Source organism: Sturnira hondurensis, unplaced genomic scaffold (genome assembly GCF_014824575.4).
Source record: "Sturnira hondurensis isolate 20B ecotype Veracruz unplaced genomic scaffold, ASM1482457v3 Scaffold0012467, whole genome shotgun sequence".
Lineage (NCBI taxonomy): Eukaryota > Metazoa > Chordata > Mammalia > Chiroptera > Phyllostomidae > Sturnira > Sturnira hondurensis.
In genome coordinates, this window is record NW_028085098.1 from 1,699,462 (window position 1) to 1,771,550 (window position 72,089).

At 37.0% G+C, this 72,089-nt stretch overlaps 1 pseudogene; it reads left to right on the forward strand.

Annotated features, from left to right (window-relative positions):
* Positions 1-28,922: 28,922 nt before the first annotated feature.
* On the forward strand, positions 28,923-29,044 carry LOC118997096 (uncharacterized; annotated as a pseudogene).
* Positions 29,045-72,089: the final 43,045 nt, after the last annotated feature.

Genomic DNA, 72,089 nt, shown 5'->3' on the forward strand with positions numbered 1-72,089 from the left:
GAAAGTCTATTTTTGATATGACCTTTGACTCTTTCTGTAATTCAACCACTGTATCTTCTGTAAGGTATATTTTGCCTCAGATAAACATAGAGTACTTCAGGTTGGTCTTCTACTCTCTCAACTTCTTTCCCATAGTCATTTTTATTAATGTTTCAAAACTCAGTGTGTTGCCCTGGCTGGTGCAGCTCAGTGGATTGAGCGTTGGCCTGCAAATCAGAGGATTGCGGTTCAATTCCCAGTCAGGGAACATGCCTGGGTTACAGGCCAGTTCCCATTAGGGGATGCACAAGAGGCAGCCATACACTGATATTTCTCTCCCTCTCTCCTTCCCTTCCCCTCTAAAGATAAAAAAATAAAATCTTTTAAAAAATCCTCAAAACTCAGTGTGATTGTCAAGTGATATTTTTGTAGATAGATAATATTTTGAGATTTTAAAAATGAAGTTGTGATTCAATTCAGGCCAATTAGAATCATTGTCTGGGACTTTTCTGCAGGAGGGTCAGGAAGGACTATCTTTTGCCTTTCAGATGGATGCGGCAAAGATGTGAACCTGGGGCTCCTATCTGGACCAACACTCTCTAGAGGAGCTCAACTTCTCTAGAGAGAAGCAGAGCTAAGAATGGGAAGGAGTGTGAGGGCCAGTGAGAAGGCAAGTCTTGGTGACACTGAAAAAGTACACAGAGGGAAAAATGTAATAATATTTAAAAGAATGCTTATTTTTAATCTTGTATCACTTAACCTAATGGTTCTCAACTCTGGTTGTATATTGCAATCATCTGAAGAACTTTAAAAAATTGCTGATGCCTTGGATTCTTCCAAATAAAGTAAATCAGAATCTCTGGGGCTGGCACCCAAGCATTGGTGTTTTTCAAAAACTTCTCAGGTTTCAACTTTCAGTGGTGGGTAGAGAAACATTGATCTAATCTAATATTTTTCTCTGTTCCTTGAGGAATTCAGTTTATCTACAGATAGCTTTCTTTTGATCACTTTTCCTCATGGTAATTTTCTCTGTAGTGAGCATAACATTAGAAATCAAGTGGTGGCTTTTGTACTGATTTCCAGGTTGGGATTTCTGCAAAAGTAGTCAGGGACATATGATTAGGCACTGCTCGCCTTTAATTTTGAATTTAATAATGTAGCTGTAAAAGCAAATCTCTATAAAGTTACTCTAAGTTTTCTTGCTTAGATTTATATTTTCTCTTAAGAGCTTCCATTAAGGAAGTAACACTAGAAGTAAGAAGATAACCTTCAATAGTAAAGTTGATTCAAAAGAAAACAATTAGAATGATGTATTAAAGTAAACACAAATTATGTGATTAGGGGTTTAATATATGTAGAACAAAAAGCCTCTTTATATTCAGAGTTGTATTTGGTTTATTTATCCTAAGAGTGCATCAACATTGCCATGCTAAAAGCAGTTGCTGCCCAAGATTAAAAGACACTTAGTTTTTGATGATATACCTGATTTGGACAGACATGTTTTTCTTAATTCCCAATTTATAACATCTGACAATTTCCTTTAAGTGTTACACATACATGCACATTTGTTTTGTTTTACCTTAATTGTAATAACATTGAAAGAAATCCACAGAAAATAATAAATGGCAAGAAAATTATATTCTAGAAATGTGGGAATTTATTAAATTTGTTCAATTGGGTAATCATGTAAGAATTTAACAGAATGGCTTCTTGGTGTCTGGCACTGCCCAAAGGGCCAAGAGGAGTATGATCTTGATCATTTGGATTTTGCATCTAACTGGAGAGAGAATACAAGGCAGAAAAATTAAATAAACTTGCAGAAAGTATGTGATTTAATGTCAGTCTGAATAGTGACTACAGTTAAGTATTGTGTCAGATAAGGGGGGTATGTACAAAATAAGCTTCCTAAAAGATGTGAAAGTAGAAAGACATTTTTGACTAGACTCAAATAAAAATAATGGAATTATATCCTAAGAACCCTAAAACACCAATCCTAAAGAACCTATGTACCCCAATGTTCATAGCAGCACAATTTACAATAGCCAGGAGTTGGAAGCAACCTAGGTGCCCGTCAGTAAATGAATGGATCAAAAAACTATGGTACATACACACAATGGAATTCTATGCAGCAGAAAGAAGGAAGGAGCTCCTACCTTTTGCAATGGCATGGATGGAACTGGAAAGCATTATGCTGAGTGAAATAAGCCAGGTGCTGAAGGATAAATACCATATGATCTCACCTTTAACAGGAAGCTAAACAACAAAACAAACAAGCAAGCAAAATATAACCAAAGACACTGAAATAAAGAACAGGGGGACAGCGACCAGAGGGGAGAGGGGAGGGAATTTCAGGGGAAATAGGTGAGGGATTTGGAGGAACAAATATAAAGGATACGTGGACAACAACTAAGAAGGGTGACAATGGGAGGGAGGGGGGAGCATGGGGGGTGGTTGGGCTGGGATGGGAGTAATAGACAGAAAACTGTACTTGAAAAATAATTAAATAAATTTTTAAAAGAAATTAAAGAAATAAAGTTCTTTTTTAACAATCTATCCTTCATAGAGCATTATTTAGAAAATTCTATATATCTAGTGTGTGCATGGGGTTGAGCTGATTTGTGGAAGTTTCCCCAAATTTAAAATGCATGGATTGTAATTTTAAAAATTTGAATTGGATTTTGTTGATTCTGAATTCAGTACAGACATCTGGACTCCTAGTATGGAAAACTGGTAGTGAGTGATAGGGCTCAAATCCAGAGTCTTTGGGGAATATAGAATCCATTTAACCTATGTCCACTCATGAGCTTATTGACAAGTAGACAGATATTTGGTCCTCTCTAGGAACTTCCACTTGCTCTTCCTAATTTGTCTTAACTTTGCTTGCATATGGTAACAACCTGAGGTGTCTAAATCATTTGTGAGGCATATTCCAACTAATGAATAATTAACTTTTCCTAAGCATTAGAGTGCTTATCCCATAAAGAGATATAATTACACATTACAGTTCTAAAGTTGATGGCAGGAAGATGAAATGTGGTGAAAAATTGCACATGTTGAGCCTACTAATTTTTTTGTGCTTGTCAGGATGTGTCTTAAATGGAAACATCATTTGTCATATGTGTTTTTGGAAAAAAGAATGCAAAACCATTGCTCTAGCATAAGGACAGCTATTTCTCTCTGCTGTCATCTTTCCTTATGGGGAAAGAAGGTTTTTTACTTTTTGTCTGGGTCTCAAAATTTTTGGTGGCTGGTCAAAATTGCTTTCATTTCAGCCACTTGAATGCCAATTCAATCAGACCCTCTCTCCTCAGGGCACCTAACCATTATTATAAAAAAAATCACTTAGGATGCCCTTGGTTTTTAACACCACCACTCAAATCTAATAACTTCTTACTTTTTTTTCCCTCCTAAAGTTTCTAGCTTCTTTTAAAAGACAAATTGCCTCTTTATCTTCACTCTCTGTGGCTTTTTATTTTGGCTCCTCATCTCAGAATCAACTTCTGGCCCATCATCTCAAATAAATATTAGACTATCTGCCAACTAATTACATTTCAATCCTCCAGCCTCAGATAGCTTGGGATTTCTCAAATCTCTTTTGATTTGGGGAGAGGATTTTAAAAATGTTTCTGCTGCAATTATTTAATGATTCAGCATTCATGGAAACTTAAACTTCAGAGGAGCAAATAGCCTCAACCTAAGTCTAATTAAGCTTCATGGTACCCTAGTGAAGTAGGGAGAATAATTGAGCAGGGAAGCTGCAATCATTTCCTCCGAAGCCCGATTAAAAACAAAGTTTTAAAATGTTAAACAAGTGCTAATCTGCATGACTGCTTGGGGTTTCATTTGAAAAGAATTGTGACTGCTAATATTATCACTAAAATATGTGAATCTGTTTCCATAATCAGAACACTGTGGGATGGTGCATAGATTTAATGTGGCTTTGGAGCTTAGGTGATTTCCAGTATATTGATTTGTACTGTCCTCTCTACTGGAACCAAATCAGGGGTAACCTGCCAGAGGATGATTTTCTATAAATTTCAGCTGAACTAATATTTGCAAATATCTTAGGACTAAAGAAGTGTTGATGAATATACCACAGTTAAATTTGCCTTGTGAATTGAAGAATGGGGGAAAAGATAATGAACACATTGAAATGATGCCTCATGGTTTATGCATGAAATATTTGTAATTAAAACAGATCCTGAAGGTAAATGTGTGTATACTAATATAATAATTTCAAAAAAGCAGGATGTGTTATTAAATATTTACAGGGCATATTTCCCAAGTGGAGAATATGAAAATGTGGCTCTTTTGCTTCCTCAACAGTTGTTTATTAGGAACTAGAGATTGAATAAACCAGCAAACCACACATGTCAGAAAATTCATATATATTGACCAATATATGCATATTATACAAATCAGTTCACCCTCCATATGTAATTTTCTAATTAATATTTTATAAGTAACTTTAATTTCAGTTGTTCAACTAAACATTAACATTTGTCAAAATTTCTCAGTTTTACAAGGGATCCTCTGAGACCTTTATCCATTCAAGTTATTTGTCTGTAGCAACTCAAGGCTGTACATAGATATTGCAGCCAGGGACATCTGAGGATTTAATAATAATAATAATAATAATAATAATAATAATTTACACTTGCAAAATATATCAGCATCATCACAGTTTACAAAATACAGTTGCAACCTTTTAAAAAAATTATTTGATCCTCAAAATAATTCTGAGGTAGTAAAAAATATTGTTATTATTTTACAAATGAGGAAAATAGAGGCAAGTGACATGTTTTGCAGACTTTAATTTCTTGGATATGAGTTACCAACAACTTATTAAATTAACTCTTAAAGTTGAGTAAAATTTGGCTGACATAAAGGAAAACTAAGTATTAATTAAAGAACTGTAATGGAGTATATTTGTGAATAAAGAGTTTGGCTACTATGTAGTTCTTGTCAAGTTTACACTTGTTCCCACATAGAGAGTTGCAATTCCCATAATATGTAGGAGAAGCAGTTATCTCAGTATCATCCCTGTTTTTTGAATGTGATATTGTTTTTAGTTATTGCTTTTTAACTTTATAATTATAAATTAGTGTTAGAATATTGTGAGTTTTTTGGTTAACTTTATAGCATAAAGTGTTGCATATTTTTGCAACAACTGTATCTTAGGCCCTTACTTTTCATCATACGTAGACCTTAAGGTAAATTATTATGTCAAGGTTAACATATATATGTATATATATGTGTACCATAATATAAATATGTGATATATATTATTATATACATCTAATATGTGTATTATATAAAATATATGCATAGTTGTGTATGCCAAACACTAGGTTGTATATGCACAACTAAATTTTATATATGCACAGATATAGATCAGCATATTTCCCTATTGGATGAGGCAGATGTACCTGAGTGAGATGAGTGGGCAGGAGAGTTGTCAGCATTCCTTAAGTGAAATGTGTTAAAAAGGGAGAACCACCTGTCTTTAGAAGTCCTGAATTGGAAAATGACAGGCACCTATTTGCTTGGCATGTGGTTATAGGGGCTCTTCATGCATGTATTCGATTTCCATAAAGGCCATGTTGATGGAACTTCTGGTCAAGATGGCATTGTAGGTAAATGTGGTAATTGAATACTCTCACAACCACATAAAATGAAAACTACAGAACAACCGTCATTCAGAGCCACTAGAAATCTAGCTGAATGGAAGTCCTACAACCAGGGATTTAAAGAAGATGTCACATCTAGACTGGTAGGAGAGGTTAACTCAGAATGGGTTGGTCTTACACCCATGTGTAGTGGATAAAAATATTCAAATAGTTTTCAGATATCTGAATATTTGTATCTACTGTTCCTTTTTCAGATATCCCAGTGGAGGGATATCTGAAAAAGAAACAGGGACAAAGAAAGAGGTCCCAAATGGAAGAGTAGGAGAAATCTTCAGAAAAAAAACTAAATGAAATGGAGGCAAGGAAACTACCAGAAACAGTGTTGAAATCAATGTTTATAAAGATGCTTAAGGAACTTTGTGAGAACTTCAACAGCTTAAAAAAGGACATAGAAACTAAAAAATAACCAGTCAGAAGTGAAGGATACATTAGCTTAAATGAAGAATAATTTGCAGCACAGGTGGCAAACACAAGGACTAGGCTGAACCTGGCCCTCCACCTTGTTTTATCTGGCCCAGCACCTTGTTTCTACCCAGCAGCAGCACCAAGCTCTTGCTTAACTGTTAAGGAGTAGTTACATTTTTACAGTCCTAAAATTACATTCGGCCCTTTATAAGGGCAACTGAGAGGCTGATGCGGCCTTTGTTGAAAATGAGTTTGACACTCCTGATTTATAGGGAATCGGTAGTAGAGGAGATGAAGCTGAGGATCATATCAGTAATTTGGAAAATAAGAATTAAAGAATTTCATATTTGATGATAAAATTTGAGACATGTTTTGTATCTATGCTATTAGTGGTATTAACTCAGTAATACAGAAAAATCCAAAACTGATGTTGGTATAGTATCAGTACTGATATAGTGTCAGTATAGACCCTATTGAATTATCGAGTTTTTACTAAAATTTGCCTAGGGGTAGGCTTCTATTAGGTAACAGAACTCAGACTGGAAGGTCAGCCAAGGTTAGTTGACTGTTTTGTACACTTTTCCTGCTCTAATATTGCTCCTTAGAGAGGCTGATGAATAACATATATGAAAGAAAGGATACTGTTTTGGGAGAGCTAAGTCTAAATCTGTAACATATAATATAAAGCAAGTAAAATATATAATTTTTTATAGTTATCAGAATGTAGTTTTTAGCTAGCCAAGAATCCAATTGTCCTTTATTCTTTTTAAGTGGTGTCTTGGGAGTGCTTTACTTTCTTTAAATTAGTTTATTGTATTATTGGTAGAATAATGCATGTGGCTCTTCTTCCTCATTTAGAACCTGAGTCATGGTCATGTTTTCTCTCTTGGTGAGGTTATTACAGGATAAGGGACAAATGAATGTCAGGAAAAACAGGACTTCAATAACTAGAATTTCCAGAATTTTGTATCAAAGAAGAAACAAATATGTTTTAAAGAAATACAAATATATGGTGTAGATGGTTGGGGAGAGGAGTGAACTAAGATAGAAGGGTGGAATGAACATAACGTTCTATTTTTCTTTTCTTTTGGACTGTGGTCAGAATTTGATTCTCATATCTATTTTCTGGTCAGCAACTCTTGCCACTCAGAAAGGGAGAGAGAGAGAGCTTTGATGAGCCAGGTATTTACAAAGTGCTTTACCAAAAGTGTGCCCTTGTTTAAGCCTGAGAGCAGAGTCTGAGACATACTTATGTGTGGATGGAGGGAAGGAGGAAAACTGATTCATGGGTTCATTATCAGCCCCTTTACCACTGTAGATACCTAAATCTGGATCCTACTGGACTCCCTGAGGAGCCATGTAGAATACACGTTTGAATCGTTCACCTGGGTGACAGAGGAGGGTGACATTTATTCACTAGCTCCCATCTTCCACTGCTCCAGGGTTGTCGCATGAGTTGTAACTCACTCAGTCTTCCAGAATGCCCATATATGAATGCCACAGAGTAAGAGCCCTGGGGCAGAAAGGAATTGCTGACTGACACAGTAGAGAGGAGGAGCTGCAGGACCGACTCCACAGGCATGCAACATGTGCAACTTTACAGGGCTCTGTGCTTGGTTTCATTTACTCATGTCATTATCTTGAAATTCTTAATACATTCTGACAAGGGGTCTTTTGTTTTCATTTTACTCTAGGCTATCCAAATTATGTAGCTCTCTTTAGCCATTGGATTATTTTGCATGAAGCTGGTACACTGCATATAGCTGCACATTGTCAGGGGATCAGTAAGTCCTGCCTGTGCGTGAGGAACAAACCAGATGGAAAAAGCCAAAGGCCTTTCAATCCATGTTTCTCAGATGAGTATCTGCTTTCATCTGAAGCCTTGGAGGACTTTCTTAAGAAATTCAGCTTCCTCTCTACTATGTAAAGACACAGCAGGAAGGTACTAACTATGAACCAGGAAGGGGCCTTCATCAAAATGTGACCATGCTGGTGCCTTGATATCAGACTTCCAGCTTCCAGAACTGAGAAATAAAATTCTGTTGCTCATAAGCCACCTGCTCTGTGGTATTCTGTTATAGTAGCTCTGGTGAACTAAGATAATAACCTTTGAGGGTATTGCTCTCAAAATGGCTAAACACAGATTTTTCAGCACTTTGGAGGAAAGATTCTGTCAGGGGGGGCAGTGTCACCAGAGATTCCTGGCTGCATCTCTGAGTTTTGGTCATCTTGGTGTTTCTTGAATATATCCAATCCTATTGCCATAGATGGAAGAAACTCAGCAGAATGGTAAAATTTCCCAGAAGAAAGCGCAAAATCTAGCCTTTAACACAGCACAGAAGAGTTGGAAGCAGAGTTGTGTCTGTGTTGAATAACCCAAGCTTATGACAGACATATTTATGAACAAAGATCCATGTTCTTCAACTTATAACCATTTTGTTTTCCATTTTCAGGGATGTCCTAATGAGAAAGCAGGGGGAAATTATGTTCAAGGAAAGCTGCCTAAAACTCTACCTTGAACAGTGTTTAGAAAAATCTTGAGTGGTATGGAATTAAAAAGTGATATTCACCTTTATTATTATTCCAAACAGATGTGAATTAAATTTTGATTTCTGGAATTTTAGTGTTACACGGTCAACATAATTGGATAATGGATTACTTCTAGATGCCTGGGTGTTTCTTAGTAAGAAGCTGTGTATGTAAGTGAGTGAATGAAGGGGGGAAAAGACTCAGAGAGAAGTAAATGTGTCTTTTTATAACTGGTACAGAGCTGGAAATAAAAATTATGCCTCAATCATAGCAGAACACATTTCTTTTTAAAGGAAGAATTCTAAAGCCTTCTGAAAATGTAATTTTCTATTTAGAGAAAAATGTTATTTTCCTCTGCTATTAAAAAAACACAGTAGAAGCATTGCTTCCAAACATACTTTCTTTGGTGGATGTTCTTTTTTATTTGGAAATCTAGGTCTTTAAAGCTTTTCTGGTTTAACTATACTTAAAAGTAATGGTTGTAGGGGCACTCATGGTACTCCACTCTGTGAGTCAGTACAAGACGCATGAGTAAGCTTCAGTATACATGAGTGGGTATACTGAAGCTTACATTTTCCTACCTGATAAGTAAGAATGCTGCTGAACTACTAGGCTAAATTTTACAGAGCTATTTAATGGGATCTTTAAAAGGAAGCTCATGAACAAATGGTCGAAAAATTTTAAAAAAGGAATGAATAGTACTATGGATGGTTTCTTGTAATCCTCTAGCATTTTTTGTTATTCTAAACACTGGGAAACCAGACAACTAATTTTCCTGATTTGTTGTAGAGCCTATGTATTTTGGGGGGAAGAACAAAGCAGTATATATTTGAGAATTAGAACACTAATCCATTCATGCTTTGTCTAACTCAGTAGGCATCTTCGTGAACAATAGTATCTAAGTCAAATCACACAAAATGTGCTAATTTAGTTCATTATAGGTGTTGGGTACATAAGTGTTTATTATGTTATTCTTTGTACTTTTCTTAAGTTTAAAACATTTCAAACTAAACAAAGGAGAAAATCCTCCAAGAAAACTCATTATTTAATCACTTCCTAATTTATACATCTTTGGGAGTTAGTCTGTTAATCCAGGTCCTCCCAAAAGCAGACACCAAAATAGAATTAATTATACAGGGATTTTACAGAATGGTGCCTATATGGAAGGAAGTAGAGAGGGAGCAGGGAAAGGCTGGAAGAGCAAACAGAACATGTGAAGGTTGTAGAGAACCTGGTGACATGGAAGTGGTCCAGCACTAATGCTCTAGACTTGTGAGTGAGATCATCTGGGATCTGGCAGGTGCTCCCGTTGCCATCTGACTACAGCTGCAAGAGCAACTTAGGTTAGAAAGGAAGACCATGCAGGCAACCCACAAAATTATGAGAGAGAGTAAATCATTGTTCCTTGAAGCCACAAAGTTTTAGGTTGTTGTTGTGAGGTGGTAGATAGTGTCAAGGTGAGATGGACAAGCGTTCTTGTTTTGTTTGTTGTGAGCACACATTTTTCTAGTGCACCTCTCACTGAGGGTGTTGCTCTTTGTACCAGAACCTTATAGGCAATGAATATTTGTAAATGAATTAAATTTTATTTTTAGAAAGAGTAGCAAACTAATTTTGTTTAATAATAGTGAGATTCTAAAATAAGGCATGTAAATTAAATAATTTAAAAATTCAAAGAGGTTAGAATAATAAATTCTTTAAGTGAATGCTACAGTGAACAGATTTGGAAAATACATAAGATTTCCCTAATTTATAAATTTTGTTTTGTGCTTTTTTCTTTTTAAATTATATTTTATTAATTATGCTATTACAGGTATCCTAGTTTTCCCCCCTCTGTCCCTCCACCCAGCATCCCTCCACTTCTGCAGGCAATCCCTACACCATTATTCATGTCCACGGGTCATGTGTATAAGTTCTTTAGCTACCCCACTTCATATAGTGTACTTTTTTGATGCCCTTAATAGTTGGCCTGAAATTGCTCAACAACAAATGTGAAGGGTGGGTATGTTTGACAGAGGAAGAAATCTTAAAGTGATTTTAATTTTGAGTAATGAGAAATGTCCTCGTGGTTGCACTTAGCCCATAAATTAATTATTGTCATGTGTGGAAGGAGTAGTGGTCCTTACGATCACCTGCAGTGAGTGCAGTGTGGGAATGAGGGGAGTGCCTGTTGCTATGGGCAGTTGAATAAAAGCTCTAATAGTTGAAAAATTATGAATCTGAACATTGGGAGATTTCAGACCAAGAAAATTCAATAACTTTGATGAAAGGAAGTGACTGATGTAGAATGAACGTGGTTCTGTATGCCGGTAAAGGAGGATTAGTAAATTATATACATTGGATAATGAAAGAAAAAAAAGGATTTGTACAAAGCCAGAATAGGCATGATTCCCTCTGCTGCTCCTGGCTAGCACTTCCCCCAGTACCTCAGTAAAGAGGTACTGGTGGTGAACAGTGGGATGACCCATACTAGTGGCATGGTGTCTGTGTGTGCTGTGTCTGTGTCTCAATAAATTCCTGTATTTTTTGTAATACACTCCATTAGGTGTTCAGTCACTTTCAGCATGGTTTTTACTCATAGTTTTAAATGCTGAGCCTACCAACTGATCAATTAACCAACCAACAATCAAAGACTCCAAAGCCTTCTAATACTGGGGAAAGATATTCAAATCGGATCAACTCCTCTGGCTGACATTTGTGGTTCTCCAGGTGGTTAGAACAGGTATGCAGCCCTCTTCAGAGAGGTCTCTGCTTAGGTCTATTTCTGTCTCATGTGCCACATAGTTTTTCTTGAATTATCAATGTGAGTATTTCAGTAATAAGTACAATACAAGTGACGAGAATACAAAGCCCTTAAGCTGCTGATAGGGCTTTACACTTTTTGTTTAAAATTTGCTCTGGACCAACTACCATTTGAATGGCTCATAGGAAAAGAGTGGCAGGGTTATCTCAAGCAATCATCTCCTTGAAAGGGATAAGAAAAGATGAGCCTTGGTGTGACTATGTAACAGGGTGCAGCCAAGAGTGGGGGGCCCAAATAGGGATTTGGAATGGGGTCCAGAACTCAAGGTGTCCAGGAAATAGTAGAAAAATATATAGGATGTCCTCACCCCTCCCTGCCACAGGTTTGAATTGGGGGAAGGGACACATGGAACAGGACCACGCAGAGCTCTTTTGTACAGCCACAGCTTTGCAACTAACCTCTGGCATGGTCATTTAATGTACCTATAACCTTTAACTTGTTTCATAGATATGTTAAATAGCTGTGGCCATGCTTTGAGCCAGGGGGATGGAAGTGACTTCCACCCAATATGTAACTGAGGGGCAGCTCTCCCTGCTGGCAATGCCTGTGTGAGAACTTGGAGAAGATTAGCTCCATGTCATGGGGCCACACCTGCCCAGACTCATTATGGCAGTCCAGAAAAGCTGGAAGGATACAGGAATGCTGCCAGGTATAACTGATTGTGGAAGGAGTCAGAAATTGGGCTGCAGAGGAAATTGGCACATGGATTTAAACCCTGAAGTGGCAGCCATGAGAGAAGAGAACCACGCAGCTTCAGCAGAGTGGGGACCCTGCAGCTTTAGTGAGAGTGAGGACTAGTGAGCACTTCGGAGTGCTCCCTTTTGCCATGTGGCTTAGGAAGCAGGAGAGACTTTGCCTGGAAGAAAAGGGGTGCAAGGACACTTGCTGGTGGACCAGGAGAAGATGCCACGTGGCTTCAGAATAACTGGAGATCATGGCAGTTACAAAGCTGATGGTGCCAGGAGCCCAAATCACAGACTTCTACTTCTTTTCCTGAGATATGGTACCCCAGATTAGGGCAGAGGGAGAAGGAAGAACGGTGTGCATTTGTGGGTATCCTAAAGGACTTCAATATTTTAATGAAAACATTAAAGTCATTACTCTAAGTCTGTATAGCTTTAAATAAATATTTCCTTTCCTTTTCACAAATCTCTGGCATTGAGAGATGTGTTTTCTTTCGTGGCGGGCATAGCAAACCTAGCGGGGGATCCTTTTGGCAAGAGTATATTGTATACCCCACTTGGGTCTGTTATGTTACAATTACTCCAGCTCAAAGATATCTAAAATGATCTCTCTGTTTCTCTACATTATACTAATTTCCTCTTTGGTCTTCTCTGTTATTCTCCTGGACAGATGTATAACAAGGCATGGAAAAGAGGCATTTTTGATAGGGAGGGTGTAAAAGAAGGTAGTTTTATGGTCTCTCTCCTTCCTGGTAATTTACTAGCAATGAAAAACCCTCCAGTGGTCATGGTGCCTCCTATTCTAAGCAGAGAGATCTTTCTTATCATCAAGTACCCAGAAATCATAGCTAACTCTTTTTTCTCTTCTTGAAAAGTATTGTGTATGGTGGTGAAGTTGCTTATTGGCAGAAGTAAATGCCTGAGGATACATAACATGTACAGCTAGAAGTTGGGAGGTTACCTGTTTTATATGACAGTTATTGTTACATGTAAATCTTACCATTTAAAGATGGATAGTGATTGGTTTGGCTTCCTTTACATATTTAGTGAACCCAAACTATTACTGGTTCCTATTTTAAGATCAAAATAAAAAGAAAAACATGGAGTCAGTAACTTATATAAAGCCTAAAGGGTTTGATTTCACATTACATGAGACAGAAATCCGGTGATAGGCAAAATAGTTATATTTCAGTTTACAATTTAATTGCATAAAAGATACAAAGTTCTTGCCCTTTTGTGTTTCATGAATGTTATTAAACATTTAATTGAACATTTGTATATATTAATAATATAACAGAAATATATATATGTACTCATATATTATGACTGGATGGGACCAGAGAAAACTAATGTGACAAAATGTTTTTCAATTTACTGTTAAATAGATCTTTATGTGAAACTTTAGTCTATTATAACCTGCTTAGGATCCCTTATTGAAGATGTAGAAAGCAGAAAAGGTATAATATTTTACTTGATAACTAAAGAGAAAATGAGTAGTATATAGTTAAAATTGTTTCTTGCATTAAAAGTAATTCAATCTAGGCCTGGCTGTGTGGCTCAGTGAATTGAGTTCTGGTCTATGAACCAAAGTGTTGCTGGTTCTATTCCCAGTCAGGGCACATACCTTCGTTGCAGGCCCGGTTCCCAATAGGGGGCATGTGGGAGGCAAACACATGTTGATGTTTCTCTCCCTCTCTTCCCCTCTTTCTAGAAATAAACAAATAAAGTCTTTAAAATAATAAAATTTAAAAAAACAGTAATTCAATCTCTGACTTTGTAGCACTGAATGTTTGTTGACTATTTTTTACTCCTGAACCAGCTGACATGAAGACCTAGACCCTTTAGTGTTTTCCAAGTAACATATTGAGTGAACATTTACTCTTCAGTGTGTGTATGTGTGAAGAGGTGGCAGCTTCAATGGAATCTGCCACCTTTTTGGCTGCAGTGATTGGTCAAGGGGTGGACATCTTATCCGTGTGCACTAGTGATAAAATCCCCTACGGTCTCAGTGAGGTGGGAAAGCTGTGGGAATCAGGGCCTGGAGCTTCTGAATGTCTTATTTCCTGTCACTGACAAGGACTGGGGACAATATTATACAGTGGAAGTGATGTGTGACTTCTCAGCAAGGTCTTAAGATCTTGTGGTTTCTGCTCATTTTCTTGGAATTCTCTATCATCTTGGAAAGGCCATGTGGAATAGAACTGAGACACTACAGCCCACAGCCCTAGATAATCACTAGACAGGAGTGAGATCATGCTAGACCTCTAGCTCTAGTTGACCTACCAGATGACTGAAGCCATATGAGTCACCTCAGAAGTGGACATGTCAGAGGAACTGCCCATCTGAGCCCAGCCTAAATAGTGGAATTATGAGCAAATGCAAAAGTATTTCTTGTAGAAAGGAAAAATGGATGAATCAAGGCAGAGTGGAGGAAGTGCAAGAACAATGTTCTGTAGTCAGAAAGAAGTGGTGGAATCTAATTAATAAAGGAAGGAAGTAGATACACGGGAGAGTTCCTCCTCTATAACACAAAGGAAGACAGGATATATGGGTACACTTGAAGATAAGCAGGCGGTTTTCGTGGGGAGTGCTTCAAAATTCTCTTCTGTTTACTTAATTTTCTTAAGGTGAAGATATACAGGTGGTAGGGAGTTGTAAAGTTTAAAGCTAAGAGAGGTGTGTTTTGAAGGGTGGGAGATAAATTAACTATGGAAATTCTGTAGGATAACAGGGAAGGACAAGAGACCCTTTGAGGTTAGTGTATCTACACTTAACTGAGACCTGTCAATGGTGTGTTTTTATCCAGACGGATTCAGATGCTTAAGTTTAGGTCTGGAGTAGGTAGATGTAGGGAACTGTTTCACATGGCGTGGAAATGCAGCTCAGCACTCACGTGGAAAACCAGGGGTGTGTGTGAGTTGGCACACAGGACCATGCCTGTGGAGAGGTTTTCCCGTGGGGAATCAGGCCTGCATTGTACCTAGACTGTTATGAGACTTGCTTTTGCTAAAACTCCCTCACCTGGAATTGAGGGAGCAAGTACTTACTGTAGCTTCCTAAAGTCTGTGCTAAGCCTCCCAAGTATGGAGTGTAACTGGTTTAACCACATTTCCCCCTGCTCTGTAACATCCTTCTCTTTGAAATAGTTAGCAACATTATTTCCTTTGTTATCTGTAAAGGGTGATCACCTGTAGTGAACCTGTGCATAGTAAATGAGGACCATCCTCCATGTAATGTACCCAGAGAAGCAATAAAAGCCTGTCCAGACAGGGGCTGGGACCCTCTCGCCCTCTTGCCCTCTTGCCCTCTCTTCCTATTTCTCTCAGAGAGTGGCCATGCTGTCCCTTTTTCTCCACAGGACTTCTGTTGTCTGTGTGTATTTGTTCACCAGCAGCCACAACATGCATGGATCCCACAGGCCAGGATCCACATCAGGTGGAAAGTTGGATTTAATTATGATTGAGGCTTAGAGTATGACAAAGTGAGTCAGAGTCAAGATAATTGAACACATGTGTAAGAGAGTGGTTACAATGATGCCCATCGAATACAGCCAATAAAGCAGGAAAGTGAGGGTGGGGGATAGGTTAGACTTTTGGAAAAGGGGTAAGTAAAAGGACTGAATACAACCATATGAGGTTAGGTACCAACTGTGTTAGCATTTAGCTCCTGATTCTAGTATGCATTATGGCAAAATTATTTTATTTTACCAATTTCTACAGTCAGTGGTTATACTAGAATAAACTCTAAGATTTCTTTGCAACTCTAACAATCTATTGTTCTATGATTACACATAAAGGTATCATAATATAGACACTACTCAGGAATAGAGTTTTATAAAAACAATAATGACCAACTTCTGCTAAACTTTCTCACCTTAAGGTTAATTAACCACCTCACTCACTTATTGTATTCTTTTTGGATGGCTGCTGCACAGATAAGAATTTTTGGAATAGAGATAAAGTAGAACATCTGGAATCACTGGAAGTTTGGCCTAGTGAACAGAACTACACTTTGGGAGGTAGGAATGTTGGGTTTCTCTCTTGGTTCTAACTCTGTTTTGTTTTGTATAAGTCATAATCATTGCTTATTATGGTTTATTAAAAGTTCTGAGAGATTGTGATTTGTGCTTCACTTTAGAATTTAACCAAATCTGAGTTGGACACATAAGGCTTGTAATAGAAGAGGTATGATTGTGTTCTTTTCACCTGCCCACCAGAATCTGGGTTAGATAATGGCAGTCATGAGGACATTTGAGGGGATGTGAAAGTGAATAAAACTTTTTAACCTCCTACTTAAAGGCTGTCATAAAAGAAAAAGAAGAAGCTTTTGATACCCATGCCATTGTCTTTGCTGGCAATTACCACTGCTATTATACTTGACTTTGGCCATTACAACTTTGGCAATTACAGTTTTCTTAAATTTATCTATTTTCTTTCCTTCCATCTGACAGGGATATCCAACCCATGGTCCATTGGCCACATAGAAGCCCAGGATGGCAATGAATGCAGCCCAACACAAAATCATATATTTACCTAAAACCTTTTTTTGGCCCATCAGTTTTCATTTAGTGTTTGTATATTTAATGTATGGACTAAGACAACTCTTTTTCTTCCAATGTGGCCTAGAGATACCAAAAGGTTGGACACCCCTGTCAGTATATTCTCAATATAGAAACAAGTAATGACCATTAAAAAAATAAGTCAGGTCATTTCACTCTCCTCTTTGAAGTTTTCCATTGACTTTTCATTAGATTTAGAGTAAAATCCAGATTCCTCATTTCCATCTTCAAGATCTTCTAGGAGCTGACCCATACTTTTTTCTGACCTCATCTTGGACCAATCTTCACCTCATATACTCTTCACTTCATATACACCAGCCTTTTACTATTGCAAAAACATGTAGAATTCTTCCTGATTTCAAGACTTGGCACCAGTAGGTCCTTTTACTTGGAAAGTTCTTTTAGACCTTCAGGGCTGAATTTATCTTTGTGTATCTTCTGGTTTTCTGTCTCCCTTGAACTATATAGGAATATATGCTATGTACTTGGATATTTCATTGGCTTGTGTAACTTCGGTGCCCAGGAAAGTACTAGATACAACTTAACAAACACATTGTAATGAAAAAAAAAAAGAGAAAGACCTCAAAAGTAAATGGAGTAGAATGTAGCTTGTCTAGGGTTAGTTGAGGGGGCATGAGGCTGGGCTCATGTATCCCAAATTACTGACCATATTGTCTATTTCATGAATAAAGCTTTATTTCTTTGAGTCTTCAGAGATTTGTAGCCTTCAAGATTTCCATGTTGAAATGCAGATAATTTTGTAAGTTTATTTCTCAAGTCAACTTATATTTTGGTTCTTAGTGACCTTCTAAGGAGAGATAAAATACAGGATGTGCAAATGACAGAGTGTCAGGAGTGGTCGGTAAAAAAAAACAAAACAAAATAAAAACAGAGCAAAAAAGGAGAGGGAAACAGAGAGAAAAAAATCAGGACAAATAAGATGAAATGGTGGTGGGAGGAGAATTACAATTAGAATTTTGTCTAGAGTGGGAACACTTTTTGTTTCACAATGTATGGGACAGTGACAGTATTGACAACTGGTACTTTATATTTCCAAGTATCAGAAAGATTTCAAAAGCAGATTCGTTTTTAAAAAATATATTTCATTGATTATGCCATTATAGTAGTCCTATTTCCCCCTTTATCCCCCTCCACCCTGCACACCCCCTCCTCTATCATTCCCCCCTTTAGTTTATGTCCACATGTCACAAGTTCCTGAGATTCTATATTTCCCATTCTATTCTTGCCCTCCCCCCATCTATTTTCTACCTACTGTCTATGCTATTCTCTGTACCTTCTCACCCCTTCTCCTCCTCCCACTCCCCTGTTGCTAACCTTCCATGTGTTCTTCATTTCTATGGTTCCACTCCCGATCTAGGTGTCCTCTTAGTTTGCTTTTGTTTTAGGTGTGGTTGTTAATAAGTGCGAGTTTGCTGTCCTTTCACTGTTCATCTTTTTTATCCTCTTCTTCTTAGATAAGTTCCTTTAACATTTCATATAATAAGGGCTTGGTGCTGATGAACTTCTTGAATTTGATCTTATCTGAGAAGCACTTTATCTGCCCTTCCATTCTAAATGAAAGTTTTGGTGCATAGAGCAATCTTGGATGTAGGTCTTTGGATTTCATGACTTGGAATACTTCTTTCCAGCCCCTTCTTGCCTGCAAGGTCTCTTTTGAGAAATCTGTTGACAGTCTGATGGGGATTTCATGACTTGGAATACTTCTTTCCAGCCCCGTCTTGCCTGCAAGGTCTCTTTTGAGAAATCTGTTGACAGTCTGATGGGAATTCCTTTGTAGATGACTGTCCCCTTTTCTCTTGCTTTCTCTTTCTCTCTCCTCTAGGATTCTCTCCTTCACTTTAATATTGGCTAATGTAATTATGATGTACCTTGGTGTGTTCCTTCTTGGGTCCAACTTCTTTGGGACTGTCTGAGCTTCCTGGATTTCCTGGAAGTCTATTTCCTTTGCCAGACTGGGGAAGTTCTCCTTTATTATTTGTTCAAATAAGTTTTCCACTTGCCTCTCTTCCTCTTTGCCCTCTGGTATCCCTATAATTTGGATGTTGGAATGTTTAAAGATGTTCTGAAGGTTCCTAAGCCTCTCCTCATTTATTTGAATTCTTGTTTCTTCATTCTTTTCTGTTTGGTCATTTTTTTCTTCCTTCTGGTCCACTGCCTTAATTTGAGTCCCAGTTTCCTTTCCATCACTATTGGTTTCCTGTGCATTTCCCTTCATTTCAATTAGTTTAGCCTTCATTTGTTCCTCTAATTTGTGACTAAAATGAACCAGTTCTGTGAGCATCCTGACCACCAGTGTTTTGAACTGTGCATCTGAGATGTTCGCTATTTCTTGGTCGCTTAGAGTTATTGGCTCTGGGGCTTTGAATTCTTGAGCCATATTTTGGACTGTTTGTGCCTGTTACGTATGAGGGGCAGAGGCTGGTGTTCACCAGGGTGGGACAACTCAGTCACTGGGTTGTGATGCTGTATGTGGGGTGGGGTCAGAGAGGGGCAATGGCGGTCCCCTCTGCTGCTTCCTACCACTGGGGCCCGCATGGTCTGTCTCACTGCTTGCTCCTTTGCCTCCTGGTTTATCTTCGTGCTAATGTGTGACCTCGGTCAGCCTGCCGCCTTGTGCCCTCACTGGGTCCTCCTGTTGCTATCCCACATGTGGAATCTGCCAAGGATGCCTGCGTGCCTGGGTTGGTCCGTTGGATCTTTCCTGCCTGACTCCGCTCTGCTGCTGGCTCCACTCCTCTTACCCGTCTGGCTGAACAGTTCATTGTTGTCAGACTTCTGTGTAGTTCAATTTTCTGTGTTTTGGTTGCGTTTTTGTTACTAAAACTTTGTTGTCTTTAAACTTGGTTGTGTGAGGAGGCACAGTGTTTCCACCTATGACTCCATCTTGGCCGGAAGTTCCAGCAGAGTCTTTTTTTACTTCTGTTTTATTTACTTATTTTTCTTGGTTTATTTATTTATTTTTTATAGTAAATTTAATTTAATTTTTTATATTTATTGTTGTTTAAGTATGGCTGTTCATTTTCCCCCTACCTATCCCCACCTCCTACCCTCAATCCTACTCTGCTTTGGCTTCTTTAAAAGCATAGTTTTTTTATGGTTAAAACAAACTAAGAAGCAAGGGAAAGCTATGCATTTTCAGTTAAGAAAATAAAAGGTAGAAGCAACTATTATACAAATCAATGTATGCTGCCCAGCATGAGTATTTGAAGGAAAAATTTGGTGTCTTATAATGCTGCAGTTACTATGGTGACAATGCATTTTTAATGGCACCATGAAATGATAGTATAACTACTTGTAACTAAGGAGTTCTGAATAGTCACAGCTGTGTTGTTTGGAGCTTACATTTCTTATCTCCAGGATGATCTTTGAAGACTTCAAAATAAAACTGTTGTATAACAGAACACCACTTTGCTATATAATATAGGTACTTTTTAGAAATAGAGAGCACTTTAGAGAATGTTAGTTTTTCCATTACACCTCATATACATGCACACACATGAGTGAACACACATATATGTGCATGGTTTATAGACAAAGATCTGCAGGCAAAGATTAAGTAGCCTTTTCAACTCATTTAGCTAGTGACAGAATTAGGTTGAGAACTTAGGTTTTTTTATTTTTAAAATATTTTCTTCCTACCTTTGCACATTGCCTTTTCCCAGTGCAATACTACATGCAATGTACTTAAAATTTTCACACATCAAAATTGGTAAGGAGTTGCAGTGACTTTATATCACCATGTTGGGTTGGTAGTTAAGACCCATATGAAAGAGTAATGAATGAGTAATGTAACTTAAAGAGTCTATAGATAAAATTCAACAGGTCCATAAACCCTTTAAAATTGTTTGCAAATGTGTGTGTGCATATGTTCATTTTTCTAATTAGAGATTCATAACCTCCTCAAGGAGTTTGTGACCTCTCCCCAAATAAGGTTTTTTCCCATTTAGGATATCAAAATGTACAAAAAATGGAAAAGTAGATTGCATATTGAGAACAATATTTAAGTGATAAAAGATTAATATCCTCAATTTGTAAAAAGCACATACACTTCCAGCAAAACATTGAGACCCAGTTGAAATTAGAGTGAAGGAAGCGAATGGAAAATATGCACACGTGAAGTATAAATAGCTAATAGAAATAACATTTATCCATTCTTATTAGCCATTAATAAAATGCAGATTAAAATAATAATTTTAAAATTATTTCCATCCAACAAATTATCACAGATTAAAAGCAACTGAGATAATATTCTATGTGGTGAAGAGATGGTCGGATAAACAGATTCCTCTACTGGTATTGGAATTGTAAAATGGGGCAAAGCTTTTGTCAATAAAATCAATTTAAGAACCTGAAAATGTTCATAACCAATAATTTAAGTTCTAAACACATAGTCCCATTCTAAGGCAATAATAAATGTTCACCAAAATTTGTGTATAAAAGTATTTTTCCTAATGTTATTCAAAATAGTAAAACATAGGAAAGAGCACAGAGTATAAATCTAATAAATTATGTTGAAAATTTTATTAATGATATGAAAAAATCTTATTTAAAACACTGACACTTATAAAATACTTGCACAATATAATTTCTATCATATAAATAAATTAAAACACTAGAAGGAAGTATACTAAAACGTAGAATGGTTATCCTTTGGGGTATGGGGTTATTATTTATTTTTGTTTTTTTTTTGTACTTGTGTGTTTTCTCAGATTTCTAGGGTAAATTTATGTAGTGTCAGAAATAAAGTAAAAGTTATTTAAAGTTTTGCTGAACTTATTTCTTATATTCAATTGTTCTGATTTGCCAAAAAAAAAATCTGTTTTCCTAAAGGGTGGTAGAAACTACAAAGAGATCTTTTGAAAAAATTCTTACTAAATGAAATGAAATTTGACTTTGTTTCTTTATTTAAAAATTATCTATGTAATCTACTATTTGGACCAGATGCTTGGGAAACAGATGAAAGGCATTGTTCATGTCATCACAATTTATGGTCTCTCAAGAAAGATAGGTGTGTTAACCATACTACAATAGCACATGAGTACCCTGTAATATGGAAACATGAAGGAAGAAATGATGTAGTCTTCCTGAAGAAGTAGAGCGAATGGGTGACATTTGATTCCAGTCTTGAGGGATAGGTCATAAAGTGGGCAGAAGTGAAAGAAACTTCCCCACAAAGGGAAGAGGTTGTATTAGCATGGGGGCATGAAAGGGCTGTAGTATTTGGAGAACAGGTCCCTTCAGTTTGGCTAGAAAGGTAAAAAAGGCCAGCTGTTGAAAGACCTTTGTGAAATATCTGGACCCAGGCTTGTGAGTACAAAGGTGTCATGAAAGGCACTGAATGAGTCATTAAGTTGATGATTAGATTTGACCAGAAAAATTGATATGTAAAGGAATAATATTAACTACACAATAGAAATAAAAATTAAATAATGCTTTTGGTATTTTTATGGAAACAATACTCAATATAGTAGAACTTTAAAAAAATTTCAAGTTCTGGCCCTGGCTGGTGTTGCTAAGTGGATAGAGCACTGGCCTATGAACCAAAGGGTCGCTGGTTCAATTCCTAGTCAGGGCACGTGCTGGGTTGCAGGCCTGGTCCCCAGTAGTGGGAAATTTGAGAAGCAACCACACATTGCTGTTTCTCTCCCTTTCTTTCTTCCTCCCTTCCCCTGTCTCTAAAAATAAAGATAAAAAAATTTTAAGTTCTATCAAGGTGCTATTTTATACTGCATTATTCCACAGAGAGTGTTTGATATTTCATACCGGGGACACCACAGTGTTAGTAAGGCTCAAACCAGTCCCCCTGTTAATTTAGTTAGCAGACAAAAGATTTTGTTTTGTTGCTGCTGCCTCAATGAAGCAGTTTATTACTGTATCTGTTATTTTAAAAAGGTGTGAACATGTTGGAAGATTTGGGCTACATCCATACCAAATCTTAACTTTAAATTGATCAAAGTGCAGTCCCTCTACACGTGTTTCATTTCAGTGTCCAGTGAAGCCCGGTGGTAATCCTTGTGATAATAATGTTAGCAGATGGTCCCAGAACCTCTGGCCATCTTTCCTTGGCTCAAGTATTATTCCTGATTACTGTCCCTTTTTCTTCCTCTCTTCCCTAGTAAAATGTTTTAGGGTTATTATTTTGCTATTTTTATTTATTTAAAAAATTGTGATGTGATTGACATTTTGTTAGTTTAGGTGTACAACATACTGATTTGATATATGTATACAGCACAATAAATTGAGTTAACATCTGTTACCACACATTTAAATTTTTTTCTTGTAATGAAAACTTTTAAGATTCATTCTTCTATCAATTTTCAAATATGCAATACAATATTTTTAATTAGTCACCATGCTATATATTACATCCCCAGAACTTACTTGTTTTATAAAAGAAAGCTTGTACATTTTGATCACCTTCAATCCATTTGCCCACTCCTTACCCCCACTTTTGCAATCAGGAATCTGTTTTCTGTATCTATGAATTCAGTTTTTTTGTGTCCATATATAAGTGAGATCATACAGTTTTTGTCTTTCTGTCTCACTTATTTCACTTGGCCTAATACTCTCAAAGTCCATCCATGTTGTCACAAATGGCAGGGTTTTCTTCTTTTATATGACTGAGTATCTATCATCTATCTATCTATCTATCTATCTATCTATCTATCATCTATCTCGAATTTTCTTTACGTATTCATTTGTCCATGGACATCTATGTTGTTTTTATATCTTGGCTATTGTGAATAATGCTGCAATGAACATGGTGGTGCAGATATCTCTTAGAGATCCTATTTTCTTTCTCTCTCTCTCTTTTTTTTTTGGTTATATACCCAGTAGGGGGATTGCTGGATCATTTAAAAATTCTATGTTTAATGTTTTTTGAATTGGCTGCATCAGTTTACATTCCCACCAACAGTACACAAGGGTCCCCTTTTCTCTATAGCCTCACCAACACATGGTCTTTCTTGTCTTTTTTAATAATATCTATTCTAACAGGTATGAGGTGATATCTCCTGGTGGCCTGAACTTTCTATATTCATGAGTTACAACATGGATGCCAGTTTTAGATATCAGTGCTCTCCAGAAGAATTACTTTTATCCCCCCAGACTATCATTGTATTATTTCTGAATGGTAATGCTGTCCTGAGTCTCTTTGTAATAGTAGACAAGTAATGGTAGTAGTAAAAGTAAATAAATAACCTCCAAATTAATCTATACCTAAACACACAATCTTAGTTATCTTTTAAAACTGCCTATCAATTTAGTTTCTATTTAAATTATGTAGCATTTTCTATGTAGGATCTTGTCTTTTATGTAGACAAGAAGGTTTAGTTTCGGTTTCTGAATACTTGTGCTGACTATAAATATTATTTAAGCATTTCTGTTTTTTAAAGATTTTATTTATCTTTAGCGAGGGGAAGGGAGGGAGAAAGAGAGGGTGAGAAACATCAATGCATGGTTGCATCTCACACACCCCCTACTGGGGACATGGCCCGCAACCCAGGCATGTGCCCTACAATGGGAATTGAACCAGCAACCCTTTGGTTTGCAGGCTGGTGCTCAATCTATTGAGCCACACCAGGTGGGCTATTCAAGCATTTCTTGATATTCATCTCTCTCCTCTCTCTTGAGTGATGGGAGAACAATTACATGCCACTATTTCCCTTATTCAAGATTATAATATCATCCAGTTGAAGAGGATTAGATTGTGACACAGAAGTCAGTTTAATATACACTTTAGAGTTTACTCAATCTATGCATCTTTAGCTAAGAATGACTTAATCTCACTGTTACTTAATTTCCACTATTTATAAAAAAATATTTCTTGGTCATATGTTAGTCCAAGTTGGTTCTCTGAGACCTAGTTGTAAACTGACTCTTTAGACAGATCTTGAAGTAAAGGAAGAATTTAGGAAAGAATGTGAAAAATAGTAATGTATGGAAACTAGAATAGAAAGATAGCGAGGAAGAAAATGAGGCATAAAATTCTGAGAATCTCTATGAAAAATGGAGATGAGAAAGAAAATCCAGGGACTAAAAGAACATGAGCTTGATATTGTTGAAGGAAAGTAGGGGAGTGAAGCCTACTCTGACCAGCAGTGTCTGTGGTGTTGTGGATAAGATGAGACAAATTCACATGGACTACTGAAATCCTATGGAGAAAAAGGGATGGTACGGCCTCTCTTTCAAGGGGAGAGCACCTTGACTCTTGCCTTGACAAACTTTTACTGGCTTTATAATAGCATACATCAGAGAAGGTTCTCATTTATTATGCTCAGGTTTGCTTTAGGTAATTACATTTTACAGATAGCAAAGGAGAGGATGTTACTGATTACTTCCTATAGATTAATAAGGTAAACTGTTGCAAATGCAAGGGACTGATAAGAGTAATTGGTCTGGTTACTCTTCAGTCCTTGGGAGAATTAGCACAGACTTTAGGAAGTTACTTTAAAGATATGCAGTAAGCATTTTCTGTTTCAACTCAGGGTGAGGGAGTTTTAGCAAGAGCATGCCTTAAAGCAGCCTAGGTATAATGCAGGCCTGATTTCCTGTGGGAGAACCAATCCATGGGTTTGGTGTCCTGTGTGCTGGCACACGCCTATCAGTTTTCCAATAGGGCTGGGCTACATTTGCCATTCTATGCAGATAGGTTCCCTATAGGGGAGTGATCTAAAACAATTAATGACAACAACAACAACAATAATAATAATAATATCAGATATGGAAGGGCTTTAAAATATCTTATGTAGAAGGCTCTAGAGAATGAAACATAAGTAATTCAACCAGTCAAGATGGCAGTGTAGGTAAATGTGGTACTCACACCTTCCTACAATTGTATCAAAATTACAACTAAAACACAGAACAACCATCATTTAGCACTTCCTGAAATCTAGCTGAACAGAAGTTCTATAACTGAAGATATAAAGAAGCCACATGAAGACCAGTGGGAGGGGTGAAGACACAGAAAGGGCTTGTCCCACATCCACATGTGGAATATAAAAATCAGTAGAGATATCTCTGTTGCAGAAGTTACAGTCATACAGCAGGATCCCAGTTCAGGGTTCTAGTGCCAGGAGGAGACATCTTGTAAGTTCTGGCTTTAAAAAATTCTGGGGGATTGTGACTGAGACAAATGGAGGGCTCCTAGAGTCCCAGTCATTCTTCTTAAAGGGCTTGCAGACTGAGTTACTTGGACTTACTTGCTCTGAGCTCTAGTGCTGGGGTAGCAGCTCAAAAGGTACCAGGGATACACAGGGAAGAACTAAATTGTCTGGCATCAGGATATGATTTGGAGGAGCAGCTTTGTCCCAGACAAAAGTGCTGGCAGAGGCCATTGTTCCTTTTCTGAGGCCTCTACCCAGAGAGCCAGAGATGGGAGTCAGATCTGAGTCTCCTTCAACCTGGCTAGCACTGTTCAGGCTGCCCTGGAGATTCCCTGAGACCCCACCCCACCCAAATGTTGGGCCTGCCTAACATGTTTCCTGTGGCTTTTCTATACAAATGTCCTGTCTTAGCTTATGCTTCAGACTTTCTTAAAATCCCTCAAACAAGCAGCAGCTGGCCTTGGCATGGCCAGTACCTCTTGCTAAGTGGCTTCAGGCCAGGGACTAGTGGCGGCTGGCCTTGGTTCAGAGCTTTATCTCTTCTGGGTTCCTCCAAGACCAGCAGAGGGAGCAGCCATATGCAGATTACTTTGTAGCTCATGTCAAGTGACCCCAGCAAAACACAGGTGGAGACTGACCTTGGCCTGCACTTCCTGGAAGTCCTTGCGCCTGCACATTTGGTAGACAGCTTTAGACCACATTGAATCACCACCCAACCGCTTCCACAAGTGACACACTCAAGGGGAAGACTCAGTAGGCACCAGAGCCCCTATGATTCATGGGATAGGCCCCTCCAAAGTGATCATCAATGGTGGTTGTAGCTAGTCCTTGGAGCCAACCAACCTGTGGGGATATCCCTCCCGTTGACATGCCAACAGCAATCTAGACTCAACTACAATAGAAGGGTGCACACGGTCCACATGGAGGGAGGCACACCAGGAGGCATACTCAAGTGAACAGGGAAGCTATGCCACTGGACTCTACTGGATACCTATTACATAAAACTATGCTATTAAGCCCAGGAGACATAACAGCTCTACCTAATACTTAGAAACAATCACGGGAAGGATACCGTAATGAGGAGACAAAGAAACATGCCCCAAATGAAAGAACAGAACAACATTCCACAAAAAGAACTGAGAAAAAAATGATGACAAACAATCTACTAAATGCAGAGTTCAAAACACTGGTTATAAGAATGCTCAATGAAGTTAGTGAGAACATCAACAACATAAAAAAGATCCAGTCAGAAATGAAAGATACACTAACTGAAATGGAGAATAATTTATAAGAAATCAACTTAGAGGAAGAGTAGATGAACTTAAAACTTTAACAAAGAGATAGAAAACAAAAGCCAGAAAAAACTAGAAAACATAAAGAAGCAATGAGAAATGAAGAATACATTATAGGGAATCAATACTGGAGTACATGAAGCAGAGAGTCAAATCAGAGATTTGGAAAATAAAGAAGCAGAAAACCTCCAATAAGAACAGCAAAAAAGAAAAAAGAATAAAGTAAATGAGGATACTGTAAGGAGCCTTTGGGTGAACTTCAAGTGAACCAACATTTGCATCATGGAGGTGTCAGAAAGTGAAGGAAATAGTCCAGGAAGCACAGAGTCCCAAACAAGATGAACCCAAAGAGGCCCACTCCAAGATAAATAATGAAAATGCCAAAATTTAAAGACAAAGAGAGAGTCTTAACAGCATGAGAAAAGTAGTTAGTTACCTATAAGGAAGCTCTCAGAAGACCATCAGCTGATTAATCAACAGAAACTTTGCAGGCAGAAGAAATTGACAAGGAATGTTTAAAAGGATGAAAAGCGAATACCTACAACTAAGATTATTCTATCCAGCAAAGTTATCATTTAGAGTTGAAGGACATATGAAAAGCTTCCCAGACAAGAAAAAGCTAAAGCAGTTCATCACCATCGGTACAACATGAAATGTAAATACGTTTTCTTAAAAAGAAGTAAAAAGATAAAATATGAACAATAATATAGCAATAAATATATATCTATCAAAAGTTGAATCTCAAAAACATACTAAATGAACAAACATAACAAAAATAGACTCAAGGATGCAGTTGTCAGATAGAAGAGGGGTTGGGAGTATGGGTGAAAAAGGTGAAGGGATTAGGAAGTACGAATTGAATGGGGGAAAATGGTAGGGGAAGGATGAAGGAACAACAACAAAGAAAGAAGTACAAACTGATAGTCACAGAATAGTTATGGGGATATAAAGGTAGCATAGGGAATATAGTCAGTAATATTTTAATATCTATGGTGTCAGGTGGGTGTGAGGTTTATTACAATGCTCACATAGTAAGTTATATAATGTCTAGTCACTGGGTTGTACACCTGAAACTAATATAATATTGCATGTCAAACATAATTGCAAATTAATAATTATAAAAAAGAAGTAATTCAGTGAAGTAACTGATGGAGAATATATTTTTCTCTTTTAGAGAACAGGCCAGGATGAATAACAAACTATTGATCAAAGCTGGCTTATTTACTTGGGATCTGAGTAAGCAGCCTCAGGCTATTTACAGAAAAAAATAGTCTTGAAAATTACATGTAGATGCCACTTTGTTTGATAAACTATACTCTACTTTTGCTCTGAGACTTTCAACACTAGAGCAGAACTATGTTCATAGATTTCAAAATATTTAATAGCCTTTTTAGATCACACTTAGGTTCACAGAGAAATGGTGCAGAAACTAGTTTCCATATACTCTCTCTTCTGCTGCACACAGTTTCCCTGTTATTAACTTCTTGCATTATTGCAGTACACCTGTTAGAATTACTGAACCGATGTTGATAGATTATTATGAACTAAAGTCCATAGTTTACATAAGAGTTTATGCTTTGTACATTTTGTGGTTTTGACAAATGCAAAATGTCATATATCCACTATTATAGCATTTTACAGAACAGTATGATTTTTGACAAATGCAAAATGTCATGTAGCCATCATTAATAGCATCTTACTGCATAGTTGTACTGTTGTAAAAATCACCTGTGCTCCCTCTATTCATCCTGCTCTCCCTCCTTCCCACTCTTCCTCTCTCCTGTCCTCTCTCCTCCTCGCCACTTCAGTCCCCTGCCCTGAACAGCTAGCAACCACAGATTTATTTTACTGTCTCTCTAGCTTTGCACAGTGGCAGTATCGTAGCCAATGAGGTTTATCCGAGGCGCGATTATTGCTATTTTACTGTCTCTCTAGTTTTGCCTTTTCCAGACTGCATATATTTGGAATCATCAGTATATTGCCTTTTCAGATTGGTTGATTTAACTTAGCTATATGAAGTCACAATATCTCCATGTTTATTTCTGGTTTGATAGCAAATTTCTTTTTATTGCTGAATAAAATTCTACTGTATGGCTTTACCACTGTTTTCATTTACCTATTTGAGTACATCTATGTGGCTTCCAAGTTTTGGAAATTATACATGGAGCTGCTATAAACATCTGTGTGCAGGTTGTTGTGTGAATATAAGTGTTCAGCTCAACTGAGGATATACTAATTAGTTTGGTTGTTGGATAACATGGTGAAAGTATGTTTAGTTATGTAAGAAACTGCCAAGCTGCTTCCAAAGTGCCTGTACAATTTTGCACTCCCATCAGCAGTGAATGAGAGTTCCTGTTGTTCCCCATCCTCACCAACATTTGGCAAGGTTTGGATTTTAGTCCTTTCACAGATATATAGAGGTATGTCATTCCTGTTGTAATTTGCAGTTTCATAATTACATGTGAGGATGAGCATTTTTTTACTTGATTATTTGCCATCTATATATCTTCTTTGGTAAGACATTTGTTCAGATCTTCTGCCATTTTTAACATTGGGCAAAGTTGTTTTCTTATAGTTGAGTTTTATGAGTTCTTTGTATATTTTGGGTACAAGTATTTATTAAATGTGTTTTGCAAAGATTTTTTTCTAATCTGTGGTTTTCCTTTTTATTCCCTTAATAGTGGGTTTTGCAGAGCAGAAGTTTAAAATATTTCAAAATTCAATTTATCATTTTTTTCTATCATTGATTCTGCTGTTTTGTATCAAAAATTGATCAGAAAAGTCAGGGTTACCTTACTGTTTCTCTTTACATTATGCTTGTCATCCATTTTCAGTTAATTTTTGTGAAAGTGTAAGGCCTATGTCTAGGTTATTATTATTTTTTGCATGTGGATGTTCAGTTGTTTCAGCATCATTTGTTGAACAGATAATTCTTTCTTTATTGAATTGCCATTGCTCCTTTGTCAAAGATCAGTTGATTGTTTCTGTATGGTCCGTATTTAACCTCTATATTTTGTTTCATTGATCTTTTAGCCTTATTTTTTTCCAGTACCACACTGTTTTGATCACTGCAACTTTATACTGAGTCTTGAAGTTGGGTAGTGTTAGTCCCTCAGCATTTTTGTTCTTCTGTCTTGTGCTGCCTATTCTGGGTCTTTTACCTTTCCATATAAACTTTAACATTAGTTTGTTAATATCCAGTTTGTTTAAAAAGACATGGCACACTTTAGAACCACACTCAGATATGGCAGAGAATTTGGAATTATCAGACTGGGAATTAAAACTAACTATGATTAGTATACTAAGAGCGCTAACACAAGAAAATGGACAATATACAAGATGCATACTCATAATGTAAGCAGAAAGATGGAAACTTAATAAGGAATAAAAAAGAAATATCAGAAATAAAAAACACCATAACAGAAATGAAGAATGTCTTTGATGGGCTCATCAGTAGACTGAATATTGCAGGGAAAGACTCATTAAGGTTGAACATATGTTAATAGAAACATTCCAAATTAAAAATCAAAGAGAATATCTGAAGTAATAATGGTTGAGAATTTTCTAAAATTAATGACAGATGCTAGAAGCTCATAGAACATTAAGCAGGATAAATACTAAAACATTTACACCTTAGCATACCATATTCAAACTGCAGGGAAAAGGGGGGAAATGGGGACAACTCTAATAGAATAATAATGAAAATGATTTTATTAAAAAATATCAAAAACAAAGAAAAGTCTTGAATGAAGATGGGGAAGTGGGGATACCTTACCTATAGAGTAGCAAAGATAAGAAATATATGTGTGTAAGTTCTTTGGCTACTCCATTTCCTATACTGTACTTTACATCCACATGGCTATTTTGTAACTGCCTATTTGTACCTTTTAACTCCTTCAGCTCTTCACCCATTCTTCCCCCCGTGCCCTGCCCCCATTTCCATCTGACAGCCTTCCAATAACTAACTTCTTTTCTCTTGCTTTTAAGAGTCTCTTTTTCTCTTTAACCTTTTTAAAATAATGATGTATCTTGGACTGGGCTTCTTCACATCCATCATAATTGGGACTTGGTGGTTCCTGGACTTGCATGTCTATTTTCTTCATCAAATTAGGGAAGTTTTCTTTCACTATCTTTTCAGGTAGATTTGCAATTTCTTGATCTTTATATTCACCTTCTGGCACCTCTATGAGGCAAATGTTGGACCTCTTAAAGTTGTCCCAAAGGCTGTTTCTACCATCCTAATATTTTTGGATTCGTTTTTCTTCTTGTTGTTCTGATTGGTTATTTTTTGTTTCCTTATATTCCAAATCATTGATTTGATTCTTGGATTCATCCACTCTACTGTTTTTTCCCTGTACATTGTTCTTTATTTCAGTTAGTGTATCCTTTGTTTTCGATTGGGTCTTTTTTATGTTGCTGAGGTCCTTACTAAAATTGAAAATTCTTATAACCATTGTTTTGAACTCTGCATCTGATAGATTGCTTATCTCCATTTAATTGAACTCTTTGTCTGGAGTTTTTATCTGCTCTTTCATTTGGGGCATATTTCTTTGTCTTGTCATTTTGGCAGCCTTCCTGTATTTGTTTCTATGTATTAGGTAGAGCTGTTTCGATTCTGTGTCTTGGTAGTGTGGCCTAATATAGTAGTTGTCCTATAGAGTCCAGTGACACAGCCTCCCCTATCACCCATGCTGGGTACTTGAAGTGCACCCTTTGTGTGGACTGAATACACCCTTCTCTTGTAGTTGAGCCTTGGCTGCTCTTGGCAGATCAATGGGAGGGATTTATCCAGGCCAGTCAGTTGCAAGGCCCTGCTGTGACCACTTACCACTAATCTCTGCCCTCCGTGGAGTGTTAGTTGTGTAGGGGCAGGTTGGTGGTTCTCCAAAGTGGTGTGTAGCTGTCCACTGGGTGTGCTGGCCTTGGGGTTTCCTAGGTGGTGTAGGCCAAGGTCAGCCCCCCACCTGTGTTTTTCTTAGGGTCGGGGCCTGCTTCCTGAGGTATAGTGCAATCTGAGGAGGCTGCTACTTGTGCCAGGCTTGGAGATTCCCAGGAGAAGTCAAACTGCGAATCACTGCTATGCATGGTATTCACTGAGGCCAGCTATTGCTTGTTTGATAGGATTTAGAAAGTTGTGAAGCATGAGCCAGGACCAGCCATTTATAGAGATGAGCATCTTGGGTGAGCCTGTAAATTGTGTGGCACAGGGGCTCTGGGGATCACTAAGGTGGGTCAAACGTTTTAGCCAGGTTGGTGGAGTCTCAGAAATGGCACCAGCTTGCTGGTTCTGTAAGGGGAAAATTTAGAGAAGGGACAATGGCCTCTGCTCACCTTGATGCCAGACACTTCAGTTCCTCCCTTTACGCCCCTGGTGCCTTTCAAGATTCTACACAAGTGCTGGTGCTCAGAGGGAGTGACTCTGAGTAGGTGAGTCCAAGTATGGGTTCTTTAAGGGGAACTGACTGGGGCTTCTGCAGTTTCTTCACCAACTTAATCCCCTTTGTTTTTTTTTGCAGTCAGAAGCTGTGGTGACTTAATCTTCTTGGCATTAGAATCCTGGAATGGGGTGTCAGGTGTGGGGCTGGGATTCTTCCTCCTGAGAATCCTTCCCAAATTTTATCTACCACATGAGAGTGAGAGACTAGCTCGTTCTGCATCTGTGTCCCTCCTACCAGTCTGGGTGGATGTGATTTCTTCAATTCCATAGTTGCCAGACTTCCATTCAACTTGATTTCTGATGGATCTGAGTGGTGGTTATTCTATATTTCAGATTTAATTTTGATGTGTTTGTGTGAAGAGGTGAGCTATCTTGACTGGAAGCTCAAGATGTTCTTATCCTCTTCCCTTGAGTAGAGGCAGGACACATGAATATGAGATATCATGCCTTTAGCTGTGTTAGCTTCTAGAGCAAAATGAACTTTGTAGATATAATTTAAAGTTCTTTTTTTCCAATTTTTTTATTTAATTATTTTTCAAGTACAGTTTTCTATTACTCCCATCCCATCCCATCACTATGCTCCCCTCTCCCTCCCATTTCCACCCTTCTCAGTTGTTGTCTATGTATCCTTTATATATGTTCCTCTAAATCCCTCCCCTATTTCCCCTGAAATTTCCTCCCCTCGTTCTTAATCATTTAATTTTGAGTGACTCAAAAGGCAAATTATTCTGGCTGTGCTTGATGCCATCAGGAAGCCCTTAAAAAACAAGAAGCTTCAGATTCTTCTGCTCGTCTCTAAAAACATGTAAGCCACCATGAGTTTCATAGCTGCCAAAAAATGATTTCTACCACGAGTAGGAAAGAGGATTCTGCACTTTAGAAGAGACTGCAACTCCAGCTGATACCTTGACGGCAGCTTTGTGAGACTGAGCAGAAGACCCAGTTAATCAGTGACTAGTCTCCTGACACATGGAATCTGTGAGATGTGTGTTGTTATAAGGTGCTAAGTTGTAACTTATCAAGCAGCAATAGAAAATTAATACAAGGACTTACTGTGTGGGGGTTTTAACAGTGCTCTAAGCAGTCTCTGTGTATATTTTTAATTTTTAAAAATATTTATTTATTTTTAGAGAGGGGGAAGGGAGAGAGAAAGAGAAGGAGAGAAACATTGATGTGGGAGAGAAACATCTATTGGTTGCCTCTCACACACCCTAGCCAGGGACCTGGCCCACAACCCAGGCATGTGCCTTGTCCAGGAATCAAACCAGTGACTTTTTGGTTTGTGGGATGATGCCCAACCCACTGAGTCATATCAGTCAGGGCTGTATCTATATAATTTTGCAGAATATGTGAACTGTACATAACTTAATAGCTTTTCTTTCTCTCTTCTCACCTAAACTTAATAACAGAACTGCTTATACTCATTATTACTAGAAGGATACCTCCATTTGTAACTCAACCCACTGCATGCCCACTGATTATGTTCCTTTAAAATCAGATATATTCTCCTAATTGTTAAATTCAATGTGCATTTTAAAATCTTTTTAAAAAATTCATCTTTTCTGCTATATGGGACACCTAAATCACATCTAGTGCTTAACATTTCCCTGAGTTTTAGAGTAATATTTAACTATCTGTTCGAGTTCTCCACTTAGGATGTCTAATAAGTCCTTTAAACTTAGTATGTGTGCATTAGTTTCCCAGGGCTGCTGTAACCAAGTACCACCCACCAGGTGGCTTAAACAATAGAAATTTATTGTCTTAAAGTCCTGGAGGCTAGAGGTTCAATAACAAGGTGTCAGCAGGGTCATACTCCTTTTGAGACTCTGGGTAGTCTTTTTTTGCTTCTTCCTCCTTTATAGCTTTCATGGTGACTGATAATTCTTGGCATTCCTTCACTTGCAGCTGCATCACTTCAGTCTCTGTCTTCATTGCCACCTGGTGTTCTTCCTGCATGTCTTCATATCATTGCCCCTCTGTGTGTGCATTCAAATTTCCCATTTTATGAGGACATCATTCATATTGCATGAGAGTCCAGCCTTAAAACTTCATCTTAATCTGGTTAAATCTGCAAAAGCCCTGCTTCAAAAAGGTCACATCTTGCACTGCTGGGATTTGCAGTTTCAACATAATATTTTTTTTGTAGGGGGGGGACACAGTTCATCCCATGACAATGCTCCCCGTGAAACTAATTATCTTCTTCCACGATTTCTTTTGTTCTATATGCCTTTAGACATCTCTCTCTAATATAGTGGATAAAAAGGAGAGCTCTGGTTTCAGGCACTCTGGTTACTGCATGACCTTAAAGAAATTAATGTAATTACTCTAAGTCTCAATTCATATAAGTTGGGAAAATAATAGTTTAAATTTTTAAAAATTTTTATTTTCAAATAATTTGTTTAACTAATTAGAACAGATATTAATTGATATATAACATTATGTTAACTTTATGTGTATAACATATTGATTTGGTATTTGTATATATTGTATAATTATCACCACAATAAGTCTAGTCAACATCCATTATTATACATAGTTATTCATTTTTTTGTGATGAGATTTTTAAGATCTATTTTTTTAGCAACTTCCAAATAAACCATGCAATATTATTAACTATGTACATCACACATCCCGTCCCCATGACTTATTTATTTTATATGGGAAGTTTGTAACTTTTGACCACCTTCATCCATTTTGCCTATCCCCCAAACCCTGCCTTTGGCAATAAGTGTTTTGTTTCCTGTATCTATGAGCTTTTACTTTTTATTACGTTCACAAGTGAGAAAATTTGGTATTTGCCTTTCTCTCTCTGGTTTATTGGTTTGTTTCACTTAGCATAGTAACCTTAATATTCATCCATATCATTCAAATGTCCATATTTCCTTTTTTATGGCTGAATAATATTTCATATCTTTACATATATATATATATATATACATAAATATCTCATATTTATATCACATTTTCTTTATCCATTTATCTATTGATGGATATTTAGATTGTTTCCATGTCATGCTTTCATAAATAATGCTGCAAAAAACCTGGGGTGCACAATGTATATTTTCAAGTAGAATTTTTTTTTGTTTGAATAAATATCCAGAAATGGAATTGTTGGACATTTGGTAGTGTATGTTTAATTTTTTGAGGACCCTGCACACTGTTTTCCATAGTGGTGCACCAATATACATTCTTGCCAACAAGTGCACAAGGGTACCCTTTTATCCATATTCTTGCCCTTTGTTATTATTTGTCTTTTCCATAATAAGCATTCTAATAGATGTGAGGTGATATTTTATATGGTTTTAGTTTTTGTGATGATTTAGTAATGCCGAGCACCTTTTCATGTAACCGTTGGCCATTTGTATGTCTTTGGAAAAACACCTATTCAGATCCTCAGCTCATCTTTTAATCAGATTGTTTTTTGTTGTTGTTGGAATTTTTCCTTTTGAGTTGTATAAATTATTTTTTAATATTTTGGATATTAACCTATTATCAGATATATAATTGGCAAACATTTTCTTCCTTTTGATACATTTTCAATATGTTGACTGTTTCCCTTGCTATTCAGAAGCATTTTAGTTTGATGTAGTCCCACTTGTTTATTTTAGTTTTAGTTGCCTTTCTTTGGTGTTAAATCTAAAATATCATCTCCAAGAAAAATGCTAAGGAACTTACCACCTGTGTTTTTCTTCTAGTTTTGTGGTTTCAGATTTTATGTTCAAGTTCTTAATCCATTTTGAGTTAATTTTGTGTATGGTGTAAGATATTGGTCCAATTTTATTCTTTTGTATGTGGCTGTCCAGTTTTCCCAACACTATTTATTAAGTAGTCTGCTCTTTCCCCATTGTATATTCTTGATTCCTTTGTTATAAATTAATTGACCATATATGTGCAGGTTTATCTCTGGGCTCTGTATTCTGTTCCATTGATCTATGTGTCTACTTTATATGCCAGTACCATACTGTTTTGATTATGATAGCTATGTAGTAAAGTTTGAAATCAAGGCCTGCAATGCCTCCAGCTACTTTCTCAATATATCTTTTGACTATTCACAGTCAAATTTTAGGGTTGTTTGTTCTATTTCTGTGAAAAAATGCCATTGGAATTCTGATGGGGGATTACATTGAATCTGTACATTGCTTTGGGTAATAAGGAGACTTTACCAATATTAATTTTTCCAATTCAGTATTGTGGCATATCTTTTCACTACTTATGTCTTATTTATTCATTTCACAAATTTCGTATAGTTTTCAGTGTACAGGTCTTTCATCTACTAGGTATTTTTTTGGTGAAAGTTAAATGGGATATCTGTGCTTTTTTACTGTGTATTTAGCACTCAATAAATGTCTACAATTCCTATAGTTGCTTTTATAATTATTAGTACTCTTTAAGTTAATGACACTATAATCTAGGGTTTGTTTATAATCAGCTCTATAATTCGATTACATGTTGATCCTGACAACAGTCCGAAAGGAAGATAGAGTAAATTAAGATCTGTAGCTTATGAGATAAGAAAGTCAATAAGAATAATTAAGGTTATTTAATTCACTGAGAGGATTACCTGTAGAACCAGTCTAGAAAGCCAGTCTGTATTTGATCTCTTAAATCCAGTACTCTTTCTACCATATAAACCTACCAAAACAGATGAGCTAAATCAGCCAGATGAGCTGATCACCATTTTTACATCTGTTTATTAGGATATTCCTTTTGAAATATTTGTTTTTTGGCACAGTCAACATTTTCTCCTGCTCTATATACCAGTAATAGCCTTCAAGTTACATCCCAAATCATTAGTATTGACTCTAATACCCTGACTGTTCTATTTCCTTCCTATTCTTCCTTTTTCTCTACTTTTTCAAAGCCAAAGGTGCTGACATAGAAGAAAATTGATGAATGTTGGTGAAGAGGGACTATACAATTTTTATCTTTTTCCCACTCAAGTTTGTTTTTGAAGGAACTTGTGTAATTAAAGAAATACATGAGATGACTTATCGTTGAGATCTCTTTATTTTCTAGGCAATAATAATAGCAAATGATAATAGAGGCAGTTCAAATTGTTGAGTGTTTGGTGATATCCTAAGTACTATGAACAATATGTCAGGGGTCTTGTCCTTATTTTAACAGTTTTTATTTTGGTTAAAGCCTTTATTTCCAAATAACAGAGCCCAACAAGCAGATTTTAGCATAAAAATGATTTGGTAACTCACAAAGTTACTAGCATGACTGGGTAAGCTGATTTAGGATCTATTCCACAGAATGGCTCAGCAAAGACAACTTTGCCTCTTCCCTCCCCCATTCTTTCATTCCCCACCCACATGCACTTGTGTGTCCAACATCGATGACTCAGAAAGGTTAATGTCACCAGTACCACTACTGTCCATGTAGCTTTATGAACTTGGACCTGCCACAAACCCCCTCTGTCACTAGAGAGATTTTTTTCAGTCTCTATTTTGCATTAATAGTGCCCAGTTCAAAACCTGAGACAGGTTAATCAGATTAGTGGCAGCTGTCACTTTAATAGAAAGTATAGTCCAGATGCTAGCAGCATCAGCATTAGTTGAGAGCTTACTAGAATTGCAAATTGTGTGCCTGTATTATTCTACTTAGTCAGAATCTCTGGGGGTATTTTAACAAGTGGTCTTGTTTTGGGAAGTCCTCAAACATAGTATACTATGCACACTAAAGTCTAAAAAGTGCTTGTCTAGGTAGCATATCCATATCTGCCAAGGATGTTGGGGAAAAAAATTGCAGGTGTTTTCAGATTTTATAGTAGGACGTGGCTCAGCCTTTACTCAAGATTTACAAGGTGAGGGAGACCCAGGGCCTGAAAAGGGTATTCAGCTGTCTAGCAGCCAAAAAGAATGAAACCTATCCAGTACAGCTGTTGTTCTTGGGTGTTGTAGATGGACTTCCTGCAGTGTATAATGATTGACCATTCAAATTCAATCTGCTTTGTAAAGGGGTATCTCAGAGTTAGCTCTCCCCCTTAACCCAAGATATGACCGTAGTGTCTGACGCTCTTCTTCAGTGATTTATATCATTCTTACCCTCCATTTATGTCCCTCATTCTTTTTCTTTCTTCTCTTCCATTCTCCCTCTCTGCCTCTCTCCTGCTCCTTCCCATTTCTTCTCCCAATCATTTCTAAAGTTGGCTTGAATGTCTTCCCTTAAGGTTTCAGTGAAAGGGAAGTCATTCTTCTTCTATTAAAGGCTGCTGTAATCACTGGCTTACCAAGTTAATGAAGCTTTCAGGGGAATTTCTTTTTCATTTTTTAGGCAGGCCAGGAAATCATCCACCCAGAGCTTGCTCTAGGCAAAGCTTTGAAGCTAAGAAGTTGATTTTTAGTGCCTCCAGGCTCTCTTTTTGTTTCATTGCCCCCTCATAACTTCCTTTTTTATTTCCTTTTCACCTCAGTCACCAGCTGCCCTCCCCTTACCCCACTCCCTCCTACAGTCAAAACTTGCTCTTAAGAAACGATGATATCCTTGAGGACTCTATTAGTCAATAACACACAGGATCACTTCTCCGAGAGTATTTACATTGAAAGGATTTTTTTCTTTCCTAGTGAAGGATCTAAGGTGCTATTCTCACTAAAGACAAATTTCAGAAATAGTTGTAGAAGTTATGATTTGTATCCATTCACTTGCTTAGTTAAGGAGTCCTGCTCATAACTTTCTCCCAGTATTTATTTTACTGATTTTAATTTTCTACTGGCTGCTGTTATAGTTGGAGAATATACCAGAGCTTTCTCCACTGTATCTATGCCTCCTGATAGGCTAAAGACCTTGGAACCTGATGGGTTGCAGGAATACTCTGGCCCCCAAGAACCTACACAGGAATGATGTTTCCCTGTCCCAACACCCCCCCACACCCGCTTTCAGAGACTTTTTTATAAATCAGGGAGAGCCTTTGTCAGAGTTGCAGCTGTTGTAGGCATTCTTTTCAAGAACCAGTCTTTTCCATGGTCTTGACATCCTGACTATACATTATTCTGGATCAAGTTCCCAAGTAAATCGTTCCTTTATCGTACATTTTTAAAACATTACAAAAAAGGGGAAAAATGGCCTTTTACTTATTTAGCCAATAACCGAAGGGACTGGCATCTAAGTTGATGAAACTGCTATGTTTTGGTAGAAAAGGCACTATCTTTCCTATGAGATCCATGAGGACAGGGAGCTATATTTTATAATAGTGATCTTCAATTTGGCTTTAGCTACTTTGATATAGGATAAATTGCAAAGCTAATATGAAGGATCAAGCAGAACTTAGACTTCAAGACAGAAAAAATGGAACCACACAACACAGTGCCATAAATGTTATAATACAAATGTTTGATTTTCTCTGTGGTTGGGACAATGACATTTTTGTGGTATAGATACAATGAGTAAAAAAATGACAAAAATTAAACTCATTTGTATGTGCCCTGGCCAGTGTGGCTCAGTTGGTTGAACACCATCCCATAAACTGAAATGTTGTGGGTTCGATGCCTGTTCAGGGCACGTACCCAAGGTGCAGGTTTGATCCCCAGTTGGAATGTGTGGAGCGGCAACTGATTGTTGTTTCTCTCTCTCCCTCTCCTTCCTTCCTCTCTCTCTAAAATCAATGGTGAGGATTTAAAAAGAAACAAAAACATTTGTATAAAAACAGATAAACTGGGAAAAACAGAAACATGTCACAAAAGGTTAAAATGTCCAATATGTAAGAGCTTTTACAAATAGAGAAGAAAAATCTTGAAACTGTATAGAAAAAATGGCACAGGATTTGAACATGCAGTTAGCAGAATAAGGAGTAAAACTATTCTACAACATATAAACAGGTACTCAACCTTGCTGACATCGAGGGATATAATTCAAAATTATGATGATACCTTATCTAACCTATCAAAAGTATCTGCCTTTATACATATCATTATAAACTACTGCCCTTATAAATATCATTGTGATAAAAATTACTCTTATAGATTGCTCATAGAATGCAAAGTTGTTTAACTCATATGGGGGTAGCAAATATATGGTAATATATAGGAAAATTACATATGCACTTGATTTTTGACCTAGAAATCCTACTCCTAGGTATTTATTAAGATTCTGTGGCAAAAAACATAAAATGTCTGATGTACAAGGTAGTTTATTGTGGTACCATCTGTAGTAAAAAAATGGAAACAACTGAATTGATTATTAGTAGAGGACTGATGAGTAAATATTAGTGTAGTTACATAATAGACTACTATGTAGATATAGACAGAAATGAGAAATGTCTGTATATACTACTACAGAAAGATCTCTAGAATACAGTAAGGTAGAGAACACTGTACATAGTATGCTACCTTTTATTTAAGGAATGATGGGGGAAAGAATATAATATATATACTATTCACACATTATATATAATACATACTATGAAATATTTAATATATAATGTGTAATACATAATAATAAATACTACTGTAGTAAGGTTTCCAAAGATATAGAACTAATAGGATATGTGGAAAGAGATTTATTTTAAGGAATTGACTGAAGCAATCATGGACACTGGCAAGTCCACATCTGCAGGGTAGGCCAGCAGGCTGGAGACCCAGAAAAAGTCAATGCCGGGGTTCAAGTCTCAGTTTTCTGGCAGAATTCCTTCTTGCTTGGGAAAGATCAACCTTTTTTTCTTTTCAGGCACTCAGCTGATTAGATGAAGCCCACCCACGTTATGGAAAGAAATCTGCTTTGCTCAAAGTCTACCAATTTAAATGTTAAGTCTCATCCAAAAACACTCTCACAGAAACATCCAGAAAGTGCTTACTCAAATATCTGGGCACTGTGGCCCAACCAAGTTGACATATTAAATTATAGTTTATAACTACAAACAATATAATGTGGAATATATTTGCTTATATTAAAAAATGAATGAAAGAAAAAAACTCAAATTGATTTTATAAAAGTGCTTCCTTATTGGGGGATGAGGGGAACAGATATGGAAGCTTAAATTCTCTGAATATACTGTGATTTGGTTTTGACTTTGGAATTACATATGTAAATTTTTCTTAATTATGAGACTTTATTAAATCAACATTGAAGAACAATTCTAAGAAACAGAGAAAAATGAAACAAACTGAGTATGAATTTGGTAGTTTACCCACACTGAGACAAAGTATTTCAAGTGAGTTTTGGTTATGTCAATTTGGCACTGTATATCCCAGGTGGGACATATCTGAAAGACAAGAAGAAATCTTAAATGTTTTTCAAGATTCATACCAATGGTATTCTTATTTTGAAAATATATTATATATACATAGTTGGCTAAAATGATTAATTTTGATCATGTCATGAAGAACCTTGTTTTTCTTCAGCATAAGGGAAAAGAGATACAAATATAAAATCCACGAATTAGGTAAACCTCCTAAATTTCTAGATTTGAATTGGAAATTTAGTGTAGTTTCATGATACACTTTTACTTCCACTCACAAAATGCTAGAAACAATGACCAACCCAGTAGCTAAGATTACTTTTGACGCCTTGATTGTGGACTATGAACACCATGTCTCCTAAAAGGAACAAAGATTCTTTGGCTAAATAGCTAATATCAGGTCTTAGGGAAAAAATATACAAGATGTCTTAGAATTATCTTGTATCAAAAAGCAAAGTGAGCAAAGGTCATGTCAAAAGGACTCAAGAACTCATTTGAAGGGCTACCAAAGAACCAATGGTGGGATGATTTGAGTATCAAAAAGAATAATTACTACAGTGGATTTTAACATATAAAATATGTTTACAAATCCATAAGTATATAAGGAAAGTAATTTAAAATCACTTATTTTTCATTATGTTATTATTCTGAAACAGGTGAATAAAGGGAAAGACTCAAACTCTTGAACAAACTTTGTTTCCTGAATAAACATTATTTTAGGGTAACCAAGTAGTTTATATGGAAAAATTCTTTCTTATGCAATATAAGCTAACAAGTTAAAAACGAATAACAAAATTAGATTATATTCATTTTGCACCTCTAATTTAAGTATATGACAGACTTGGGCAGTGACTATTATTGATTGCTAAAATCATTAGCACGTGAGAAAGGCTGATGGGGACTGTGGATAGTATCTCTTGGACCACCTCCAATTTTAGCTTCAGCTGTAGTGGACATATCTCTTGCACTGAGATTCTTCTCTCACTGCCAGCATGGAGCCTTTTTGCTCCTTGCTCCAGAGACTTCACTGTTTCCTTTGAGTTCCCTGGGCTCCAGCATTCAGAGTCCTGCATGGAAGAGTTAGTGTCCCTAGGAGCAACATTCAATCAAGAGATGGAAGCTGAAGAACAAATGCTCTGGCCTCCTGTTTTAGACATGGATCATCCGTCTGTATGCTTGTCAGGAGGTCTCAGTAAAAGTGCTAATGTACATTTTCTTTGCTTTTTCTTCCTTTCCTGTGTCACTGGACCTGCTCCCTCACTGTTACTTCCTGAGATTACTTCTGTATCCAGGTTATAGCTCCAGACTGTACTTGGGGGAAGCAAAACTAAGACAGGCTTTCTATAATGGATAGATCAGACTGACAATACATCAGCTCACTAGCTTAGGTCATTATCACAGAAAGAGAGACAACCAGACACTGTCTCTAGCACCACATATAAATAGTGCTTTTAAAACATTGAGTTTGAATATGACCGAGCCCCTATATTTAACTACCAGTTCACAGGAACACATTGAACTGTTCCCTAGGGATGCAATCAGTAATTCTGCAGGACAAATGATACAATTTCTGCCACAATTAAATGGCACAAGAAAAAAGAAGAAGAGAAAGCTCCAGATTAAAAGACACTTAGAGATTTCAACCAAATCTAATGGTTTAGAACCAAGTATAAAATTTATAAAAATAATTGGGGAAGTTTGTTGATATTAAGAAGTTGTTATTAGGACTTTAAAAAAATGATGCAAGAGGAGAAGGTTAGTGAATCCCAAATAGGAACAACTCTGAGAAATTTCAGCAGCTCTCCTTCCCTTGCAGAGTATGGACCACGGTTGGGCTTGGGTTCTGCCTGCCTCCTCTACATTAGCTGTGTGACTTTGGGCAAGGCACTTGAGCATGCTGAGCCTCAGAGTCCCCATCAGTTCAATGGGTACAGTAACATTCCCTTCAGAGGGGTGCTGATTGAGTTCCCACCACAGTACTCATTGCACAGCAGATGTTCAATAAATCTAGCCCTTTTCACTAAAAAAAGGTTGTTATTGGGGCTTCTGGTCAAGATGGAAGTGTAGGTAAACACAGTTCACCTACTTGAGCAACCATGGAGAGAATTACAACTAGATCTCAAAATAAATAACACTCAGAAATGTCAGAAAAAATCAAGCTGAGTGGAAGTCCAACAACCAAAGATTTGAATAAGCCACACTCATTGTGAAACAGGTGAATAAAGGGAAGGAATCATGATGAACAATAAGTGGGTAGGAGGGTTGGAGTTACAGAGATGGGTGGAGAGGCACAAAGATGCAGTGTGGTGTGGGGAGGTGGTGGTGGTGAACGGTTGATCCCACATTGACATGTGGTAGATAAAAATCAGGTGGGATACCTTGGGAGCAAGAGCAGACTGCACAGCCCAGGGTTCCAGTGCTGGGAAGATAAACCCCCCATAACTTCTAGCTGTAAAAACCAGTGGGGGTTGGGGTGGTAGAATAAACTGCTAGATTTTCAGGAGACTTACCTTAAAGGGCCTATATGGACTTAGAATATACACAAACCTACCCTCTCTGGGATTCACCACCAGGGCAACAGCTGAAGCGTGCTGATCACATATCAGAAGTGGATGAATTGAATAGAAACAGAGTGAGTACCAGGCAAACCTCCAGAAGCCAGGCAGTGGCACTGTTGCTTCTACAAGTCCTTCTCCCATACACAGCCATAAAGTGGTAAAGTGAGTTGCACTGCCCTGGTGATTACCTAAGGCTCCACCGCACATGATTTACAGGTGCCTTTTCTAAAATAGGCCATGCTACTAAGATAGGAAGTCAAAGCAGCTCTATTTAATACACAGAAACAAAGACAGAGAGGCTGTCAAATTGAGGAGACAAAGAAATATGGCCCAAATGGAAGAACAGAACAAACCCCCAGAAAAAGAACTAAATGCAATGGAGATAACCAACCTATCAGATGCAGAGTTCAAAACACTGTTAATTGGGATGCTCAAAGAACTCAATGAATATGGCAACAACAAAAAGGAAGTAATGAAGATTACACTAAATGAAATAAAGAAAAATCTGCAGAGAGACATTAGTGGAGGGGAGGAAGCCAGGATTCACATCAACAATTTGGAACATAAGGAAGAAATAAGCCTTCAACCAGAACAGCAAGAAGAAAAGAAGATTGAAAAAATGAGGGTAGGCTTAGGAACCTCTGGGACATTTCCAAATGTACCAACATTCAAATCAGGGATGTCAGAAAGAGAAGAGAAAGACAAAGAATTGAAAACTTACTGGAAAAAATAAAGAAAACTTACCTAATTTGGTGAAAGAAACAGATATATAAGTCCAGAAAGCACAGAAAGTCCCAAACAATTTGGATACAAAGACAAACACACCAAGATACATAATAATTAAAACACCAAAGGTTAAAGATAAGGAGAGTTAATAGCAGCAGGAGAAAAGGAGATAGTTACCTACAAAGGACTTCCCATAAAACTGTCAGCTGATTTCTCAAAAGAAACTTTGTAGGCAAGAAGGGTTGGCATGAAGTATTCAAAGTGATGAGAAGCAAGGACCTACAACCTAGATTACTCTATCCAGCAAAGCTATTATTTAGAATAGATGGGCAGATAAAGTGCTTCCCAGACAAGGTAAAGCTGAAGGAGTTCATCGTCACCAAGCCATTATTACATGAAATGTAAAAGGGACTTACTAAGAATAAGAATTTCAAAATTATAAACATTAAAACGGCAAAAAATTCACAACTGTCAAAAACTGAATTAAAAAAAAAAAAACTAAGCAAACAACCAGAACAGGAACAGATTCATAGATGTGGCAATTCTCTAGAAGACTATCAGTGTGGAGGGGGAAGGAGGAGCATGGGAGAAAAGGTGCAGTGATTAAGAAGCATAATTGATAGGTCCAAAACAGACAGGGGAATGTTAGGAAAAGTACATGAAATGGAGAAGCCAAATAACTTATATGCACAACCCATGGACATGAACTAAGTGGAGGGGAGTGCTGGAGAGAAGTGGGGTATCAGGCGGAGGGATGCAAAGGGGGGAAAATCAGAACAACTGTAATAGCATGATCAATAAATATCTTTAAAAAAAGAAAAGTTATTAAGTTTTAAGTGTGGTATTTGATTGTGTCCTATCTTGTAGAGATATGTACTGAAGTATTTTTGAATGTGTGCTGTGGATTTGCTTTAAAATAATCTTTGTGTGGGAATGTAGGGAAATACAGATGAAATGAAATAATTTTCTGAAAATAAAATGGAGGTTGGTGAAGGATACATGAGTATAGGGGGGTTACTATACCTTTCTCTTTACTAGTGAACGTGTTTGAAAATGTGTGTAATAAATATTTTTTCAAGAAGATGTATTTCTCAGGGTACAAAAGTGAGAAACTAATGTACTTGAGCTTTCAAAACAGACATATGCTAAGCCATTTGGCTTCTTTGGACCTCTGGGATTGTTATCTGTGAAACATAAGCACATGCAGATTAACACCATGCTTTCTTGCAGTAAGTGCTGGGTTCCTGTCAAGCAGGGAAGTAACGCTCTTTGAGTAATCTTTTTGATGACTATTGGGAGTTGAAAGTGATGTTTTGGTGGAGTATGTGCATGTGCTCAATATATGATAATACACCTACAGAGTCATTCCCCCAGATGATCTCTATTTACATATCTATAAACCCATACTATTTGAAGCAAGAAATTTATTTACTGATGTTTCGTGATATCTGATGGTGTGAACTGAATATCTTGGGTGTCTCCTCACCCTGTAGGAGAAGCTTAATGGTGACCTTTGCTGGTCTGTGAATTGAATCCTGGATATTCTGGGTAGATGAGCCTGTTACCTTGTAGGGCTGTAAGAATGGACTGTTTTGTATCCTGTAACTCTGGGGAAAGCCCATGTACTTTGATCATATATCAGGCACTATACTGTGTGCTTTGTACACATGACCTCACTTTCTTTATCTTTCACTAGAGATGGAATGTTCCAGATGGTCCACCTGCCCCTGGAACTCTACCTCCTCATCTTCTGTTCTGGATGTGATCTCATGTGTGTCTGTATTCATATGTGGGGCTGTGATAACAGAGTACCACAGCCTGGGTGCTTAAGCAATAGGAATTGTATTATTTGGAGGCTGGAAGTCAAAAGTTAACAGCGGGTTGCTTGTGAGAGCTGTGACGGGAAATCCATTCCAGGCTCTGTCCTTGGCATATAGATGACTGTTTTCTCCCTCTGCCTCTTCACACTCTTTTTTTTATGAGCATTTTTAAAAAGACATGTTATATTGGATTAGGGATTCGTAACCTCATTTTAACCTGACTGCCTTCATAAATACAGCCACATTCTGAGGTATGAGGATTAGGACTTCAACATACAAATTTTGGGGAAAAAGGGGTTTGATAAAATTTAACACATAAGTTTCCAAAAAGGAAAATGCCTTATGCTTCTAGAATAGCTTATGACTTTTCTGAAGACTTCATTTGTTTCTTGCTCAAAAGTGGGCACCAGAAAGGAAATTTAAAGGATGGAAAAGGGTGAGCATGTTGAAGTTTCTATTCTGAGAATTCTTAGACACAGACAAGCATAAGGCTGCTGGAGAACCATGAAGAACATGATGTTGCATGTGAATTACCATGCTTAATGTCCAACTACTGAGTTAATAGCTCACAAGTAACTTGAGCTCCTGAGTAGCTTTTCATTAGCTGTGTCTCTGGATCTAATTTTTCTGCAACAAACAAACAAAAATATGGTTTAAAGAAGTGGAGAGTCCACTGATGTTAGGACTCTGGGGCATTTGAGAGGGATGTGGTAAGTGTAAAGGAGACAAAACCCTATTGGTATCTTTATTCTGGTCAAAATCTAGCTCTAAGGAGAAAAGGAGAAATAAGTCCTTTAACAATAAAATAAAACCAGAAAGGGAACAGCAGAGAGGATGTAAGTAGTGATTTCTGTTTGAAAGTCTCAGTGAAGTCTTATCAAAATTGTGAGTAGAATAGGTGAGGGAGTATTTCTGCATAACTATGGGAAGAAAACAATGAAAGGAGCAATTCTGGAAGTGAGTATGCTGTAGGGTATGGGATAGCCAGCTCCAGAAGGTTGCAAGGATCCTGACTCTCCCAGTTCTTATAGAGCCTGGCTCAGCTCAGGCCATAGGTGCTTGTCCTATTCCACCTGTGCACCCAACTACACATCCACTGCAGCACTATGGGCTTCCTTGCTTTCTCATTTTCTGCCTCTAAATGTAGACTCTTCGTATGTGCTTCTCCATCTAATCACTCATTCTGTCTTTATTCTCTAATGGCTGTTTGAGGCTTGGTTCCACACACTCTCTAGCTTTTGGAGATCCCATCAGCATTGGATAAAAGAAGATCCTTCTGGCAGCTCAGTAGTGCCATGAAACCCCAACTATAGCTTTCTCATTTTTCTTCTTTTCTAGCTAGAGAAATGAATTTGCCTGATCAATCAGTATTCTGCATCCTAACTGCTGGAGAAGAATGAAAACAGAATGCTGCTTATGAAAATTGCCTACAGGTATAAAATATGTATATTTTGTTATTTTAAGAACTATGCAGCTTAAATGTATTTGCTTTGGGGATGGAAAGCAAATTTGGGGTGACTGTCAATAGTTGCTTTTACACTTGAGTGCTTCAGCCTGCCATGTCTCCTAGTGAGCATTTGACCTATAAATTTCATTAGAAAATATTTCTTTAGGTTGTCAGAGGTTGAAAAGAGCAGAACTGAGATTGGATGATCCCAAAGACAGGATCTGAAGTAGCGAGTATGTGAGAAGATACTAAGGGAAAAGAGGAGAAATGAGAAGGAGTTGGTATAATGTATAAGCACTGGGTTTGCTTCCTGTGGAAAGTGTAATGGTTGTGGTTTCTAAAATGAGCACTCAGGTTTTCAGAGACTGGTTTTCAGAGGCAGGAACTAGAGACTCCTTGAGAGCATTCTTTCCTTCCTTAACTTCCAGACCTCTTTCTTCTTTTCGCCTGACCTTTCTCAATTTCTCTGCCTCTTCCTGCTCTCTACTCCCTGCTTCTGTCCAGTGCCATTTTGCAATTGTCTCAACACTCCCATAGTTACCAGATTTGCCTGGTAACTATGGGAGTGTTTTTTCTTCTTTCTTGATAAGGCCCCAGTACAAAGAGTGGAAAGCTTTTTGGAGAATGAGAGGAAGAAGCAGGGTCTTAATGAAAAATGAGGAACAACAGGCCTTAAAATTCTAGTGGAATTCACTGAAATTCTTAGACATAATATTAACGGAATACTCTCTCTGTTTTATTTCTCAAACTAGTCTTAACAGTCAGGTTAGGACCCAAGTTTTCACTGTAATTATTTTTTAAAGATTTATTAAATTTATTGGGATGACATTGGTTAATAGGTTCATATAGGTGTCCAGTGTACATTTCCACAACAGTCAATCTATATATTGTACTGTGTGACCACTACCTAAAGTCAAACATATCTTCTGTTACCACATATTAGGCTCCTTCGATCCCCTGCCCCTCCACCCCTTCCCTCTGGCAACCACCACATTTCTGTCCATGTCCATGAGTTTCGATTCTTTATCCCACATATGCGTGAAATCATATGGTTCTTAACTTTTTGCTTAGCATAATATTCTCAAAGTTCATCCATCCATGTTGTTGCAAATGACATCTTTCTTAGGACCGAGTAGTATTCCACTGAGTATATGTGCCACATCTTCTTTATCCAGTCCTCTATTGAAGGACACTTTGGTAATCTTCACATCCTGGCCACTGTGAATAACGCTGCAATGAACAAACATAACGGTGCATAAATCTTTGTGAGTACATGTTTTCAAGTTTTTTTAAAATATTTTTTTATTTAATTCTTGTTCAATTACAGCTTTCTGTCTTATATTCCCAACCCTGCCTGCTCCCCGCCCCATGCTCCCCACCTCCCTCCCATTTCCACCCCCAACCTTAGTTATTGTCCATGTGGCCTTTATACTTGTTCATGTGAGTCCATCCCCTTTTCCCCTATGATTCTCTCCCCTCTCCCCTCTGGACCCTGTCAGCCTGTTCCCTATTTCAGTGTCTTTGGTCATATTTTGCTTGCTTGTTTGTTTTGTTTAGATCCCTGTTAACGGTGATATCATATGGTATTTGTCTTTCACCGCCTGGCTTATTTCACTCAGCATAATGCTTTCCAGTTCCATCCATGATGTTGCAAAGGGTAGTAGTTCCTTCTTCCTTTCTGCAGCATAGAATTCCATTGTGTAAATGTACCATAGTTTTTTGATCCAGTCATTGACCGATGGGCATCTAGGTTGCTTCCAACTCTTGGCTATCGTGAATTGTGCTGCTATGAACATTGGGGTGCATAGGTTCTTTTGGATTGGTGTTTCAGGGTTCTTAGGATATACTCCTAAGAATGGAATTGCTGGGTCAAAAGGCACGTCCATTTTTAGTTTTCTTAGAAAATTCCATACTGTTTTCCATAGTGGTTGTACCAGTCTGCAATCCCACCAACAGTGAACGAGGGTCCCCTTTTCCCCACAACCTCTCCAGCACTGTTTTCAAGTTTTTTGGGGAGATACTCAGGAAAGGGATTGCTGGATTACATGGTAACTCTGTTCTTAATTTTTTGAGGAATCACCAGATTGTCTTCCATAGTGGCTGTGCCAGTCTACATTCCCACCAGCAGTGAATGAGAGTTCCCTTTCCTCTACAACCTCTCTAACACTTGTTATTACTTGTCTTGTTAATTATAGCCATTCTAACAGGAGTGAGCTAGTATCTCATTTTAGTTTGATTTGCATCTCCCTAATAGCTAGTGAGGTTGAAAATCTTTTCACATATCCGTTGGCTGTTTGCATGTCTTCTTGGGAGAGGTGTTTGTTCAGGTACTCTGACATGGTATTGATAAAAAAAAAAAAACAACAAAAACCAGACACACACACATCAATGGAACAGAATTGAGAGCCCAGATATAAAACCACATGTATATGGGCAGATCATTTTTGACAAAGGAGCCAGAAACACACAATGGAAAAAGGAATGTCTCTTCAATAAATGGATCTGGGAAATTTGGAAAGCTGTGTGCAAAAATAAAACTAGATTACAGTTGTACTCACGTACAAAAATTAATTCAAAGTGTATCAAAGACCTAAATATAAGATCTGAAATAATAAATTACATAGAAAAAAACATAAGTATTAAACTTATGAACGTTGGTCACAGAGAACTGTTGGGAACTGCCCTGCCTGGTGTCAGAAGCTGTAACCCCTGCCATGGCTAAGGCTGAGTCAATGACTTTTGGACCATAAGCCACTAAGGAGACAAAGCTTATCTCCCTGGCTGGGGTGCAGCCTCTGCCCCTTTTACTTCACCCTGCCTGGCCCCCAGTGCACGATTGGTTACGCAGTGATAGGTAAGATTCCTCAAGGAAGGGACAACCTGAGATAGGCATGATCATAAGGGCCTCCCAGGGAAGGACTTGGGGGGATGTAGCAAAAGGGGGTGATGGACCCTTGCCCCTTGGCTTTGACATAGCCTGAGTCCTCATTCTGTCTTTGAGAAGTCTCTGAATTTCTTGGATGCCTTACTTCCCCTGCCTGACTTAAGCCTGAAACAATGACAGAGGGTGATGCAGCCCTGTGCTGGAAAGAGCAAGTTCCCCAGGGTTATCAGGCTTAAGGAAAAAATATATAAAATTCTGTGAAACCTGCTTTGTTCAGAATGCTCTTAATTAAATGAAAAGGGTCTGAGCAGGATATGAGTTTATTTTCCAAGTTTTGTAGCCCTTTAGCTAACAGACCCTCATTCAGAATAAGCCCTTGTAGTTCTTTGTATGTCATCTATTGTTTGATCCTTACTGCCTGACAATGATTAATGAGCTTTACCTGTATTCCTGTGCAAAATAAACCCAATAAAAGCCCATTCAGGAAAAGGCTCTTGGCCCTTCTCCTTTGAGAGATTGGTCACCTTTCCTTTTCAAATAGATCATGTCTTGGCAGACTTATTCTCATCCATGGTGGCTGGGGGGTGGGGTGGCTGGGCGGGCAGAGCCCCTCCAGAGAGAACATTTTATGAATTTGACCCCAAAGGCAAAGGAAGTAAAGGCAAAAATAAATGAATGATACTATATTAAACAGAAAAGTTTCTGCACAGCAAAAGAAGTCAGTAACAAAACAAAGAGGCAGCCAATCAAATGGAAGATGATTTTTGCAAATAACAACTCTGACACGGGTTTAATATCCAAAATGTATAAAGAACTCATAAAACTCAGTACCAAACAAACAAACAATCTAGTTAAAAAATGGGAAGAGGACCTGAATAGTCACTTTAATTCTTAACATCTGCTCATTTCAAAATTCAGGAATAACATTGATTTTTCATGGTGGATGACAACAATTGATTTTTCATGGTGAATGACAATAAGTCCTTCTGGGAGAGGACTTGCCTGAAACTTTTGTTAGAAAAACCTTTCATATGACTACATTTTATGACGACAGAATATAATTTGTACTTATTATTTTTATATATGTGTATGTATGTATCTATGTATATCATCTATCATGTATCTATCTATCTAACCCTCATCTATCAATCAGTCAAGAAAGAGTCAGTCAGGTGGTCTTATCTTCCTTACTATTTGATTTGTATGTGGGCAAATGACCTCATCCTGGACAATGGCACCCAAGGGTCAATCCGCAGAGGCACTTTTGGAAAAGATTTCTTTCATTCAAGAAGAAAACAAACAAAAATAAGTGCTCAGTATGAAATGCCCCTGTTCTTCACTGGGTGTTGTGGGTTGTCTGTGATGCTTAGACTTGCAGCCTCTTGGGACCCTGAGAGGAGGCAATGTGAACATCCCAGGGGAGAAAGGTGAAAGAAATTGAGTCCTGGTGACTGTCCTACTACTGGGTTTGTCATTATGTTTTTGTTTGTTATGTCATGCCTAGTATTGGTTAAGCTGTTTTGCAGTACAGCTTGATTTGAGAAGGTGATATACGCTTTATTTACTTATTAAAAAGATTTTAGTTACTTATTTTTAGAGAGAGGGGAAGGGAAGGAGAAAGAGAGGGAGAGAAACATCAGTGTGTGTTTGTCTCTCATGCACCCCCTACTGGGGACCTGACCTGGCCTACAACCCAGGCATGTGCCCTGACTGGGAAGCGAACTGTTGACTCTTTTGTTTGCAGGCCAGCACCCAATCCACTGAGCCACACCAGTCATGGCGCTTTATTAATATAGTGCTTTAAAGTCTATCTTAGACATATATTAGGTAAGGGTATAGACAGACTGAAATGTGAGCAGCTACAAAAAGGTAATGTGGCAAGGTAGTGTTAAGAGTATAGATATGGAATCAATTGCCTCAGTGTTCCTCTCTGTTCCATCTCTTAATATCTAGCTGAAGTTGGGAAAATTACTTAGCCTTTTTGGCTGTCAGTTGCCTGATATGTGAAATGGGGATAGTAATAGGACTTGCTTGAGGCTAAATGAGTAATGGAGGCACGCACTGAGCATGATGGCTGGCACAGATTACATGCTGAATAATATTAGCAATTATAGTTATTATATTTGAGAATATCAAGCACTTCAGAAAAGGTATAAGAATTGTCATGTTTTGGTAAAAGAAAACTTTCCTGAAGATGAAAAATGTTGTGAGTGTTTGTAAATTTCACACTTAAGTTACAAAAGTGAAAAAAATGATCTGGTGATAAAGATGCATAGAATACAGAATAGTCTCAAAATTTAATAAAAATGTTTTGTTTTAACAAAAAATTTTAAGTTAACTAATGTAAAAATTCAGAGAGACATAATGGCGGTATGTTCCACTAAATAAATTTAAGTTGAAAGTAAATTGAATAAAATATTACACAAAAAAGGGTGAATTGCCATTTAACAGCTAATCCGAGTGAAAGGAAATAAATGGAAGGTTAAATGGAGAAATTACTCAATATTTGTATTTACATCAAAGGCAATGCTTCCTTCAAGTAACAATGGATGGTTGAAATTTAACTATTAGCCAACATGACTTTGGACTTTATCTGTGAATCCTCGTTACTCATATCCAATTATCAGGGATAGTTGGGAGTTAGCTGCATTGCAAGATGGAATAATGTGACTGGTTTAGACTGTTCTCAGCCAACACAGATTGGTCTCAACTAAAACAAATTTCTAAGCTGCATAATTAACTATTATATCCTCAAACACACAATGGCATATTTATATCTGATATATGTTTGTGTTGACCTTTACCTTGTGTTGACCTTCCAGAAGTAAATATTATGAAAGAAATAAGTTGACTTAAGAATGTGGGGCTGACTTTTAGCTGTAGCTTCCTATCAGAAAACATTGGCAGTATCCTAATATTCTTCCTACAGTTCTATAAGAGTTTAAATGTCATTCAAAACATTTGGCCATTTATCGTTATAATGTAATAGAAAGGTACCTTATGGGGATGGTACCAAAATCCTAAAAAAGGATTTTGTATAATTACATCATATGGTGATAGATGCTAACAATTTGTGTTTATTATGAGAGGAATTGTCTGAAGAGAATTTTTGATAAATGTTGCCATTGCTCTTCATTAGACATATATACATATGGCTTACATTACATCATAAATACATGTAAATAACAAAGTTAAAGATATACAAAAGGGATTTAAAATTTGTCTGGATAGAGCAAATTAGAATCTGTGCATATTTGTTCAGTTCTTGTTTTATCTGTCTATCATCTATCTATTTATCTACCTGTCATCTATTTTTAATTGAATTTACTGAGGTCACATTGGTCAATAAAATTATGTGGGTTTCAGGTGTATGATTCTTTAATACATCATCTGTATGTTGCATTGTGCATTCACCACCCAAATTCAAGTCTCCTGTCAATATTCGTTCCTCCTTTACCTTCTTCTACCTGTCCCTGCCCCCTTTCTGAGGAGAATACTACTAAGGTCTCATTTTAATTAAAGGATCACTGGAAATGATGAAAAAATTCTAAGAAAATATTTACTAGAATTATAATTTACTAGAATTAAATTGCTTTTGAAATTTATGACTTTTGGTGTAAATTATTGTAGGGTACACAACAGAGGTCAAAAAGAAGTTTCCTTAGCTATTTAAGTTGTAACAATACATAGATTGAGAATCATTAGATATTTAGAGCTCACTATATTTGTATTCTTAAAGCTCAGGTCACAAGTTAAATAACAGGCCTTACACTGCCCCTAGGTCCTTTTGGAGCTGCTGAGCTGAGAATACGTGTACTTCAGAAATGAGGGTATAAACTTCTTTCTGACTCCAGTTGCTTAAGGGGTAGCCTTAACCAGGAATAGCTCAAAGACCCTGCTGGAACCTGTTACTGTACAGCTGGAGGGAGGTAAATAGAGTGTATGTGTACACGTGTGTATTTTATTTTACTGGCTAATAAATACATCAGTTTCAGTCAACAAAAATTTTAATATTAGTATATACTTAACATTGTGTGTGTAAAAGTATACTATGAGTCATCGGGAAGGCATAATACATGGCTCCTACTCACTATATTCTATAATCAGGGTTCATAACCAGGTCGTTTTAACTCCAAATTCTATACATTTTATGCTATACCACTGGCTAGCCTTTTTTTATATTATTTTATTTAATAGTTAGGCTTGCAAAGAAATAATTATTATTTATAATTGGTATACAAACCTTAGCCATTTAAGCAGAAGGAACCCAGTTAATGATATAAGTAGTATAAGGAACCCAGTTAGTGGTATAAAAAAAAGCATTTTTTCAAAATCAAAAGAACTAAGTCAATTATACTCTAATACAGACTCTTGCTTATAAAGTTGTTGTCAGGGCTCACCTGTGTCCACCAGATAGACTTTTATGAGCTAGTAAAGTTGTTTCTCTTTTCTTACATAGCTTACCTACTTTTTTCTTGTAATTCAACTCTGAAGCACTAGGAAAATGAACTGCTTGCCACAATCATTAGTTTGAAAAGTTTAAATATCACCCATTTTGTATATGTTACATTCCAAGATTTTTTAAAAAGATCACCTAAAGGTAAAAAAAGTAGCAACAGCAGTCTTTTCTAAGAAATATCAGGTTTCTATCATTAATTAGTTCATACAGTGCTTGTAAAGTGCTTACAAGATGAAAAGCAGTGTGTAATTAAGTGTTGCCTTTCTTTTCAGCACCAGTGGACTTTAATCACATAAGGTCATAGTGTATGTATTTTGCTACACTGGAGCGTTTTGTTTTTTCTCTTGCATTATAGGTATATCTTGAGAAGAAATTACTTTCTTTGGGTTTCTTTCAGTGTTTCCTGCCCTTAAACCAATTAATATTCTTGTAGTTTCTGTGGGCTCTGTAATAGTCATAGGTTCATAATGCCAGGGGTTGGGAGCTGGGGGACTGTTATGACAATGGCATGTGAATGTACCTCTCTGATCCTCATCCCCACCTCCTCTTCTGACTAGTCTATTTGCCATCTGTAAGGTAGCTGTCCTCAATGTGTAGTGACCCCTTAGAAACAAAACATGATTTGAATCAAGCTTTCTATACAGACTGCTGCCCCTATTTTATTCTGATCTAAGCCATCCTTTTTACTCCCAGGATTGTAAATTTGTAGTCATCATTTATCTCTCTTCTCTTCAGTCTTAGTTGTCTAGCTAGTGATTAAGTCCCAGACTTATTGGATTTGTCTCCTCCTTAAGAAGACCCCAGTGACAGCTTTGGTTCAGGTCTTCTGGACACTTGTCACTTCTGTTTCCTTTTGTTTATACAAACACATTCTTACATTTCAAAAGTAACCCAGATGCAAGTTTTTTTCTTTAACAAACAATTCCATTTTAAATTATGAACAAAAGGCTCATATACTGTGAATAGCATTTGTTATCATTATCTCACATTGGTAATATCTTAATATTCTACCATAACTAGAAGTCCTGTCTAAGAAGATCCTAATGGTTTGTTGTAGGATACAAATAAGAAGAATATTTTTTATTAATGAGTTATTTATTTTACAATTAATCAAGGTTGGCATTCTTTTTAAACTTTCATATGGAAGCCTTATAATAAAAAGTCATAAAATTCTGAGCAATTATTTATTTATAAAACCAACATCCAAGAATCTAGGTAAAAAAAGAACAATGAATTGATATTTATATACAGTTACTCATGTGGGGGAGAAAAAAATTCTTTTCCACCCCCTTTGGGTCTCTGGCTGGGCTTAAGAATTAAAGTGACATGACACAAATTAATAGGAGAAAAGCATGCACATTTTATTGAATTTTTACATGTACATGGAGCCTTTTTAACAAAGTATGGACCTGAAGAAATTGATCATAACAGGAAACTTTTATATCTTTTAGAAAAAGAAACAATAAATCTGTGAAGAATTGACAAAAAGAGAGGTTTGGGCTATGGGTAATAAATGATGAAGAAGTAACTAGGAAAAGAAGGATTAGTTTAACAAGGTTTGTTTATACAGCCTTCTTGGCCATAAATTCCCTGTCTCTGGTGATAAGGATGACCCCTCTCCTCTTGTGAAAAGGAGGGTACCTTTTCACATGTAGCTATAATTCCTGTGATTATTTGAGATTGTGGTCTGTATTTAGTTAAATAATTTAAAGCATCCCACTGTTTTATCATAGTTTCTTCATTTTGGGGTTCTTTATTTTATGTCACCGTGTCTTTGATTAGGATTATCCTTTAGTAGTTTTTTAAAGTATATTTTATTGATTATGCTCTTTCAGTTGTCCCAATTTTTTCCCCTATACGTCCCTACTCCCTGCACTCCCTTTCCCCCTCCAGCATTTCCTCCCCCCTTAGTTCATGTCCATGGTTGCACATATAAGCTCTTTGGCTCCTCCATTTCCTGTACTATTCTTAACCTTCCCCTGTCTATTTTGTGCCTACCATTTATGCTTCTTATTCCCTGCGTACTTTTCCCCCTGGATTCTCCCTCTCCACTCCCAACTGATAACCCTCCATGTGATCTCCATTTCTGTGATTCTGTTCCTGTTCTAGTTGTTTGCTAAGTTTTTTGTTTTTTTTTTTTAGGTTCAGTTGTTCATAGTTGTGATTTTGTTGTCATTTTACTGTTCACAGTTTTTGATCTTTTTCTTAGATAAGTCCCCTTAGCATTTCATGTAATAAGGGCTTGGTGATGATGAACTCCTTTAACTTGACCTTATCTGGGAAGCACTTTATCAGCCCTCCCATTCTAAATGATAGTTTTGCTGGATAGAGTAATCTGGGATATAGGTCCTTGCTTTTCATGACTTCAAGTACTTCTTTCCTGCCCCTTTTTGCCTGTAAGGGTTGTTTTGAGAAATTAGCTGATAGCCTTATGGGAACTCCTTTATAGGTAACTCTCTCCCTTTCTGTTGCTGCTTTTAAGATTCCTTCTCTTTAATCTTGGGTAGTGTAATTATATTGTGCCTTGGTGTGTTCCTCTTTGGGTCCAATTTCTTTGGGACTCTTTGGGCTTCCTGGTCTTCCTGAAAGTTCTATTTCCTTTGCCAGATTGGGGAAATTCTCCATTATTTTTTCAAATAAGTTTTCAATTTCTTGCTTGTCCTCTTTTCCTTATGGTACCCCATGATTTGAATATTGGAATGGTTGAAGTTGTCCCAGAAGTTCCTAAGCCTCTCCTCATTTTTTTTTTTTTTTTGCATTCTTGTTTCTTCATTCTGTTTCAGTTAGATGCTTATTTCTTCCTTTTGTTCCAAATCATTGATTTGAGTCCTGGTTTCCTTTCCTTCTCTGTTGATTCCCTGTATATTTTGCTTTGTTTCACTTTGTGAAGGCTTCATTTTTTTCTTCATTATTGTGACCGAGCTCAGTCAATTCTGTGAGGGTCCTGATTACCAGTGTTTTGAACTCTGCATATGATAGGTTGTCTATGTCCTCATTGCTTAGTTCTTTTTCTGGAGTTTTGATCTGTTCTTTCATTTGGCCACATTTTTTTGTCTCGGTGCATCTGTTATGTTCAGGGGCGGAGCCTTAGGTATTCAGCAGGGTGTGGCAACCTTCTTTGTTGGGATGTGTCACTGTCTGTGGGGGAGGGGTCAGAGAGGGAACAATGTTGCTTACTCCACTCTCATCCCCTTTCTGTTCTCACTTCCCACAAGTGGATTTCAAACTCTCCTGTGAGGCTGAGAGTTTCTCCCGCCACCGCAACCCCCACAGATTCTTTATAGCCAGGGGTTTTGAGTCTTTAATTTCCCACACTAAAATCCTGGGTTTTGCAGTCAGTCTCTCTCCCCTGTTATTCCTCCCTGCTTGTCTGCATAGGAATGTGGGGTCCATCAGCCACCGCCTTGCCATGCAACCTCTCTGCCCAGGCTGTTCCTCTTGGACCCTCCTACAGTCTGGATGAATGTTTCTTTAACTTCATTGTTGTTGGATTTCCATGCAAATTATTTTCTGGCAGTTCTGTTTGTTTTTTTTAAAAAATTATTTATATATATTTAGAGGGGAAGAGAAAGAGAGAGGGAAAGAAATATCAATGTATGGTTGCCTCTTGTGTGTCCCCTGCTGGGAACTGGCCTGCAACCCAGGCATGTGCCCTGACTGGAAATCAAACCTTGATCATCTGGTTTGCAGGCCCGTGCTCAATCCACTGAGCTATGCCATCCAGGGCTTTGTTCTTTGTTTTTGAATTGGTTGTTATCCTTTGTTTGGTTGAGTGAAGAAGAAAAGTGTTTCTGCCTATGCTTCCACCTTGGCCAGAACTGCCCATTTAGTAGTTTTTAGGGAAGAACAGTATTCATGTGCTTTCATTTAGGTAATGTTTTACTTGCTATTATTTTCTGAGCATGATCATTAAACATAATTTTAAAATCTCCTTTTGTGTTATTACTTTGTTGTATCTGATATTTGAAAAAAAATATGTTTCACAAACTCATCATCTTTTCTCAAGGCCCATGCTCATACAACTTCAATCTTTAAAATTATAGAACATGTACTGACACTTACTCACTACATAATATTACTATCATTTAACTCATCAGTGAAATCATGTTTTAGGTAAAGCTGTTGTGTAGCTATGCAGCAGAATCTTCATATTTTCCCTTTGATAATTTTCATATTTGAACAGCTCTTGTGCTTTATCATGAACATGGATCACAGATACTTAGATCTTGGCAATTCCTTGGAGATCCTCCAGTCAACCTTGAACCCCACAAATTATATTTCTTCTTACAATAGCAGTGAAAGATTACCCAATTTCTGCTTGAACTCTTTCACTGATTTGGAACTCACAAGTTTGGCTGAGGTTCTTTTTATTTTGAAAAAATTTTGTTAATTGAATAGAAAAATCTGTCATTGTCATTCCTGTTCATTAGTTGATATTTTTGAATACACCCAATTCCTTTTAAAAATACTTTGCTTATTTGAGAATGCTGTGACAACATAGTTTGTAAGTATGGACTGTTTTGTTACTAAAATTCTAAAGTATAAAGGCATTTGTATTCAGAAAATGCATGAAATCTGTATAATGCTCATTGAATAAAAATATTACCCACCTCTTGAAGACTGACATTATGTGTCAAAAACAAAAGAAAATCTGTGATACCACATAAAACCCATATATTTTGACAGGGGCCTTAGACCACAAAGACAAATGGGGAATATATATTCTCTTCATAGTGAGTGAGGGGAAGACAGCACAGGTGGCTCACCTTATCTAATGTAGTAGGTAAAAAATCCCCTAAATAGCTATTCCAGGGTAGAGTGGCTTTGAAAATGGTTTTCATTTCTAATTTCTGTGGATACATATGACATTTAATGTTACCTGGTAAGTTAAAAAAGAGGAAATGCCAGTGCTATTTCTCTTCCCCCATCCCGTTTCTTTCTTTTTGTTTTCAGAATAAATAGAAAGTGGAAGAGAAATAGACTGCTGTTTCTGTTGGTTTCTAAGCAGCACTGGGGAGAAAACTGTGTATGGCAGAGTAAATAATAAAGAGCCTTAGAAATGTTTTGAAACGAAGGTCTAAATACTCTTGCTTTAATTTGAATTTAAAATTTTATTTTATATTGCTTTTGGATGTATTTTTGGTGGTTGATATATCTCTTAGTGAACTATGTTAATTGTATAAATGGAACCCAAACTATAACACTGTGAGCACACAATGTTCTCAAATTCTTGATCTGAACCGCTTTTGTGACAAATGAAGCTCAAGTTTTCATTTTCCTCCTTAGGCTAATTTATACTGGTATGATCCTTAAACAAATTAGCTGACGATTTTCATAAGAAATGTAGTTAAAGCAGATCTCATGGTATATTTGTGCAGTTAAAAACACCCCAAAATTTAAATGCAGGATTTTGCATTTATTTTTGTCTAATTTTTTTATGTTGTTTGAAACTACCAAGATAATTTTGAGTATGAATCCTACCAGTCATCACAAAAATGCTTTATTTGGCTTTCTATGAAAATCTGATAAAGATATCTTTGTGTGTCTTCATTTGGATAAAAAAATTACCAAGTGTTGAATAAGACAGGAGCAGGGTCAAACCCTGTGGCATGGCACAAAGTCTTTTTTTTTTAGGTGAATATTTAGCTACTGGTTAACATTATGGGAACTTTATACAGATCAGCAAGTCATGAATCCGTGCAATTCTACTCTCATGAAGCCCAAATCTCAGTGTTTTAGCTATATGAACAAAAAGCTCACATTTTAATGGAGAAGATATCTAAATTCAAGATGGATGATACATACAGTATTCTCTCCATTACTAAATATTAGAGGATTTTTCAAATTTCTTCCCTATTTTATGTTTAATGAAGCTATATTGCCATTTCCCCCCCAAACTACTTCTTTATCCATTCTCATTACTCTCTGCTTTATTATCACTTTGAGGCATTCTGAACAGAATACATACTGCAGATGTGCTGGCACATAGACATATACCCAAAGGAAATTATAAATTATTATTTATATGAAAATTAAGAATCATGCCTATTTGACATTAAGCTTGAATGATTATTAACATTTGAATGTTAGATTTATAAATAAACCAAAACAAAGCATTATTTCTGTCTTCAAAAATGTTGATCTATACAAATGGGGAAATTGATTTAATTTTGTCTCATCCAGATGTAATTTTTGGGATTCTAGCCTATGGGTAAAGTAATGAGTAAAGGTTAGCAACAAGGAGATGGCAGGATGCTCAGGATGCTAGAAATTCTAAATGGTTTTAATAAAAACTTAGGATCTGTCACATTAAGTGCTATACACTAGTTCCAGACAAAAAAAAAAAAAGAGGAGTGAAAGAGAAACACAGAGGGGTGTTGCTTACTGATGGAGGATGCATTTGGCAGATGGTAGGCTCTGTTCACTCCTCCCTAGCAGGGGGAGGATGAAGTGGACTCTCTTTTGTAGAAGAGAGTAAAAAGCTCTATTTGACTTTAATAGCTGACTTGAGATCTGTGTATGTCCTTAACGTTTGTCCATTTCAACTCTATGGTTCTGATAAAGAGCCTGTCTGGGATATATTGGTAGACATTCCTTCTTCATACATTGAGTGACAATATTGGGAAAAACAGTTCTGAATTATTTCATTAGAATTCTTATATGATCACCTGCAATGAGTTGTCAGCATCAATGAAATTAAAGGATATATAAGATTGTGAAACCAGTTAGGTGAATAGGGGTGAATAAAGATAAACATTAATGATCACTTCTTCACATTTAAGACTCTATTTTTTAAATACTACAGTCAAGGATATTGTGGATGCAGAAGGTGACCTTGGTATTGAGCTCCTCATGAAGAATATATATGTCTGTATAAGTGTGTGATGTGAATATGTATATCAAATTGGAACATTTTGAACTATATATATAAGTGATTCTGAGCTTTTATCAGGGAGAGAACTCATCAAGTGAACAGAAACTGACATAGTTTTATTGACTTAGAATCTTCCTTTTATTGTTAATTTATAAACACTCAGGCAAAAAGGAGCTTATAATATCACTGAATTTAATGCTCTTATTGTACTGCTGAGGATCTTAAAGTCACCAGTTCACAGTGATAACCAGTTTAAGGTTACATGTCTAATAAGGATGGAATTTGGACTGGATTCCAAACAATGCTAAGGCTGCCATGGGATCTAACCTTGATGTTTTCTAGTCTATAGCTCTATCCACTAAAGCTGGGTTTGTGCATATATATTCAACATTATATATTTGTACTGTCTATGTAAATTAGCAAGTAATATATAAATACATTCTTATTAAAAATTTCAACACAAAATACTTAGAATAAATACCAAACTTCCTTTTTCCCACACCAATCACAATTCTTTCTGAAAGAACATCATTTTTACAATTTGATATGCATTCTTCTATATGCATTTATATACACATAGTGATACATTGGTTGTGGTAAAAGTGCTTTTCCGTAAAAATGTTCATGATTACATATTGCTCTTTAGTTTTCTTTTCACACTTAGTGATAGATATTAGGGCATATGTGAGTATTATAGCTCTAATCCATTCTTTTAACTTCTGCATGAGTTGTGTATATTTAATCGTGTGTAAAAAATAAAAAGGAAATTACTATTCACATCATCACACTGAAAGAAAACTAAAGGAGTTTCACTTTCAATTTGTGTACTTCCAGGGCTTTCTTTTTATTATTGTTTGCTTCCTGTCTTATACTAGTTCCCTGAGATTAAACTGTATTCTCTAAATGTCTTTCATTCCTGTCTCTTTCTGAAGTGCAATAATGAGGACTGTCCACAAAGTACCCAGATATGCAATATGAAAAATAAAAGCATAAGACAATGATGCTTCAGTGCTCCTCAAAGTAGGCACCTTGGGACCTTACATAGTTCTCCTAATTGCCATTAGCTGTCCCATTGTATTTTTCTGAATCTCATCGACAGTCTGAAATCTCTTTCCTTTCAAACATGATTTTAGTTTGGGGAAAAGCCAGAAGTCATAGGGCACCAAATCTGGGGAGTAGGGGGGCTGAGTTACCTGGGTGATTTGATGTTTTGCAAAAACAAAAAACAAAACAAAACAAAAAAAACCTCTGCATAGAAACAATGCAGAAGTGGGCACATTTTCATGAGGAAGCTGCCAGTCACCTATAGCTATGACCTTCTGAATCATCACAATGGTTTTTGCAGAGGAATGTTGAAGCATAACAAAATTTCACGCAGATTCATCGCTCTATTCATTCAGTCATTTTGAATGTGACAGCCACACACAACACAAGCTCACTCAGTGGCATTTACTGTCCCCACTGACTATTACAGTGAAGTCATCATAGTTCATGCATGCACATTCTAGTCTACTCTCCTTGGCTGCTACGTTACGTTGATGTTACGCAAACCCTTCTCATTATCTTAACAATGGCTGGACATTTTCTGGACAGGTCTAGAATATATATAAATATAAAAAACTCATGATCAAGACCTGCTTATCAGGAACATGGTGGAGGAGTATGTAGAATCTACACTAACTTCCTTCTAGGTCCAACCTGGAATTACAACTAAATTGTAGAGAAATCATCCTGAGTAACCTACTGAACACTAACTAGCTTTATAACTATGGACAAACAGAAGGAAGTACTTCACACAATGGGGCTAGTAGGGAGTCTGGGGGAGGTGCAAGAGTGCTGACTGGGCTCCTACGAGTGGTAGCTGAAGTTCCAGAGGGACATTTCAGTGGCAGGGGGATTTCCCTTAGAAGTATGGTGTTCAAACAACAAGCTGGGCTCCCCAGCACACAGCACCAGAGCTGGAAAGGAACCCAGATAACATCCACCTGTGAACAGCAGCAGGGTTTCTGAATGCCAGGGGAGAAACAGCCAGAGAGGGAGAGAGCCTCTTAAAGGGCCACCACACAAAATTTTGTTTGCAGCCACTTACCCTGGGCTCTGGCAGAGGTGACTAGAAATGCACGAGGAGAGTCTAAGGTTGGTGGCTCTGGGGAGAGAACCCAAAGCACAGCTGCCAGGGTCTCTGTGCTGAGTCCTTCCCCACACCGCAGAAGCCATCTTTTTAAGCCAGAGCACTCCTCTTTGAATGGCATCAACCTGAGGGGCAGTAATAGCCCCACCCTTAGAAATTACTCTGCCCCACCCTGTGGAGCTCAGCTGGACTGCTGATTACAGCTATAGGCTATATCATTGATTAATTTAACAACTAGGTAGATATCTGGGAGCTCTGTGAGACTTCAGCTGATCCTCCCCAAGGCCTAGTGCTGATAAAAGCCAGCTTTATTGCACTGCCTGGCTGTTTCAGCAAACAGAAGCAACAGAGGGTGCTACATACTATGGATTGCTGATAGCTCCAAACAGATTGACCAGGGCAATTGTCAGACAAGAAATGTCTGACAAAGGCCTACTTGAGTCTTTTCTGGTCTACTTAATACATAGAAACAAATACAGAGACTCTCCAAAATGGGAAGGAAAGGAAACAGACCCCAAATGAAAGAACAAGAAAATTCTCCAAAAGAACTAGATGAAATGAAAGCAAGCAATTTATCATAGAATAATGATTATAAGGATATTCATCAGCATTAAAAAAAGACATAGAAACCATAAAAAGGACCAGTCAGAAATAAATAATGCAATATCTGAGGTAAATAATACACTAGAGGAAAAAATAGTAGGTTAGATGAAGCAGAAGATCGAATCAGAGACTTGGCAGACCAGGTAGAAAGAAACACCCAGGCAGAACATCAAAAAGAAAAAAAAGAATAAAAAAAAACAAGGAGAATTTAAAAAACATATTGGACAACAAGAAGCATAACAACATCTGCATCAGAGGAATACCAGAAGGAGAAGAGAGCAAGCAAGGGATTGAGAACTTATTTGCAGAAATAATAACAAAAAACTTATCTAATCTAGTGAAGGAAAAAAAAGTTCAGAAAGCTCAGAAAATCCCAAATGAATTGAACTCAAGGAAGCCCACACTGAGACATATAATTGAAGTGACAAGGCTTGAATGCAAGAATTCTAAAAGCCATAAGAGGAAAGCAGGTATTTACATACAAGTGAGAACTAATTAATCTGTCATCTGATTTCTCAACAGAAATATTTCAGGCCAGAGGGAGTGGTGTGAAATATTCAGGGTGATGAATGTAAGGACCTACAACCAAGGCTACTTTACCCATCAAGGCTATTGTTTAAAATTGAAGACAGAAAACTGTACTTGAACAGAATTAAATAAAAATAAATAAATAACTTTTTTAAAAAAATGAAGGGGGAACAAAGAGCTTCCCAGACAATAAAAAGGAGTTTGTTAATACCAAACCACTACTGCAACAAACATTAAATGGCTTGTTGAAGAAGAAGAAGAAAAGAAGAAGGAGAAGAAGAAGAAGGAGAAGAAGAAGAAGACAGAAGAAAATAGTCTAACAATAAAATGAAACTAAATATGTATCTCTCAATACTGCCTTAAATATAAATGGCTTAAATGCTCCAACCAAAAGACATGGAGTGGATGAATAGATGAGAAAACAAGACTCATATATATACTGTCTTCAAGGGGCACATTTCAGATCAAAAGATATAGAAAGACTAAAATAAAGGGAAGAAAAAAGATACTTCATATGAATAGAAAGGAAAGAAAACTGAGGTAGCAGTACTAATTTCTGACAAAATAGACTTTAAACTAGGGTGATAGTAAGAGACAAAGAAGGACACTACATAATGATAAAGGAAAAAAATCAACAAGAGGATACAGTCCTAGTAAACATTTATGTACTCAACATAGGACACCTAAATATGTAAAGCAAATCTTGATGGACATAAAGGGAGAGATCGACAGAAATACCTCCATAGTCAGGTATTTTAACACCCCAAGGACTTCGTTGGATAGGTCTTCCAGACAGATAAGCAACAAGGAGACAATGACCTTAAATGACACACTAGGTCAAATGGATTTTATTGATATTTTCAGAGCATTTCATCCCAAAGCAGCTGAATATACATACTTTTGAAGTGCACATGGAATATTTTCTAGGAAAGACCACATCTTAGGACACAAAACAAGTCTCAATAAATTTAGGAAGACTGAAAACATACTAAGCTTCTTCTCTGACCACAGTGCTTTGAAACTAGAAATCAATCAGAAGAAGAACACTGGAGAACACATAAAGATATGGAGGCTAAATTACATATTATTAAACAATAAACAGTTCAACAATGAGATCAAGGAAGAAATCAAAATATACCTTGGATCAAATGAAAATGAGGATACAACAATCCAAAATCTGTGGGACACTGGGAAAGCAATCCTATAAGGAAAATTCATAGCACTACAGGCCTATCTGAAAGAAAGGTCAAATAAACAATATAACTTTACACTTAAAAGAACTTGTAAAAGACCAACAAACAAGCCCAAAGCAAGTAGAAGGAAATAAATAATAAAGATCGGAACAGAAGTTAACAAAGTAGAGTCTAAAAAAAAGATATAAAAGATCAATGAATCCAAGAGCTGGTTATTTGAAAAGATAAACAAGATTGAAAAACCTTTAACCAGACTCATCAAGAAAAAAAAAAAAAGAGGACCCAAGTACATAAAATCAGAAATGAAAGAGGAGAAATAACAACTGACACCAAAGAAATACAAAGGATTTTAAGAAAACATTATGAACAACTATGTACCAACAAACTGGACAACCTGCACAAAATGAATAAATTCCTGGAAAAATACCATCTTCCAAAACTAAGGAAGAATCAGAGAATCTGAATAGACAGATTACACCCAGTGAAACTGAAGCAGTAATCAAAAAATCTCCCAACAAACAAAAGCCCAGGACCAGATGGCCTCACAGGTGAATTTTACAAAACATTCTGAGATGAACTAACACCTTCTTTATCAAACTATTTCATAAAACTCAAGAGAATGGAAGGCTCCCAAACTCATTTTACAAAGCCAGCATCATCCTAATTCTAAAACCAGATAAAAACACTATGAAAAAAAAAGAGAAAATTATAGGCCAATATCCCTGATGAACATATACTAATGCACTCATCAAAATTTTAGGAAACTGAATACAGCAATGCATCAAAAAGGCCATCTGTCATGATCAAGTGGGATTTATTCCAGGAATGTAAGGTTGGTACAACATTTGTTAATCAATAAATGTGATTCACACATAAAACAAGAGGAAGGATAAAAACCACATGATCATACCAATAGATGCAAAAGAAGCATTTGATAAAATCCAGTACCCATTAGTGATAAAAACTGTCAGCAAAGTGGGATTAGAAGGGAAATATGTAAACATAAGAAAGGCCATATATGCCAAACCTGCTGTCAGCATCACACTCATTGGGCAAAAACTACAAGCGTCTCCCTTAAGACTGGGAATGAGACAGGGATACCAGCCTTCACCTCTTATTCAACATAGTACTGGAAACTTAGGCACAGCAATCAGACAGGAAGAAGAAACAAAAGGCACCCAAATTGGAAAGGAAGAAGTAAAACTGACATGATACTGTACATAGGGAACCCCAAAGATTCCACCAAGAAACTACTAGGACTGGTAAATGAATTCAGCAATGTAGCAGGGTACAAATTTAATATTCAGAAATCAGTTGCATTTTTATATGCCAATAATGAACTAACAGAAAGGGAAATTAAGAAAACAATTCCATTCACAACTGCTACAAAAAGAATAAAATAACTAGGAATAAACCTAATCAAGGATGTAAAAGACCCATGCATGGAAAATTATAAAATACTGAAGAAAGAAATTGAAGATACAAGTAAGTGGAAGTACATACCATGTTTATTGATAGGAATAATTAACATGATTAAAATGTCCATACTACCCAAAGCTATCTGTAGATTCAATGTAATTCCAATGAAGATTCCAATAATGTATTTCACATAACAACAGTGATCCTGAGAAAAAAGAACAAAGTTTGGAGGAATCACACTTCCTAATATCAAGCTACATCATAAGCCATAGTAATGAAAACAGCATGGTGCTGGCATTAAAACAGACCCATAGATTAATGGAACAGAATAGAGAGTCCAGAAATAAACCCACACCTTTATAGTCAATTACTATTTGACAGAGGAAGCAAGCACATACAATAGGGTAAAGAGAGTTTATTAAATAGATGACGCTGGCAAAAATTGGACAGATATGTGCAGACAAATGAAGTTAGATCACCTTACACCACACAGAAGAATAAATTCAAAATGTATCAAAGACTTAAATGTTATACTTGAAACCATAAAAATCGTGGAAGAAAACAGGTAGCAAAATCTCAGACATTGCTCATAACAATATTTTAACAAATATATCTCTCCAAGCAAGGGAAACAAAAGAAAAAAATAAATAAATGGGATTATTTCAAAGTGAAAAGTTCTTGCACAGCAAAGGAAAAGCATCAACAAAATAAAAAGACAACCCACAGAATGGGAGGACATCTTCACTGATACATCTGATATTAAGAGGTTAATATCCAAAATTTATAAAGAACTTGTAGAACTCAAAACACACACACACACAGACACACTCAACAAGCAGCCCAATTAAAAAAATGGGCAAAGGACCTGAATAGACACTTCTCCAAAGAAGACATACAGATGGCTGATAGACATATGAAAAGATGCTCAACATCACTAATCATCAGAGAAATGCAAAACCACAGTGAGATATCACCTGATATCTGTCAGAATCACTCTCATCAATAAATCAACAAACAAGTGCTGGCAAAGATGTGGAGAAAAGGGAACTCTTTTGTGCTGTTGGTGGGAATGCAGACTGGTGCAGATACTGTGAAAGCAGTATGGAGCACCTCATAAAATTAATAATGGATCTGCCTTTTGACCTAGTGATCCCACTTCTGGAAATATATTCAAAGGAACCCCAAACACTAATTTGAAAGAACTTAAGCACTACTCTGTTCATTGCAGCATTATTTACAATTGCCAAGATATAGAAGCAACCTAAGTGTCTATCAGGAGATGAATGGTAAAACAATTATGGGACATTTATACAATGAAATACTACTTGGCCATAAAAAGCAAGAAAGCCTTACTCCTTGTGACAGTATGGATGGACCTGAAAAACATTATGCTAAGTTAAATAAGCCAGTCAGAGAAAGAGAAATACCATATGATTTCACTCATATGTGTACTCTAATGAACAAACTGAACTAACAAGGAATATGGGGACAGACGCATGGATGGAGAGCAGGATGACAGCTGGGGAGGATGGAGGTTAGGGGATGGAATGATTGAGCAGAAAATAAAAGGACTATAGACATGGCCAATGTGTGGCAATTATGGGGGGGTGGGTATAAGGGGACTAAATGGGAATGGGAAAAATACAATAAAGAATAAATTAAGAACATGTAAAACTCAAAATGAAAAAAAGAAACAACCCAATTACAAAATGGGCAGAGAAACTGAATAGAGTTTTCTTTAAAGAAGACATACAGATGGTTAACAGACTCATGAAAAGATGCTTAACATCACCAATTATGTGAGAAATGCAAATCGAAACCACAATGAAGTATCACTTCACACCAGTCAGCATGACTATAATGAAAAGAACAATGAACAAGTGCTGGCAGTGTATGGAGAAAAGGGAATCCTTGTGTACTGTTGGTGACATTGTACATTTGTGCAACCACTATGGAAAAGTACAGAGATTCCTCAAAAAGTTAAAAATAGTACTACTGTACAACCCAACAATTCTACTTTGACAATATGTACAGTCAGGGTGCCGTTCAAATCAGTGAAGTAGAGGACCAATTAAGACAGTCATTGGTTAGGAGTGGGATTGTCAGATTTTAAAATAGCACTCTTCTGATGAAAGCTATGAGTGAAAAGATAGGTTGAGTATGAATTCCCATGAAATAATGAATGAAATAAGCATTTTAAACTTGTATTTCAAATGCAAGTTTGACCAATATAGCTCTAATTCTGAACAGCAATATCAGGTTCAAAGAAACAATTTTTTCTGCACTTATTACTTGTCTAGTACTTGAGGGAAGTTATACCATCAACCTGTATTTTCTATCTTTTGGCCAACTATACTCTAAACCAGTTACAGGGATCTTTCTGTCTTACAGGCTGAAGTTACGCTCTCGAAAATTCTGTCAGCTGGTACTGTGTAAAATGAGTGCCCAGGTGGAAAAAAGGGAGGCTCAGTTTTCCCATAGATCTTGTTCACAATGGGAGGCAGCGGCCGTCATCTCATCCTGTCGCCAGCCCAGCAATATAAATTCTCTTCCACCTCAGCCAACTTTGCCTATGGTTAATGAAATCCAGGTTGTTAAATAACTTATGGTTGGGCTCCTCATTACTCTTACAAAATGTAATCTAAGCTGTCAGCTTCTTATCTAAGAAAAGATAGAAAAAATGAGGAGAAAATGACAATGAAGCATTTCATTTCTTTTGGTAAGAAGGTAGTTAATATACCCCAATAAATAACAAGAAATAAAAGCACTATATTTGGGGGTTGACTTTAACGTTTTTGCCAATTTGGTCATACCTATAATCTTTGTGGCCCATTGAATTTTAGTGTTTTCCCCCGAACTTCAAGTTATTCGCCAGGAGAGTGTACTGTTTTTTTTCTTTTTAAAATTTTACATTCATGACAGTGCATACATATTATAACACAGACTTTTCATCCTAACCTCATACTTGAGTACATTTCTGAATCCATACTTTGAAAAAATATACTATCGCTTCAAAAGAGGAATAGGTAAGAGCAACAACTATCATTATACTAAATTTATACATTTAGTGCCATACTCTGTTCTAATATCAAGTAGATCAAGAAAATGCTGAGTGAAAATTTAACACCTTTGGACATATTTGGATAAATAGACATATAAGACAAGAAAACATTTTGTATTATTGGCAAACAGTGGATATCAATAATAAAAATGATATTTTTCATGGAATTGAAGAAATAGCTAAGCACTTAGATAAAGTGGACTGCTATAGTTCAATTCCATGTATGAGCAGATTTCAAGTATCCAAAAAGAGATAAAAAGATAACTTTATTGCTAAGGGTCTAATGTGTGCATTTGTGTACAGGACACAATCACAAATTATGAAGCCATCTGTAGACTCTAAAGACTTGAAAGAATCCTAAATAATATTCTGATGTAATTCTAAAATGTTAATTTATAGTTTTACTGGTGTTTCACTTTGTACTTTCTCTGTGCTTGTTTCCCCAGTGCTCTAGAATTGTACTCATCTTTCAGACTTTTTGCTGCTATGCTAGAGGAATATAGGGTGTGTTGGTAGCTGTATACTTAGAAATTTAAATGTAAACCTGGGAGATGTGTACAGCTTTGGTAGTGACACTTCTTCCACTGGATGAGGTCCTTTTCAGCGCTTCCTGCAGGAGACTCTTGTCATTGGCTAGCCCCTGCCCCACTGTAACAATGTGCAACTGAAAGGTGGTGATAAAAATGCCAATATGTCAAGGAACAGGACTC